General features: G+C 42.0%; 2 protein-coding genes across 9 annotated transcripts; one reads left to right on the forward strand and one right to left on the reverse strand.

The window, feature by feature from the left end:
• Positions 1–566: 566 nt before the first annotated feature.
• On the reverse strand, positions 567–7,052 carry MTRFR (mitochondrial translation release factor in rescue). Of its 2 annotated transcripts, none has more exons than XM_082204200.1 (3): positions 6,922–7,052; positions 2,055–2,360; positions 567–808 (listed from the first exon to the last, which is right to left on the reverse strand). In XM_082204200.1, exons 2-3 carry the CDS (start codon positions 2,334–2,336, stop codon positions 596–598), a joined length of 495 nt encoding a protein of 164 aa, XP_082060326.1. In that variant the 5' UTR covers positions 2,337–2,360; positions 6,922–7,052; the 3' UTR covers positions 567–595. The 2 variants fall into 2 exon arrangements, with proteins under 2 accessions (XP_082060326.1, XP_082060325.1); XM_082204199.1 differs by lacking the exon at positions 6,922–7,052 and adding an exon at positions 5,369–5,563.
• Positions 5,620–50,579, forward strand: LOC309521515 (M-phase phosphoprotein 9-like). Of its 7 annotated transcripts, none has more exons than XM_082204098.1 (25): positions 5,620–6,003; positions 9,301–9,361; positions 12,222–12,354; positions 13,820–13,967; positions 15,904–15,993; positions 18,897–19,414; positions 21,307–21,430; positions 22,339–22,432; positions 25,168–25,271; positions 28,495–28,617; positions 29,248–29,690; positions 31,886–32,041; positions 32,566–32,653; positions 33,819–34,034; positions 34,906–34,953; positions 35,741–35,805; positions 37,012–37,113; positions 38,868–39,020; positions 39,645–39,826; positions 40,706–40,870; positions 41,774–41,894; positions 42,522–42,625; positions 47,642–47,886; positions 49,267–49,335; positions 49,793–50,579. In XM_082204098.1, exons 3-25 carry the CDS (start codon positions 12,251–12,253, stop codon positions 49,892–49,894), a joined length of 3,564 nt encoding a protein of 1,187 aa, XP_082060224.1. In that variant the 5' UTR covers positions 5,620–6,003; positions 9,301–9,361; positions 12,222–12,250; the 3' UTR covers positions 49,895–50,579. The 7 variants fall into 7 exon arrangements, with proteins under 7 accessions (XP_082060224.1, XP_082060227.1, XP_082060222.1 ...); XM_082204101.1 differs by lacking the exon at positions 5,620–6,003 and adding an exon at positions 7,278–7,464 and having other exon boundaries at positions 49,267–49,320; XM_082204096.1 differs by lacking the exon at positions 5,620–6,003 and adding an exon at positions 7,279–7,464.
• Positions 50,580–51,822: the final 1,243 nt, after the last annotated feature.

Raw genomic sequence — 51,822 nt, forward strand, 5'->3', positions numbered from 1 at the left:
GGCTCTGCTTCGGCATCATGCAGTTCTCATTTTGCATGCCTTGTGCCCAATGCTGACACAATGCTGGGAACACGCCACACCCACTGCTTCATGGCTGTAGAGTGGCCAGCACACACACGGCCTATTTTGGGTAATGACCTGATGACAGAGGCTAGGGCAGGGCTTGCAGCTAAGCGTTGCTTGTCCACAACCACAAAACCACTGATGTGTTATTACCGAAAGGCAACTGGGCACCACTTCCTGAAAGCGTGGACAGGAAGTCGCCCTACTCCTGCCTTAAAACAAGGGGCATCCATCTGGTTCCATCTGGAACATGTTTGATGCAGTAACTTCTTAAGAGTGAGGCAAGGTTGGTTTGTAGGCTCAATTGCTGGTTACCGCAAAGGTAGAAAAGCTCTTTTCCATCTGAAACGATGGAATGATAAACATCTACAAATGTCACAGTGTACCATCACTTGCATTTTTGCCTCTGAATTGCAGTTTTTCTCACAATTCTAAAAAACCACAACCAGGCAAGTGCACCCATGCACACCAAATTGGATGAGTTGTTAAAAAAACCCAACCCCAACCAAAACCCACAACTGCCCAATCCTGTTTATTTATCCTCTAATGCTTGCATTTCTTTCAAATGCCTTTTCCTTTCAAGATTTTCTTTTGCTCGCTTCTTCTTCTCTTGCTTTTTCTTCTGAAATTCCCGTTTCTCCTTAACAACGTCACTGGTTTCACCTTTGTAGAAAACATCCACTTTCTCCTGGAGGATCTCTCTGGCTTTTTTACGGTTCTGCTCCACTGATCTTGTCTGATGGCACTAGAAAGAGGGCGGGGAGAAAAAATAATTTGCTTAGGGGATTGGAGCCAGCCCTATCCTGAAAGTTAGAAATGCTATTGCCGGCCTGGTGATTCAGAACTACTTTGTCTGGGAAAGAGAATTCTCAGAGAAGGAAGCAGATGAGAAGGCTGGAGAGGCCCAAAAGGACTGTAGAAGCTTGAAAGAGGATTTATGGAGCCATCCATATGTGGCTGTAGGATGCTGGAAGGTGGCAGAAGTCTTGTAGATGAGTGGAAAGAAAGGCAAGGGCTAGAGACATAAAGGCAGTACAATGGACCAAGCCTCACTGTTCTCCATGTTTATGCACTTTTGGCAGCTCTTGAGGGTGGGGGATGCAAACCATTAAAATAAGCTAGGTATTGTGATGTGGCCACTGACCCCCAAGTGCAAGCCAGAAAAGGATGGGGCTGCTTAGCTCTTTTCTCTCTGGTGCAGCAAAGCGCCTGGGTGAAATCACCTCAGTGATTTCAGCCCATCATGGAGCACTGTGGTAGGAAGCAGGGTTTTGAACATTGTGATGTACCACCAGATCGCAATGTTTGCTTGGTGATACACTGCAATGTTGAAAACCTGACATTGCCCACCCCTACTCTACTGATGAAAGGGCAGTTCAGTCTCTGCCTGTTGAAAAGGTGCCTTTGTCATCTGTTTCCTACCTCACAGAATCATGATTTCAAGAACTACCTATAGACTCTTGGTGGATGCACCACATGCTGACAATTCCTTTGGAGTAGACTACCAAAATGGATTTTCTCATGAATCTGACCGGAGATAGCCAACGTGGTGCTCACCAGATGTTTTGGATTACATTTCCCAAGATCGCTGCAACATCACTGTCAGGGAAGACTGCTTTGAGGTTATTTCTACAATCAAGTGATATACAAATTTTATGAAAATGGAATTGTTGTCCAAAATGTGTGGAGGGCACCATGTTAGTTATCCCTGCTCCACCCATTCTAGCTGATGTGATCTGGATGCTACAAATGGGGCTTCTCAGGAATGTGAAGAACACACACCTCAGCCTTATTGGCCCATATGCCTATCCAACAGTATATAGTTTTTTTTGTGGCATAAAAACTTCCTGGCTGATCACCTGAACACGACTCTTCCTCCAGTGGACAAGCTTTTTACAAACCTCTGTTGTGCTAAACACTGTATTACGTGAAGCAGAAAACTAGTGAAACTTGCCACAGAAGCAGACGTGGAGCAAAGTCAAGCAACTCACCTTGACTACAATTCCTGAAGGAAGATGTTTCAGGACCACACAGTTACTGGTTTTATTGGTTGCTTGGCCTCCAGGTCCAGAGCCACGGACAAACTGCTCTTCTAGGTCAGCCTCGTGCAGAGGAAGGAGGTCTCTGAAGCTGCTCTTTCCCACTTCAAGGAGCAACGGTCTGGGCCACCAAGGCATTAAAAAACGCGACTTCCACCAAAGCCTTGATGCCAGAGGGAAACCACTTAGTCCATTCAATGTGTTTGTCAAGAGCGGTAAACTTGAGGGAGGCATAGGAAACTCTAGAGATGAGGACTCCTAATTTAAACAATAGGAGAGAAGCCAAGAAAATACTCATAAGTAACTGTCAATATATCTGGCCCTAACATTCAGTGGAACATAGGAAGAAGCATTATACTGAGTGAGACCATTGGTCTATCTAGCTCAGTACTGTCTTCACTGACTGGCAGAGGCTCTCCATGATTTCAGGCAGGGTTCTTGCCCAGCCCTATCTGAAGCTGCCAGGGATTGACCCTGTGACCATGAGGGCACAAAGCAGTTGCTTACTATTGAGCCGCAGCCTTTTGTACACATGCACTTTATGGTGCTGTGCTTTTGGTGGTGGAGGATGGGACCCATTTTTTTAATTATTTTTCTCAGACTACACCACTGCAGTGTGGAATGCAAGCTGTCTGTTTTCATTCACTCTGCTGACTTCACATTACATTCCAGGGTAGCAGGAGAGGACTTACTGTCAAAAGAAATGATATCCTGTCTGATGATTTAATCCCACCCATGACACCACACAACACCAACATCTCATATGATGTGGGTAGGGCTGTGATATAGTTGCTATCCTCCCTTTGAGCCTTCTCCACCCCTGAACTCTCTCCCCCTCCCAGTCCCCAAACTGAAATATCATCTTGTTACTAAACAGTACAGGGTGCTTTTCCAACTTCTGGCTGAAGTTAATCTTTTCATGAAAAAAAAAGAGAGGAGTGAAAAAACTGGCCATGGTCTTTTTCTGTTACTCAGACAAGTGGCAATTAACCTTTCCAGTTTGATGTCTCTTTTTCTAAGAATAAAGCCACTCTATGATTAAGGGAGCAAGACTAACAGCCTGATTCTAACACCTGCCACAACTGAACACTCACCTGGCCACTGTGCCAGCACACAAATCGTGGAATGTGGCCTTGGAAGTATTTATCCACAGGTACCCCAATCTTCACATGATCAAATTGAAAAGGCTTCAGGGTCAAGATAATGCTGCTACACACACATTATTAGGAACCTTTTGCTTTATTTGAGCGATTTATCCGACCATCTGTTTTATGTATACTGGACCAATTGTAAATCATTTATTTGCTTAAATTAAAAACACAAACTGAAAGGACTTCCATTTCTGTAGAGGAAGACCAAACAGGTTTCTGCTCACAGTACCCCTTAGCAATTGCTGATCCAAAGGGTACAGAAATACCAAATATTTTCAATGAGCCAAAATGCTCACTTGGTGGCACCAGAAACCAAGAGATAGGGGAGGAAGTAAATGCTTCCTTGCAAAACCCGAATTGTAACTATTATAAAATTACAGGGCTATAGAAATCACCAATATCACTACTGATTTGTCTGGACAAATTCCAAGCAATAGTCAGAAGTGGAAAACACATCTTCATCCAGAAGAGCACTGATTATACAGATAAGTAGGAGGTCATGCTGCAGCTGCTGGTCACATGTTCCATGATGGCACTGCCCTGGAATGCTTAACCCTGAACTGGTCTGTGGGCAAACAGGCACTTCATTTTGCTAAAATGATTCTAAATATATGCCTTTTGGGTTTCCAGCTTAAATATGTCTGGATTTGTCAAAAGTAATAAAACAGTTTTCAAAGAAAGTGATCAAGCAACGGGAATAAAGCAGCTCTTTGCTCTTCCTTAGGACTGACAGCCTGCAACTTGGTCTACGAAGTACCTTTATGTTCCCTGACAATGCAGTGAAAACAGATTCAACCCTTTTTCTTCCACCAAATCCTTCCCCTGTCCCAACCTTTGCTAGCACAGTACCTTTCACAGGGGATGCTGGAGAATTCTGACCAAAAAGAAATGGAAACAGGAATTGCCAATTATTTGCCCCATCCAGCACACAAATCAATCCAGCGAATATTATTCACTGTTGTTGCTGCTTTTACTCCACAAACAATATGCAACTGATTACTCCCCTCCCCATTTGCATGGATATGGAACTTACATCATCAGTTACTTAAGTTATGTAATTTTGCTACAGTGGACAGCAAGATGAATAATGTGGGTTTTGGTGGAAGATAAGCTGCAGTGCAACAGAAACAGCGCTGCTTGCAATGAATAAAGGGTGAAATAGAAAACAATGCCTTACAGCTCTACTATCCAGATTTCTTGGACTACAACTCCCATTAGACTAAGCCAGGTGATGGTGATTGTAGCCTGTAACATCTGAAAAGCACTATGATGGCAAAGGCTACCTATACAAGTTGAATACTGCAGGAAGGGAGTCTTCTTGTGCCTAGGTCCTGCATGTGGGTTTGTCACTGTGAGAAGATGCTGGATTAGATGGGGCACTGGCCTGATCCAACAGGCTCCTCTTATGTTCTTATTCTGTTGTCCAGTCCCTCCCATGTTTACTGTAATAATTAATGTGACAGGCAGGTGAGGGAGTACATAACAAGAACTGAAAGGAGAGGGCAGGAGATCATATTACTTTTTCATCTCTCAGTGCATTTGGAAATTTAAATACATAGTGCAGGTTTCTTCCTCCTCTTACCATCCACAGTATTACATTAATAGGGCAACTAATCCCAGTAACTTTAAACTGAATTCCAGGATACTGCCAAGAAATAAGTAGTGGGTGGAAGAAAGGAAAGCTTAGCCAAAAATGGAATATACTTGATTCAGCTTTTTTAAAAAGAAGAAGCCAAAATAAGTTACTGAAGTCAAACAATGGAATAATGAGATTTGATAAATAATGGTGCTGAGTTTTAAAAATAAATATATACCTTCTAGTTTAAGAAGGCAATTATAAAACAAAAAACCTTAAAGTACACCTCCCTTCTAAGGTTTCACTGATGCCAGCATCTGTTAATCTGCTCTCTCCTGCCCCCAAGATACCAACAGAGCATTTCCAATTTGAAGGCTCCATTCCAGAGCGACACCATCATAGAACAGAATGTGTCCACCAGCCACAAAACTCCAGCCTCTCTGTTCAAGAAATGCGGTCTTCCAGATGATGATGCATTTCTGATGCCAATTTAAACTATTAAAAGTAAAATAAAAAATGAGGCAATGAACAAAACATACCCCCTCAAGCATTTCGTTTGAAATGAAGTACGCTGCTTTGAAGACACATTCCCCATTGCTCATCTTCCCATCCACCCACCCCATTTCACTCTGTGCTGAAGTCACAATCCACTGCTGGCCACATCAGTTGCCAGGGGAAAAGGCTGCATCAGGATTTCCTCTGTAGGACCTCCTAGGAAGACTGCAAGGCATTGCAACCAAGTGCTAGATTAAACACAGGTTGGCCACTGTTCATCATGGCAAGAGTGAGTAGATGTTGCTATACTTTTGTGTCTGGGTTTTCAAAACGAGGTAGGGCTCTGCAAGCAGCTGGGCAGCTGCCAGGGGAAAATACAAACTTGTCTGTTTACCCTTCCAGCCTAATGCTGCTCTAGTAGCCCAATTGCTCCCAGTCTCCCTTGATGGTGACATGGTTTCCATGGTGCAAATCTAAGGCAGCTGTCAATTTTAAGGGTTTGGTTTCTAAGTCAAAAGGCAACAGGCATCCTGCCTGTCATGTTCCTGCCTGATTTGTAAGTGGAAGACTCCAGGCTACATGCTGTAGGTGCAACAAGAAGACTCCCGGGCTCCATTCTCGGCTCTGGATGTACTTGGGCAGCAAGACTCTGGGTTGCAATCCCAGCTCCACATCTGAGGTGAGGATGCAGCAGAACTTATATATTCCATCCTTGACACACAAGAGAGAGGGTAGGACTCCTGTTTTTGTGGGCTGGGAGGTAGTCAGTACTCCTGCGGCTTAAAGGTGATTGCAGGGGAAGAGGATTCATTGACTTTGTAGTTTTTGTGGGGAGAATAGAAAACCTCTTCGTTTTGGAGATGAGGGTGGGAAGGGAGAGAAAGAATGCCGAGTCCTGGCTTTACAAATGATGCAGTGTGGAGGAAAGGCTCCTGGGTCTCTCCTGGCTGTGGATAGTGCTGGAAAGAAAGAAAGGGGTCTTTTTTTGGAGGGGTGAGAAGTTTGAGAGCCAGGTGGTGCAGTGGTTAGAGCAGACTTTCTCAATCTCTGGTCCCCAGATGTGGTTGGACTACAACTCCCATCATTCCAGACTGCTGGCCCTTTTCATTAGGGATGATGTGAATTGTAGCCCAACATCTGGGGACCCAAGATCGAGAAAGTCTGGGTTGGTGTGTCAGACGAGGACCTCACAGACCCAACTTCAATTCCCCCCTCAAGCATGAAGCTCCCGGAATGATCTTGGGCCGTTGCTGACTCTCAACCCAACCTGCCTCACAGGCTTGTGGTGGTGATTAAAGGAAGGCGGGAAGAATCATGTGCTCGTCACGTTGAGCTCCATGAACAAAAGGGTGGGATATAAATGCAAAAAACACACGACTCAGGTTGGGGCTCCTGGGTCCTCCTTGGGGAAGGGCTGCTGGATTCCGGTTTTGTAGGGGAGGGGAGGTTTGGGGGGGCGCAGGACTCCTGGGTTTCTTCCGCAACTGAGCGAAAGGCCTCTCAATCGAGGGCCGAGGTGGGGACCGGGAACCCCGCACGCTGCACCTCCACCTAGGCCGGAGGAAAGGCAGGAAACCGCTCTGCTGACGCCTCTTACCTACTGCGGGACGGGTCAGCTCGCCTGAGAGAAGAAGGTCCCAGCCTGTCTGCGCATGCGCCGCCGTCTATTTACTTCACTGACCCCGAGGGAGTGAAAGAGAGAGCGCCCCCACCCGCCACTCCATGAAGGTGCCACTCCAATAGGGGCAGCGGAAAGCCAATCACATAGCACGACCCGTTACGCGACGGGCCTTTCTCCTTGCCACCGCCCAATGGCCGCGAAGCTCCCATTCCACGCCCCTCCGCTCCCGCCCCCGTTGTTGGGTAGCCAATCGCATCCCGCGTCCCACCCCGGCGCGCGGCTCGGAGCAGCCAATAACCGTCCGGGTGAAGCCGCCTCGCGAGCCTCTTGCGTCTGCTTTGAAAAAGCTTCGAATCTCAACCGCCAATCCTGAGGGGAGGGGGCTCGAGGGGAAGGAGCCCGCCGCGGTCGCCGTTGTTTACAGCCCGACCTCTCTCTCTCTGAGGTGGGCGAAGGAAAAAACGCGGGAGCCGCTGTTTTTCTTCCCCCCCCCCACTAGGCCAGCGATTCGACATGCAGGTAAGCGACCGGATGTTTCTGGAATATAACGGCTGTTTGCCTTTTGACGAGGGCGGGTTTGGCCCGGGCCTTCGGACGAGCCCTCGGGCTGCAGAGCGGCGCTCCCGTTAGCCAATCAACGCCTGGCCTCGCTCGTCAACATTCCAGAGCCAGCCAATCAGGACGCAGGAAGGTTGGGCTGCAGAATTGGGAGACAAAATCTTCGCGAAGTGGGTCTCGCGGAAGCCTCGGGGCGAGGGGGGCGCGCGCGGCCCGGGTTCGAATCCTCTCTCCGCTCCGCCTCCGACTCGCGCGGGGTGAATTGGGGCCAGTTGCTGCCTCCGCACTGCCTGCCTCGCCGGGTTCTTGAGAGGACGGTTAAAGGGAAAATAAACAACTTGACGGGAAAAGGGGGCGGGATTCAACTCCTGAGCTCTTTGATGAGAGGATATGTGAGTTTAATAATAATAATATAGTGTAGATATAGAGGAAGGTTCTTTTTTAAGTGCTCCTATTGTTTTTGTTTTCATGCTTTCTAGTTCTTTATCTTATATAAGATCATCCCTATATGCTATATTGTAACTAAGCCGAAAGTATGTACTGTATACAGTAATAAGTGAAACGATCATTTATTCTTCTGATTGTTCCTGCTTCCCTTTCCCACTGCCTTCCCCTTTTTGCTTCTGATATCTATTTTTATATGATAAGCCCTTTTGGGGTAGGAAACAGTGATGATTTCTTTCTACGGTGCCCTGTATGTGGATGGCAGTATACACATATTAAATACAAGTTGCTTGAATTAGAGTCATTAGAGGGAAAAGGGCAAGGTAAGATGGAAGGGCAGTAATTATAAAATGCCTCAAACGTGATGTGCTGTGATAGTTAAAAACAATGAACTTTGTGAGTAGGGACATGCGTTCTTTTAAAAAATTGATTTAAAGACAGAAGGGGGGAAGTGGAAGCAAAAAAACAGCGTCGTCAAAAATGCATTTATTGAAGGATCAGTAGGGTCTGAAATGCACTAGATCAATAAATACGATAAGGATAAAAAATGGAAAGTACTGATACTGCAGGAATGTTAAAAGAGCATGTTTAATAATACTTAAACTGCTTTAGATTTTTCAGAGCACTTCCTGTAGACTGTATCTTACACTATGCAATAGGAGTGGGGGACTTGGGGGGCCTAAAATATTTTTATCGAACTTTAGATTTTATCAGCCCCAGCCAGCATATCCAATGGTCAGGGATGATGAGACTTGTAGTTTAACATATGGAGACCAGTCCTGTGCTTTTTTTCTGGGGGTAAATTGTACGCAGTACCAGCACCCTTTTTTTCCTAGAAGAAAAGTACTGGAAGCCGCAACTACCTTATAAGGAAGACCAATACTTTTTTCTCCATATTGTAAATAGGAATCTGTAACCTAAGGCCTTTTCTTTGTAATGACCGAGAGGAAGTTTGAACAGGGACCCTTCTTCCATTTGTGCAGTTTCAGGGTTGATTCAGAAGTTAGCTGCTCTGAATTCAATGGAATTTGCTCCCAAATCAGTATGAATTGGATTGCGGGCTCAATTTCTAACTGCTGTTACACACTCAAGCCACTTTTAGAAAATCGCCTCTGCTCATATGCCTTCAACAGCTTTCTCACTGGTAGAAATTAAGCAGGTAAAGATTTTGCTGTTGGCATGATGGAAGAAAAACAACTTTGTCTAACTTCAGTCTGTTAAGTCTTTCCGTGTATCTTTTGCAGGTAAATAAGTGAAGGCAAAGCACCACTGTCCTCCCCCTCTTATGCCAGTGCTTACCACAAATTTATTTTATTATTTATTAATTACATTTCTATTTCATTTTTCTCCAAGGAGCTCAAGCCAACATACAAGGTTCCCCCACTCCATTTTATCCTTTCAACAACCCTGTGAGGTAAGTTAGGCTAAGAGAGTGACTAGCCCAAGGTCACCCAGCAAGCTTAATCACTAACTGGATATTTCAGTGTGATTCTCATCAGTCTTAGTGATATCCTAACCGCTTCGCCAACTGGATGTGATGGTTGGTGATAGCTAGGAAATCTGGAAGACGGTGAAAGAATGACAGTTAAATCTTAGTGTAAATTAAACAGATGGAAACAACACATATGAGAGAATTACTTGTACCTGATCCTAACTATTTTGTTCAGAACTAAGGCTGCAGCCCTAAGTCCCATTGCACTCATTAGGACTTTCTTTTGAGTTTCTTCTGTTTTCTGTCCAGCTTCTCTGACTCATGCAAGACTGGCAGGCCTCTGAATTTGGTGGTTCTTTTGCTTTCTCCATCCCCCTTTTCCTCCATTTTTCTATTAAATTGACCTCACATTAGAACCATGCTGGAATAATGCATTGGCTTATTTCCAAGTAATCATGAATGGCACAGATTTGTAGGGCTGGAACCCAGTCTTTAGAGTTTTAGTTTATTGATTCATCTAATTTTAAATTTGTAGGTGTGTGAATTTATTTCTGAACTAGTAAGCATACTTGCTTTGATTTTAAATGCTGCAGGCATTATAGCAAATAGCAGCTTTGTAAAGGCATTCGTCCTGTGTGAGAGAAAAGAGAATGCCAGTTTCACCACAGTAGTTGCCATTTGCAGTTTTTATAACCACATGTATTAAGAATAAGTTTTTAAAATAAAAAATCTGCCCAATGAATTGGGGGGCACCTATTTAATCAATTAAGGTTTTTTAAAGATGAGTTAAATTAACCAATCAATTGATTAAATGTGACAGTCATAATTGTTTATTACTTTACTTGTTTTTTAAACATTTTTTCAAGTTTTTTTCCAACTGCCTTGTGTGTGTCTCTGCATCCCTTCTGGCATGACCCTTCAAGAAGCTCAAGGGGCTGCTGGTTACCAGTCCCTAATCCTGTGGACTAAGTGGCTGGGGTTTGGGGTTGATTTTTGAAGGGGAAATTTGCAGTAAAGAAAATGGATAAGTGGAGGAGCAGACAATCAGAAGGATGGAAGCTAGAGGAGAAGCCAAAGGCTGAGGTAGAGAAAATGTAGGGATGTGAGCATTTCTTTGGCTGGTAACCTGGTTCCTTTGCCATAGGTGGTTATTTCTTATACTGGAAAGGTGTTTGTACCTGAGTGATTTACCATGCTTCTCCCCTGCTTCATTGGTATAGGAAGCTTTTTATCCATTTCAATCACCCTGTTGTTTGCATTGCCTTTGATAAACAGTTGTTTTATATATTACTTTTCTAATCTTTGTTAGAACTTTTGAAACTTTTTGTGCAAGAGACTTAACTTTACCTTTATATTTATACAGGGGTTGCCAACCTTTTTGGACCAGTGCACACGCAGTGCACAACTTTTGAAAGCGTTCTTTTGGTGCCAGTCACAAAATGGCTGCTGTGTAGGGGGTATGACAAAAACATAAAATCAGAGAGCACAGTAATAGTAAAGCTTTTCCCCCACTAGAGGAAGCTTAACCTGTTGAATTTCTGCCTACCATACAGCAAGGGGTGGCTCCATGTTTCAGGAAGCCCTTGGGCTCAGGATATGAGTGGGCCTTTTTCATTTTCTCAAACCACATCCCTCCTCCAATGTTGTCTAATGTTGCAACCCCATATTGTTAAAGTCAGTTGTTTAGGGCTTTAAAAATTAATGCAAGTAACTTGAGGTGGGCCTAGGAGACATTTGGCAACCAGTTTACGATTTGCTTTTATATTTTAATTTCTTGGCTAATCTTGTGTTCAACTAACATTGCATTGGTTTAGCTAGATTTTTGAAGGGAAATGTTATGTTTGCAGTATGGTGAGAAACTGAGGATGTAGCACAAATAATTAATGCACACAGAACTGAGGAAGGGAAGAAGTAGGTCAGCCATTATGTGCTGGAAAATGGTTAATTCCTGCTTTCTCAATGTGGTCTCTTAACCTCTAAGGATTCTTCTTTGTTGGTGATGTGGCATTCATGTATTCTGCTACATTGGTAGATTGACGGAAGTGACAGGGAATTTGGTTAGCATGTTGTGGATATCCATGATGGGTAGAATTGTTTTATTGTGCTTAGAAAATGTTTGTTTAAATGAATGATTTTCCCAGAAGATGTTGACTGGTCATGAGAATAGAGCAGGTGTTGATGTGCATGTGGTGTAGTAGGAAGAGTGGATGAGGCTCAAATCAAAATAGAGCAATTAACTGTTTTAGGGGACTTTTTAGAACTGTTTCTTAGCTTCATCTATGACATGGGAATATTCAGCTGAATTGCTGAAGTCACTCTTTTTGATGAAAACAATCAACTACTCAGTTTTGACTGGCATGTATAGGACAATGTGGAACAATTGCTTGGGTTCAGCCAAGTAACAACTTGATTTCTGTAGCTTTGAAGATACTTGTTTCAAGCCTTGATTCTGAAAGCACCTTAATGAAGTTGGACTGCTAAATAGTTGCCATGATTTCGAACACTGAATGTTGATGTACCGTATTTTTTGCTCTATAAGACTCACCTTTTCCCTCCTAAAAAGCGAGGGGAAACGTGTGTGCGTCTTATGGAGCGAATGCAGGCTGCACAGCTATCCCAGAAGCCAGAACAGCAAGAGGGATTGCTGTTTCACTGCGCAGCGATCCCTCTTGCTGTTCTGGCTTCTGAGATTCAGAATTTTTTTTTTCTTGTTTTCCTCCTCCGAAAACTAGGTGCGTCTTGTGGTCTGGTGCGTCTTATAGAGTGAAAAATACGGTACCTTCTTTTCCTTCCTTCTTTTTGAAGTGGGTGTGTCACGTATTTTTCTTTTTCTTTTTGAAAGGATAACCACATGCTTTGCAAGCATGAGATATGGAAAACCTGGGCTTGGTGAAAATTGATCAAGAGGCTGCTTCTGTAGACACCAATACCAGAGATGATCAGAACTCTGTTGGCTGTGATGTCAGTAATGACAGGTAAATGTGATAGGCTGATTTTTTTCAAATTAGAAAGGCACTCTAGCATAGACAGTCATTTCAGCAAAAAGTGCAACACTCAGTGCAACTTAATATATTTTTCTATGTGTAAGATGATTTTTTGTTTAAAAAATTAGTCAAAAATTGGGGGTCATCTTATACACAGATGATGAACGCACAGGAGTTTAAAAAAGCACCACCTACCTTCCTGTGGCTGCCGTGAAGAAGCTGCTGGAACAACCAATCATTTCACTTAACCACTGCTGCCAACCAATGCATGCACCTCAACTAACCATTACTGCCGCTGCTGATGTTTAAATATACGGTAGTAAATATACCGGTCCTCAGTTGTGTAGGTAGGAGGGAGTGGGGGTGCCACTGGGCGTACCTGGGCCTCAGGGTGGAACTGTCCGTCCCGTGTGCTCGGCTTAACAACTTTGAATATTTTATTAAATATCAAAGTTTTGTTTGATGTTTAAAATATTGATTTCTTAATTTTGGGTTCAAAAAGTAGGGGTCGTCTTATGCATGGGGGCATATTTATACTCGAAAAAATACCATATGTGTCAGTCATCAAGAAAAAAGTCTTTTGGTATGGAGGCTGATCTTGGAGGCAAGTTGCATATTTTTGTTAAAAGATCAGCAGTTTTATATTTGAGTTCTTTAAGAACACTCAAGTGGATGTTATCCAGGCCTGGTAATTTGTCAATTCTTAAATTGGTCAGTAAGGCCTAGAACTCACATCTCTTGTCACCATTATTTGCCTTAGATGCCCTTTCCAAGGAGGTTAGTTTAGGTACAGGGATCTGCCCTATATTTTCTGCTGTGAAGAATTGGAGCGGTGTGTGAGGGAAAACTCAATGGGAAGAGATCTTCTTAAGTAGTTCTGTCTCATGAATTTCATTGGAATGTGTGTGTCCCTAGTTATGTCTGAACCACACCGGTCTCACTAAAGACTAGTTTGCTAATGAAGCCACACTATTGGATATTAATACAGTAGTACCTCAGGTTACATACGCTTCAGGTTACAGACTCCGCTAACCCAGAAATAGTGCTTCAGGTTAAGAACTTTGCTTCAGGATGAGAACAGAAATCGTGCTCTGGCGGCGCAACAGCAGCAGGAGGCCCCATTAGCTAAAGTGGTGCTTCAGGTTAAGAACAGTTTTAGGTTAAGTACGGACCTCTGGAACGAATGAAATACTTAACCTGAGGTACAACTGTAGTATAGTAATAATTGTACTTTTTCAGTTCTATACACTCATTCTCATTGATGAGACAGTTATTTTCACTGAGTTTAACAACTTTCTTGTCAAGGTTTGGAAATTCTTTACCTCTTTGTAGGTGTTTCCTGTGGTCTGTTCTTTTTTGTTTTCAGCACAAAGCAGTTATGCTGCTAGCATAATACTATAGAGACGGCTTTGTCTGGCATTTGGCGTAATAAATAATTCACTTATTTTTTCTTCAGCACCAGCAGTCCCTTCTCAAACCCAAATGGCATCTCCAGTTTCTCAGGGAAAACCAGCCCTCCTGTAATACATTGTGATGTTGGTCCTTCTTCCTTCATGCAAAACGCTCAACGGAATAGTGACTCGGAACTATTGAAAAACTGTGAGGTAGGTAACGTTCTTTTCTCAGTGATCAAGAACATTTAAACATTAAAAAAAATCTTACAAAAGCATCGTGTTATGAAAAATTGTAAGAGTCTATACTGTGATTGTAGGGGGAAAGTATGTAATTCTATTAATTTGCAGTGAACACAATCTCCAGGACTGGTATGAATCTCACATTGAAGCATAGGTTTTTTAAAAAAATAAGTTTTAATGTGAATGCAAAGCATGCTAGTGCACACTGCTCAAAACCCCTGCCCCTGCCATTGCACCCCAGGAAATAAGCCAGACTCTAGCTTGTTGTGATGTCTAATGCTTGAAGTTTCCCCCTCCAAATACTCTCAAGGTCTGTTCTCTTTCCCCCCCTCTTTTTTCTTTTTTAAAAAATTAGTCATTTTTCTTTTTCATTCATTACACATCTTTTATTCATAACATTTACTATGCATTCCTCCCTCCCTCCCCTCCGAGGCTTCCCCCAACTTCCGCTTCTGGTTTGTTTCTCCTTTTACCCACTTTGCTGCTTCTTAAAAGAAAAGGCTACTAATAACATATTTATACAATAACATCAAACCTAAAAACATAAAAATAATGAATACACCATATTATTTCTCTAATACTAACAATGTGAATGTTTATGCCATCAAGTCTATATACTTTCTTTGTTTCTGCAAGTACAATATAAATGGTTCCCATTCTTTTTCAAAGCCACTGTTGTCTTTTTCTCTTAATCTGTCTTCATTTTTGCCAGTTCTGCATAGTTCATCAACTTCTCTTGCCATTGTTCTTTAGTTGGTATTTCTCCAGTCTTCCAATTTTGTGCGATCAACATTCTCGCTGCTGTAGTGGCATACATAAAGTCCTCTTTTCTTTTGGTATATCTTGGCCTAAAATACCTGATAGAAAGGCATCTGGTTTTTTTACAAAAATTATTTTCAACATTTTCTCCAATTCATTACATATCATTTCCCAATAAGCTTTTACCTTTTTGCAATCCCACCACATATGATAAAACGTGCCTTCTGCTTCACACCTCCAGCACTCTTTCTTTTCATTTTTATACATTTTTGCCAATTTAACCAGTGATATATACCATCTATACATCATTTTCATATAATTCTCAATAATATGCAATCTGTAAATTTCAAATTTACTTTCCACAATTTTATCCAGTCCTATATCCTGTTATGGCCTATATTTTGTGCCCATTTGATCATTACCGATTTTACTTCTTCATCCTTAGTTTCCCATTCCAAAAGAATATTATATTCCTTTTTCAATAATTTTGTGTTTTCTTCTATCACTTCCTTTTGGAATTTGGAAACCGAATATGAGAAGCCTTTTTTATTATCCTCTTCAAAGATATCCTTTAATTGTCTATGTTGCAGCCAGCTTTGTAGATGTTCTTTTATTTCATCATAGTCTTTCAATTTTAAGTTTCCCTCTTGTTCAATCAGCAGCTCTTTCTATCTCTCAGATGATAGAGAACTCAAGGTCTGTTCTCAGCTTGTTGCTTCTACCGGTAATTTACTTAGGGAGAAACAAACTGTTAGCCAAGGTTTGAACTTCTCAACAAGCCAGACTCTAACTTGTTTCCTGGCAGTGCAGAGAGGGAGGAATAGGCTGAGAATTTTTCAGCAGCATGCAATAGCATGCTGCATATTCACCATTAAACCATGGTTTGTTTTTAATTGGGGAACCTCCAGTCCACAGGTCCAATTAGACTTGTAAGGCCATTTTGGCTTACCCAGTTAACCTACACATGATGACAGGTAAAGAAGTGGCTGGGTTGCAGACACCACTGATTGTCAGGGCTTCCATAGCTCCATACACAGTCCTAGACAGCACGAGAGATTTCATTGTCTGCCTCTACTGTGCTAGATGTAAAACAAAAATGGAAGAAAATGTGTTTTTCATCTTTTTTCTTTTAATTCATATTTAATAGATCAGGTGGCTGCGATTGTTCCAACTGGTGGAGAAGCAATGCCAAGAACAAATAGTTGCCCAGCAAAAAGTGTTCCATCATCAGATCCATGTAAGTATTTTGGTTTGCTTGACTGTTTTAAATTGAAGCAGTTTCTCATTAGTGTGAGGTTGGTGTCATTACAGAGGCAAAGACAGCTGTTAGTGATGTGAATGCTCCTTCCTGTGCTTTCCTAGTACATAAGATGCATGACATGTCCTAAGCTGGCAGAGATGTGTGTGCATAGGTACAGATAAAAATGTTTATAAATGTAACAGCTTTGCGTACAAGCACATACACTCCTGTCAGCCTGGGATACTATTTCACACACCTGTTGAAATTATCTCTTTGAAAGTTTTTATTGCAATATATTTGCTAGTATCTTGAAGTTAGTCAGTCTGATTATTGCACCGTAGAAAATATTCTTGCTTTCTGGTGCATGGGGTTAGCCGTCAATTTTTTTGCAACCATTTTTCTCTCCACTGTGGACCACAGTTCTTCACTTTTTCATTGCTTCTGATTTTTTTGCCCTTAAGCTAGGGGGAAGTGTGAGCTCCACCTGGTGCACATTTTAGGCTAATACATGAAGCATTTGATGGCTGTCTTCTGGACCATAATTGTGATCCTGTTTTAACTGCTTAACTGTACATAGTTTTAGGTGTCAGTGGCTCTATGGAGCATAAAGTAAGATAGATGTAAAAAGATTTGATATATTTGTTTGTTGGTGTTGGTGTTGGTGTATCTAAAATGAAAACTTAATAAAAAGCATATTCAAAAAACAAACAAACATAGTTTTAGGTGTCAGCAGGTTTGTATGTTTGTGTGTGCGCGCTCGTGTGTGCGCGCGGTAGAGAAGTGAATAACTCTTATTCATTTTTGGTGTACTATAAAGAGTTATTGGTAGCATAGCCTTGACTTTTTTTAAGAAGGAAAGTGATAATGTGCTTTTGAATTTGCAGTATTCTGAGAGACCAAATGCATGCTTTTGCCACCATGTGGTATATAAAAAGGAATATTTTGTCCTTTACAGTCCTGAATTAAATTTTCTCATCTTGCTATCCCATAATTGCAGGGCATCAGGAGTACAGATCTAGAATAGCTGAGTAGGATGAACTGAGTCTTTAACACCAGAATAAGAGTTCAACTAAATGCCTTTTGGAGAGGTCCTGTTCAAGAGCAGTGGTACGTCTCCAGCCTCAACTCTCTCATTAGCTATGTAGGGCCATATGGAGCTTAGCATGGTATAGCAGCCATTCTAATAATGACTACAAAAGTAGTTCAATTCCTAGGTAACAGTTATTTAGACATATGCTCTGCGCTGAACTGAAGACATGTTTCAGCAAACTGTCTTGTTATCTTGGTGACCAGATGCTTGGGATATTTCTACATTTCTTTACTATAATATGTGAAAACTGTTACTTGGCATAAATATCTTTTTCTCTTAAGTTCAAATTCTCCCTCATGCCTATTTCACAATAAAGTCAGCATATATGAGTCACTTTCCATATGTGAAAACCGATATTTGATACATTTAATAGATGTTTCAGTACATTTTTAATATTTATACCCTTTTGGTTACTGTTTTTCCCTTCCATTTCCTGATGGTCCTCTGCACTAATAGTAACCAACAGCTCCTGAAACAAATAACAAAGAGGTATTGTTCTTTTTCATTCTTTTTCCGCCCTTCCTGTTTCCTTCCTCCTTACTTTCTTTTCGTCTTGCATCTTTTTTCATCCATGTTGGTATTTCTTCTCTGTGTTAGGCGTCTACGATCATCTGTTGCTATGGAGAGGCCTGATTGCTCACTGAAGGGTGCTTGCCGGGGTTGCTGGTTTTCAAAACTAACCCGGTGGAAGCGCCGCTGATGCCAAAGTTTGCCTGATCAACACTTGGCATTTCTTATGCAGATTCATTGAAGTTGTTGTGTGTAATTCTGAAAGGCGTTGGTCACACCTGAGCACCATTTCTTAGGATGAGAGACTGGTTCTGTATTTTGAGTTTTCTGGAAGATAGAAATGTTCTCATTATTCGTGGCCTTACAGAAACATGTTGGTTACACGTGGCAATCATGCTATATATTAGGCTGAAAACTTAATGGTTGTATTTGAATTTGGCTAATTCCCATGAAGATATGTTTTGTTTTTGGCAATGAGACCACAAAACCTCATATTAAAATAGAACATTTTTTTGCTAGGTCTGGTCCAGAAATGTTTTAAAAAGACGAGCAGCTTCACTTCTTCTAAGCATTCTGTTTTGAAGAATAAATGCAACCATAACTATGCCTGGTGTGGAATATGCTTAATTAAAATTAATGGGTCTTCATTCCAAATTTAGAGACACAATACACATATACCAATCATTGGTCCTGAGCAAACCAGTGATTTCATTAAACAAGTAATTCCAATTGGAGGCTTGTAGCTGCTATTTGTCTGCTTGGGGAGGTGAAGATAGCTGGGGGAAAGTGGTAGAGATTGGGAATAAGAATTGTGGATATTTTAAGTACTATACATGGATTTTGAGGCAGGCTAGCAGGAAAAGCAAATTAGGAGTGGTTAGTGGCATTGCGTCTCTCCAGAATTGCCCATGGATGTGCTATGAGTATCACTGGAAAAGCTGGCTTCCATGGCTTTAAAACTTTACTAATTTTATTTATTAGGTCAACTTTGCAGGGTGAGTAACAATTATTTCTGGACATGAAGGTTTCCTTGTTTCATTTAAAGTTGTATGGGATGGAATCTCCCACTCTCCATTTGTTTCTTGTACTTACCTTTAACATAGTCTTAACCAAGCAACACTGAATGTGCACACGCATGTGTTTTAATGTCAATAGTGAAACAACTCAGGGTGTTCATTTGTATCCCATAACACATTTCTGCATGTTACGTCTTGTGGAAGTTAAGGTTAAAATAACCCTTGTGCGCAATTTCCACAATGATTTCCAATTTTTATTTTAAATAACATATTTTTATTTGTAGCGCATACAGAATGAAATCAAACACTTGATGAAGCTGCAAAGCCAGAATGTGTGTTCGTGCAAGAAACAAACCTCTCAGATCAAATTTGTGAACAGTTCTTCTTCATTAGAAAGTCAAATGGGGTTGCAGTCTGAAACTTTTGAAGAAAATGAGCTCTTTACCAGTCATCTCAAAACCAGTGATCATGAGAGTCATCTGGAAGCTTCGGCCATGCCTCCGGAGTGCCTCACAAATAGTGTTTCAATGAGCAGTGGCTATGGCACATGTTCTGCCGCAGAACTGAGTCCTAGCAAATATAAAGACATTCAGACGTGCATGGAAGACCCAGAGGAGATTACCAAAGGAAAGGAAGGTGCCTCACCAGTGCCGGAAGGTCTAGTTACAGCCAGTATTCAGAACACCAGAGAATATACACAAACAGGTGTAGAACATTGTCCATTGCTGAAAAAAGATGATAAAGGTTTTTCTGATGAATTTGAGCATAAGATCGGCGAAGGTCATTGTGGAAAAACAAACTGGTAAGTGGCCAATCTTGGAGTCATTAGGTTTATATTTAGAGTTGGTAAGGTTTTAGTATGTCTACTCTGCTTTTAACACAGGCAGTAGTGTTTGGAAAGGTAGTTTCACTACTTGCCTATATATGCCACTCAGCATGCAATTGAGTTTGCTTACGTTAAAATCTAAGATACATTCCTTGCATTTGTGATACCTGATATGCTATCACTGATGTAATATGAGGGTGTCTATATTTAAAAATCTTGCTTATTCCCAGGGAAATTTTCAGGCTTTTTTGTTTTGTTTTGTTTTGTTTTGTTAAATAGGCAGAAATGTTCCTGGCACTTCACATTCCTGGTAGGTGTGTGGCATGTTGCTATTCTGCATTGAAAGTCTACGAGGAGAGAGGTGTTAAAATAACAGGAAGCTTCTTTTTGTTGAGTGAGACCACTGCTCTACCTAGGTGAACAGCGTATATTCTACACTGATTGGCAGTGTGTCTCCAGGGTTTCGGACGGGTCTTTACCAGCCTTACCCAGAGGTGCCAAAGACTGAACCCAGGCCTTTCTGCATGCAAAACATGCACTCTACTACTGAGCTACAGTCTCCCCATTTATTTTATTTCATAAAATTTACACACCACTTGATTACAAAAACCTCAAAATGGTTTACAAAAAGTTAAAACAATAAGATCAAGAAAAAATAAACTACATTAAAATATTGAAACAGATTTAAATCACCTCAACTTTCTAAGCGTCTGAATGTTTTCAGCAGGAAGCGTACAGCAAAGACTGTATCCCTGCTTGATATCAATAGGCAGGGAGTTCCGAAGTGGTGTTGCTGCCACACAAAATGATTGAGTTCTTACAAATGTGAAAGAGTATAGCCTGCTTCAGTCTAGCACTTTCTTCAAACAGTTTCATCCTCTAAAGCTTTAGAAGTAGCCCAAGACTGGATTGTGGAGGTTTAAAGATGAAAGGAACTTACTTTTATGTACACCCTGAAGTCTGAGAGGACCTGGCTGAAAAGCAGCTGCTTCAGCTATAAACTATATAGCAAAGAGAGCATGTTCTGGGTGTGCTTAGCCCTCAGAATTCTTGAGATGAAATATACATTCTGTTGTGAATGAACTGAAATGTTCCCTAGGAACGCATTAATTGATTTTCAATGCATTCCTATGGGAAACCGTGCATCGCAAGACGAAAAACTCGCAAGACGAGACTTGCGGAACGAATTAATTTCGTCTTGCGAGGCACCACTGTATTTGGTTTTCTTCACACTCTGATATTTATAGCGTGGTGAAGTTTCTAAAACACATACACTTGTGTTTGTTTGTTTGTTTGTTTGTGTGCATGTCTTCACTATGATGCTTAGAGTTTGGGATGCAATTAGTGGGACTTCTGATATTTTTCTACTGATCAGCAGATCTCCCATGTGACATATTGCTTTTGCTCCCTTTAGTTGGGGTTGCTATATGGCATGGAAGACTATTTTTTATTAAAGAAACAAAAATCCAAAGCCTCCCGTGGAGCTAGTCATTTGTACTTTGGATCTGACCATTGTTTTCTTGAGTCTTTTTACTCATATTCTGCAAGTTCTGTAAGTGTTTCAGTATGGTTAGTTCTTTACAGTTGCCCAGATATTTGAGCTACTGCAGGGTTTGAGTTGCATCATCTCTTCATTTTGGCACAGATCTTATTTTAAATAAATTACAGGATGTCCTGTTGTAGACTCCAGGGAACAATTTCTTTCTTCCCAATATTATTTGTTGAAAACCATTCGGGGGGGGGGAGTTTGTCCAGTCTCCCCTGCATAAGGCCATAGTACCTTACAGGCTGTAGCATGAAATAGATCTAAAATAAATGTTGCTGGGGCAAACATGTTTCTTTCTCTTTTTCTATTTCCCTTATTGTAGTAAATCTTTAACATCATGGGCTCAAAAGTTAAAGCAAAACCAGCTGAAAAGAACAAATGTGGAGGAAGGGGATACGCATTCTGTGCAAGTAAAAGAGCACTCACAGGCTGTAACATTGGAGAATGTAAGTGGACCACCATTCCACCTAAACCCCTTCATTGGAATAGTAAATGTGTATAGGACTGAGCTACATTTTCTTTCTGGGATCCAAAGAGCTACATTTAGATGTGGCCAAGTACAGTGGTGCCCCGCAAGACAAATGCCTCGCAAGACGGAAAACTCGCTAGACGAAAGAGTTTTCCGTTTTGGAGGTGCTTCGCAAAACGAATTTCCTATGGGCTTGCTTCGCAAGACGACAATGTCTTGCGAGTTCCTGCTGGTTCCCCCCTTTTTTCTAAGCCGCTTATCAGCTGATCCGATCAGCAGATAAGCCGCTAAAAACCGCTAATAGCGCTAATCCGTCAATGGGCTTGCTTCGCAAGACGAAAAAACCGCTAGATGAAGAGAATCACAGAACGGATTCTTTTCTTCTTGCAAGGCACCACTGTATATGTGCACATGCCCAACAATAACCCGCTTTCATCAGTTTTTGAACAGCATTGAGGTTCCTCTCCTCACCTGTTCCTTATTGCAAACTGGTTTTGAAATCCCCACCACTTTCATACAGTTCCCCTGAGCTTCTCTGTAACAAATACAATAGGATTTAATATAATATATGCTCTTGGTGAACATAAGAAGAGTCTCCTGGGTCAGACCAGTGGCCCATCCAGTCTAGCATTCTATTCCCAAGCATGGATAGCCCTCTCCTCCATGAATTTGTCTGATCCTTGTTTAAAGCCATCACTGCCTCCTTGGAGTGAGGTCATAGACCTCAGTGAGAACTTTGGTTAAATGGCTATAGACAATCGCTTGTAAAATATTTTTTCAATATTTTGTAGTTGATGCTGACTTTTTCTTTTTACTTGATATAATTTATGTAACTTTTTTATTGGTCTATAAATCATTGTGTGTCCCCCTTTTGTGGAATTGTAGACTAATCCTACTGCAGCTGTTCCATCATCATCTTACACTTTTTACCTCAATGAACAAAACGGAAGCCAAATGTCTTTCAGTTCTTGTACTTCAGGTATAGTTAATTGCTTTCTATTTTGCTTTTGTTGTTACTATTTCAAAATTGCAACTAAATGTAAATTGTGTTGTGACTGATTTTGTGTCTGTTTCTCCTTACTTTTGGTGACTCTGTGTGTTGCAGTTTGGTAAGATTAAGAACACAGTCCCAAAAATAAACCCTATACCAGGAGTTGTCAACCTGCTAGGGGGGCAGTAGGGGGTTCTACAGCACAAGCTGAATCCTCCTTCCATCGAGCACGGGTGGGCGGTAAGGAAATTTTACCATAAAGAAAGATGCTGTTAGTGGGTATGAGTTACTCGTGCGTAAACTGGTGCCTTTCTCGGTTAATTTGCCTTGTTAAACCTTTCTGACTGCACAGCCCCTTCTCATCGCGGCTGCCTCAGTCACTGGCAGAATCTGTCAGTGGGCGTTTCTTGAACCTCTTCCAACATAAAAGTTGTTTGACACCCAGTCTCCTCCTCCTCTCACTGCGCGGGAGTCTTCTGCGCAGGGAAGGCGTGGGTAGCGGAGGACCTGGGCTCTCCTCACTGATGTCCAGTGAAGAGTCCTGGAACCCTCTCTCCACTTCCCCCGTCTGCCTCCCTTTATTCCTGGTGTTGCGCTGATTGGCTTCCCCCTCTACTGAGCTGTCTCTCCCCCTGCTGCTGGGTCCTTCGCCAGTATCATCTGGGAGCCTCCCCTTCGCCTCTCGCTTCGATGTCAGTTCCCTAACAGATGCATTAGTGGACAGTAGGTATAAAAGGGTTGACTACCCCTGCCCTATACAGTCAGCTTGTAACTTGTGCATGTATAATTTAATAATTTCAACTTTATGCGGTTGATGGCTGGCTGGTTGAAATTGCACAAATTAAAGCACAGATAACAGAGAACGTTTTGCTCAGGGTTTTCCTGGGAACTTCCCAGAGCCCTGTAAGCAAGGTGGAGAGAGTGAACGCGCTCTGCCTTACTTAGGAGTGGGAAGAAGGACCTGTTTGGTGTGCCTGCTCTGGAGATAAGGTTGCTTGCATGGGGGCAGTTCCAAGGAGATGGTTTGACTAGACGTGCTTTTGCATATATGTGCCATCTCTGGAACGTAAGCCCCACGCAAGGTGCAAGTTGAGTGTACCCATTTACCCAGCAGCAAGCCCCCTTGAACTAAGTGGGGTGTACTTCTGAACAGATATGTATAGGATTGTACTGTAAGGCACTATGCTGCTGTTTTTCTGCTTTTTATAAATATCAATATGATAAACAATGTTGTTCTCTTGAAAGTCCCCTTGTAAGAGCTTGGCCCTGATTTTGGTTTTAATAATAAAAACTTTGCCCCATAAACATTGGGAAAGAAACATATCTCCTACTATATCTGCAGGGACTGAGATAATTTGGTCCATAGTAACTGTGATTAAGCTAAAATATGACAAATGTATACATATAAATCAGCATAACAGGTTTATGGGGAAATGGGTATTTTTTTGTAATGTTCTTGAATTTGATAATGTTCAATCTTATGCTTCTTTCAACTTGCTGTTATAGTTTTTCTTTATGCTATTTGTTTTTGGTTTATTTTGTTTATAAATAAAATATACACTGGGTTGTAAAACACCTGAATCCATTGGTTCAAGTCCTATCTTCCAGAGCCGAAGAATACAAGCTTGCTCCATGTGACAGCCTCTTTACCAGGCTCAACATACACAGCTCCCTCAGCCAATCCTCATCAGGCTTGGTTTCCTGACCCTTCACCATCTTGGTGGCCCTCCTCTGCACACCTTCCAACTAGTAAAACTGGCAAACGACTTTATTTTGCCCCAAGCACAATAAGCTTGGGAGAGTAGGATAAGAGAAAAAACATGAAGAATGCCAATTGTTTTTTAAAATGTAATCCTTTTATTATAGAATTTATGCCCCATTTTCATAGCAAACAGCTATGATGTTGCTTCTCATGTTGCAAATGTGAGTGAAAAGTGCAAGGAGGCCTATGAAAATTGGGAAATTCGTGGAAGGGAATTTGGATCGACTTTAGAAAAAATGTTTTAAGAATGAGTATTGATGTATAAGTATTGATGTTTAAGTTTGGATAAGGTAAAATTGGTTTTTTTTTAAAATGAACTAAATTAAATGAAAATAAGGTTAGCAAAAATAAATTGAGGAAATGGATGAAAGAGAAAAAGTAAAATAATAATATGTTAAATTATTAAGTTAAAGCTGAAAAATAAGTAATAAGGATTTGCTGAGTTAATAATCTGAATTGGAATACAAGAAGGGAAGGTGTGAGGAGGTAGAAGTAAGTTAAAAGAAAATAAGTGAATGGAATTATATGTGTTTTTATTTTTGTATTTTTGTTTTTTGTACAACCTTTGAAAAGTTAATAAATATATTATAAAAAAAGAAAAGTGCAAGGAGGCCAACTGTTCTTTATTCAGATTCAATGAACTAGTGTTGCTGTTTAAATCAGGATAAGGAAGGACTGATTTAGATGGAGATAATGTTGAAATATGATTAAGGACAAATATTCTCATTACATTCTCAGCACTAGTTTCCCCAGAGTTCTCTGCAATATTAATACATTATCTTTAGCATTATTTCATGTCAAACCCTATTACTGCTAAAGCTCTGAAGCATAACATTTCAGACATGAGTTTTTCATAATGTTGCGAATTTGCACCCGTAATGTGAAAATAAAAAAAAGTAATGTCAGGCTTCACAGCTCTTTTCTATATAGAAGTAAACTTTGATATATTTCTCCATTTCAGGATTGACATACTGGAAACTAGATGAGAAGGAAACGTACCATACTTTGCCTGAGAACTTCAGAAATGAATTTAGTGCATTTGCAACAAAGATGTCCTCGGACCAGGTATCTTTTGTGTAGTGTTCGCTTTGGTAGTTTAATGGATGTTAGAATGTTTCCCCCCTGTTCAGCCAATGTTGCAGTTTGGATTGGTTGGCAGGCATTTGCTGCACAGCCAGTTTATTTAGGGGACCTGAGAAACAGGCCCCTTTTCTCTCTCCTATTGCTTCAAGGATCCTAGGGCATTTGAGAAAGTGGACCGTTGTTCAAGTTGTTGTGGATGGGTCGGTTTGAATTACCTGCTGGCAGGGTTAAGGATTGTTTTCAGTAAGAGACATTTGACTCAGGCCCAAAGGCAGGATAAATACGAAAGACTAGGGCCCTACGGGACTTGACATCTTTCCGCAGGGCCTGCAAGACAGAGCTGTTCCACCAGACCTTTGGCCAGGGCACAATCTGACCCCCTCCTTTGGTAATCCTCACAGAACGTCTAGCCCAATGGTTGCAATTAATTTGATTTTGAATTGATTTTAAAATGAATTGATTTTAGAATGCTGTGTTACTTTTATTGTTGTTAGCTGCTCTGAGCCTGACTTCGGCTGGGGAGGGCGGGATATAAATAAAATATTATTATTAAAAAGCAAATGGCTATGGTTCATAATTGGGTTCATTAGCTGTTGATATTTTCTTGGACAGCCTTAATGATCTGTCTGTTTCTAGCAGTTAACACAGGAATAGTTTTTTGTGCTTTCTTATCCACCTCCTGAAACTTTTATTTAGTGTTTATAACTGATAGGTTCTGATAAATGTGACTAATCATTTTATTATTTTTTACTCAGAACTGCCATAGGAGTTGGAAAATAAAAATGGATATACTTATGTAGAGTGACTAGGGAGGTGAGTGAAGGGGAATGAGATAGGACAACTATCCATGTAGCAACTCGGGAGTGTTGAAAAAGGTGGCAGGGAGCCAATACAGGACAGGAGAAGGCGAGACATGGCCTTAGCAAAAGGGTTTCAAGACCTTCAGGGCTCACTTGAAATGAATATATTGTCTCCAGTAGCTCTTGTGCTAAGCTTCTAATTGTAATTCTTTGCTATAAGTTGGCTGTTGACTGGAATGGATGGTTTCTGAAGTTCTGTTTCATGAGACTTTGATGCACCTTTCTTAAAAACTAAGCAAATCTATAATAAAAAGAGGCAGGAAACATGAAAGAAAATGCTTTCAATTAATTGAATACAGCAGATAATAATAGCTGACCTTTAAAAAATTCTGAAGGCCTTGTCATTTCTGTGATTTACAGTATTATTGTTTACCTAGATGGATAAATTTCAGTGCTAAGAAAAGAGTCATAATTTCCCTTTTTCCCTTTTCAGCCAATCATGCCTTGGAACAGTGGTTTTCACTTAGCAGTTTGCTTCTGTCATTCTAACCCTGCATATATGGAAAAGGAATAAATAAAATAAATAGCAGGTGTAGGGTGGCTGGTCCATATCGGGACTGAGGTGGGGGTGGGGGTAGAGAGTATTACATCCTTTCTATACCCCCGAGGTCTTATTCCAGATCAGCCTCCCCTTTGCCTCCCATTTACGTCAAGAATTGTATGAATGGCTTTTTAAATTCCATGATCAGTGCCTCCTCTGGTTTGGCCCTGTTTAAAGTTATGCTTGCCTCTTCTTGATTTATTATCACTCCTTGTTTTTAAAAAGAAACTATACAAGTTGTTGAGTTGCTGAGCTCTGCTTTCCTTTTGAGCAGAATTTGCTGCAATATCAACCAAATGCATTATGTACCCTTCTTTTTTAAAAAACTATCCAGATAAAAGAGGAGAAAACTGCTTTTGCTAAAACCGAATGAAATTGGCCTGATCCAGGGATCCTTGACATTTACATATGCTCTGGTTGCCCTACATTGCTCCATGCCTGTAGCTAGAATTTTTGTAGGGGATTGGGCTGGAGGAATATGAAAGTACCCAGGAGTGGGGCATCGTAGGGAGCCCTTATGTTGTTCTATTGATTGATTGATGGATGGATTGATTGATTACGGCAATCCAAGCCAATCAAAGTATCCTTGCACTTACTGTCCAGAACACTAGGAGGCAGAAGCAGCTTTGTGTCTTACTAAGAATCGAGGTAGACTTCTGCTTTTTTGTACATCTCCATAAATGAAAGGGCTACAGCAGAAGTAGCCAACGTTGTGCCCTTCAGTTGTTGTTGGGATTCCTAGCTCCAGCCCCAGGCAACATGGCCTAATTGTCAGGGATGATGGGAGCTTGTAGTCTAGCAATATCCAGAAGGTGTTATGTGAGCTACTCTTAGCATATAGGTTTATTCCCTTTATTTATTTATTAAAGTTGACAGTTCCAGGAAAGGTCTTAGAAAATTTCCAAGATTTATTCAGCTTTTAGAGTATTTTTAAAAATTGCTCACTGATGTGCTTGCTACCCTGGGCACCTTCAGTGGGAAAGACAGAATATAAACTGAATTAATAATAATAATATTTTTATCATTAATTTACAACAGCCCACCCCTTTTTTGGCTATGTTCTCATAGAATTACTGTGGGCACATACTTTCCCATTTCCCTAAAGTAGGAGGAGCCTACTCATGGCCCTAAAGGTAAGTCATAATCAGAAATAAATAATGGTTTACCTTGAACAAGCAGCATGCTAGGGCCAACACCTCAATTGTGCCTACTTTGTGTCTCCTTTTATTGCATGAGAAAACAAACTATGAAGTGACTAGCTTAGCATTGTATACGATCCCTTATTCTTGGTTTGTTAGGAAACTATCTCAAGTGAGTGTTCACACATAACATTAAGCCAGGCCCTCTGCGGCTTGTTTCCACTCTTTGAAAGGGGAGGAGTAAAGCAGGCATGATTGAGCAGCATGCACTAGTATGCTGCTTGTTCATGGTAAACCAAGATTTATTTCAGACTTGGATTTAGCATCATATGTATCTAGAGCTGTTGGTATGAATGGGCAGGCACATAAAATAGCTGTGTGTATGTTTAGGTTTGTAACTGATTGTTCTTAAGTCTTTTTAATGTAAGTTGCTTTGAGTCACTTTGTGAGAAAAGCACATGACAAATATAACAACAATAAATTATTAATAATTATTATATTAATAATATAACAATAATACTTTAGACCACACATTGGAACTTGAATTGGCACTACTGTATTCACTTCCCCTTCCCCAAATGTTTAAGTTCACTTTGGCATCTTTGCATTAAATATGATGGGTGTTTGGTATTATTTTAAACAAATCTTAATTCCTTTTTTTTTAGTTGTCTTCTGGTGATGAGATGAAGCCATCATCCTTAAAGGAAATTTATCATAAGAAACAAAGGGAATGTAAACAGTTTGTAGACTGGAACCTTTCCCCCTCACAATCAACTCACCCTCCTGAGGTAATTGTTTGTATTTCAGCGCCATATGTTGGATTAGAAGCCTTCCATGCTTCCTCACACTTAAGATTCAAAGATTCATTCTCTCTCTCTCTCTCTCTCTCTGTGTGTGTGTGTATAGGTATATAAAAATATCACCCTTTTCCCTGACAAAACTCATCTGTTCTAGACTCCAAAATATACTGAAGTACTCCCTTGACATAAGCCCAATAATTAGATCTTTGCAAAGTGTATACATACCTACACACACACACACACACACACACACACACACACCCCTGTGCTATTGATCACAAAATCAGATGGTTCTTTGTTCCTTATTAAATCAGGAACACACAACAAGGGGGGGGGTGTTGTCAATAATTTCACCTTCCACACTTAACAAAACATGGCAAAAAATGAACAGCTTAACTTTCAAGCAGAAGCTGCAAGCTTAAATGCAGCTCACAGATTTAAGTAACTAACATTGTTCTCTCCCCAGCTATGCACATACTATTATGAAATTACAGCTGTAACTTATCTCTTAAAAATTTCAAAAGCTTCCTGTTTTTTATATCAAAATGAAAGCTGCTTCACCAGATAGTTGACCACAGATATTTTTCAATTCTAATCACTGTGATCTTTGTTTCCCAGATCCTGACCCTCGACCCAACACTGCACATGAAACCTGGCCATCAGAATCCAGGACCGCCTCCGTCCTCCTTCTATGGGACACCTGACAGGGTTATGTTTTCTCCAGACTCTATGGCAGATCCTCCTTTTTTCATGCATTCAGACTCCGATTCATTGTCTCACATAAGCACAGTAACATCACCTCTGTCTCCTGGGTCTCCAAAATACACTTTGAGTGCAACAGCTTTGCACAGTGACCCCTGGAATACTTGCATGTTCCAGAATGAAACTAACGCCAGCAGTTCTTGTCGTCCAAGCAGTGAGTTCTTAAACACTGAAGAGGATGACAACTTGACACTCACGCCATCTTCAGCTGCCCACTCCCAGCCTCCATCTGCCAATAATAGTTTGCCGGAATACAATATTTCAGTGACATGCATGGAAGATCCTGTGGTATTCTCCAAGTAAGGCTGATGTCAGTAAGAATCTTGACCTTTAAATAAGCATCGCAATATTCGGTGGTACCTTGGGTTACATACGCTTCAGGTTACAGACTCTGCTAACCCAGGAATAGTACCTTGGGTTAAGAACTTTGCTTCGGGATGAGAACAGAAATCGTGCTCCGGCGGCGTGGCAGCAGCAGGAGGACCCATTAGCTAAAGTGGTGCTTCAGGTTAAGAACAGTTTCAGGTTATGAACAGACCTCCGGAACAAATTAAGTACTTAACCTGAGGTACCACTGTAATTTGAAACTTCTGCTTACTTTCCTTTCCTGAAGCCTTCCGCTGAGTTAAATGAAAATACTAAGCATTATTACAGGCCTGAAAGCAGTCACTTCTGGCTGCCTGTGATGAGTTTGAATTGTAGTCAGGTGACCAGGCCACAAAACCTGGTGAAACTTTCTTTAGAGACCAAATATTATAGTAAACATTTGGGGGGGGGGCTAGAAAGCATGTAGCTTATCTATTTTTCTTCATTTATATTCAACTGTTCTTCCATCATGGAACCCCAAGTGGCATACTTGTGGTTCACAGGAGGCCTCATGAAGTCTTTCTGCAAAGTGCTAAAGTCATACGCCTTCAGACCGCACCCAGTAGCTTATTCTAAAATTATTTGCAAGGCTTGTGTTTCAGTTTTGTGGAAAGTGGCTAACTTGGATTCAGGCTGGATTATGTCATTTGAGGAGAGCTCAGACTAAGGACCAGACTAGACATGATGCCAACAGACCTGCCTGTTTAGAGCACAGGGAAACGTGGACAAAGGGAGCTGAGCTCTGTCCCTTCTGGATACTTGGAACTTAGCTGGGGAGTTAAACTGGGAGGAGATGGGTTAGCACTCTCCCTCTGTGCCCTTTTTGCTCTAAACACCACTCCCCTATCTACTTTAAACATGATTGGGCAGACCTGGATTTAAATGAACAAGTCTTCTGCTATCATGTCTGTTTTAACCAATTAAAAAAGCACACCTGCCACCTTGCAGGCAAGCTACACCTTAAAAATATATGTAAGAATGGCTCAGAATGTTCATAATCAAAAGCAGCCTAGGGAACTGCAATTTTGAGTGGAAATTGGAGGTGCACTGCCCTTTCCTCACTGGCTGTCATTCCTCAGAACCCTCACAAGGTATTTTTCCCAATAGTGATTTTCAGATTCCAGTTTTTTTCTTAAGTAGCAACCTCCCCGGGCTGTCTCTCAGATTTATTTTTTTATTAGACTATATTTTGCCCCGATTCGCCAAACGTTTGCAGCAAGGGAAGCCCAGTTGAAATGTCTTTTGCTTACAGACTACAAGAAAACTTCAAAATACTTTGTATTGTACTTCAAAGAAGGAAATGCATTTGCTTAAATTGAAAGCTTTGCTACTTAGCAGAAAAAGCAGTATCTGTGCAATTGGAAATACAGACTGTTCTTTTTACTGAGACTTCCAGTCTCAATTTGTTCAGTGTGTGGAAGGTCCCAGGTTCAGTCTCCAGCATTTCTAGATAGAGCTGGACGAAAGCCCTGTCTAAAATCCTGGAGAGCTGCTTGCAGACAGTGTAGATAATACTGAACTAGATGCACCAGTTGGTCTGACATCTTCCTATGACATGGCAGATTTGCTTTTTATCTAGCAGGACTCTTTATGTGGTTCTTATGCATAGGAAAAGGAAAGAAATGAACTCTTGATTTGCGACTACCATTCTTACATGAAAAATCTGAGAACCAGAGACTAGAAATTGAAGCACTTGGTTTCGCTTCATATTGTCATTGGATTGCCCAGATATTCCAGCCGTGGTACTTAATTTGGAGAGTTAATTCAGAATGTCTGAGCTTGAACGAGACTCTGGCTTGTTTGCCTTGAACAGTAGAGCTTCCCACATGTTCTGCTATATCAAGATGCTTTTTAACTTCTCTCTTTCAAAAAAGACTTGCTATGTACCATGGGGACACTACTGTTCACGAAACACCCATCAGAGCTTCTGTATTCAGAACTAGTTGTACACATGCCCTGTTATACAAGTGCTTTGGTGGGGAAGATCACTTGGCATCTGTTTGTGGAGGCAAATTTCAGTAGCCGTAGTTCACCATCTGTGGAAAACACGTGCCAGGATGGTCATTTTCTGTCTCTAAAAAACAGTGTTGCAAATGCATTATGACATATTTTTAATCTTAAAAAACAGGATTAGGCAGAATTTGAGAGAAAAACATGCCCGGCATATTGCTGATCTACGAGCTTATTATGATTCAGAAATTCAAAGCTTAAAACAGCAGCTGGAGGCAAGCCATAAACCTCATTCAGAAGACTTTGAGAAGATCAATCAAAATCTTACTGACAGGTAATAGAGCTGCTTGGAACAATGTGCATATTTCTTACCCCCCACCCCTGTGTGTCTGTCTCTCTGTCTCTGTCTCCTTTCAAAATTGTTGTTTCCTGGAGCAACTCTTTCTGTTTATTGCTTCCTTCACTTTTAAGATCTAGGGCACAGATATTGATGGCTACATGAAAATACATAATGTGGAATCTTTGAGATGCCCGTTAATTAGGGATGAGTTTTAGACAGAGAAAAGAGATAAATGCTGTTATTCACATACAGAATTCCTCTAGCACAAATCTTCAAGGTAACTTGTTTATGCTGCTTAGCTGGAAGTGGAACTATTTCTTCAATGTTTGTTGTACATGCCACTTTTGGAAAGAAGACTATTGTAGCTTTAGAAACTAGATATACAGTGCCTGGGTTCAAATCATTTTCAAATGCAGTTTTGGTCACACTCTCATAGCCTAGTTAGACAACTCAGCTAAAAATACTGAAAAATCTTGTTTTCATTTCTATCATTTTCATGGCTTTATTTTCATTTTTAGATGTGACCACTTACAGGCAGCATTGGATAAAGCTAATAATCGCATGAGAGCACTTGAAGATAAAAATAGCACTCTGGAAACAGAAGTGGTAAGTGCATGCCGTGAGTCAAATTGAGCTCAGTTATATAGAAAGATTACCAAGCGAGACGATACAAGTCTGATCTGTCAGCCCTTTGAGCTGTATGTTTTTCTGCTGGAACTTGGGAGTCCTTATCTGGCACAAGTCAGCAGTTCTTGTAGCGATGCCTCCTTTCCCTGGGGTCTCCTTTATTCCCTACTAGAATCCTAGTCATTAGGTTTGGCTTTAAATAAACAAATAATCAGTCAATCTTGCCATTCACCAGAAAGCTTCTTATTTGCAATATAAGCACTAAAATATAATTGATAATAAACCTTAATACAACCCATTATGACTTAAAGTGTGGATAATTTTATAATTTCTAAAGCACCTAATGTTTTTCTAGGTGCTGTATAAAGACTAAAAATGGCCCAGGCCCCAGAGTTTCATTCTAAAAGGTTTGATAGAAAAGGAAAGCAATATAGTGGTACCTCGGGTTACAGACACTTCAGGTTACAGACTCTGCTAACCCAGAAATAGTACCTCAGGTTAAGAACTTTGCTTCAGGATGAGAACAGAAATAGTGCAGTGGTGGCATAGCAGCAGCGGGGAGGCCCCATTAGCTAAAGTGGTGATTCAGGTTAAGAACAGTTTCAGGTTAAGAATGGACCTCCAGAATTAATTAAGTTCTCAACCTGAGGTACCACTGTATGGGGAGGGAAGAGAAGAAACAAGTAGAATGAAAATGCAACGATTTCTTAATGCCCATGTGGAATAGCAACTCAGGAGATTTTCCTGGGAGTGGAACCTAATGGTTGTTGGTCCCAGCTGACCCACCATGGCACATAGAGGGAGGACTGCAGTGTCCCCTTGTGGTGCCTGTGAGCTTACATGTGGGAGAAAACAGGGAAACAGCTCTATTGGGCCATGTGCAAGCTCTCTGCAGACGATGTATCTACCCTCTACTGGATCAGGTCTGTTAGTATGTTGTGTTTATATCCACTGCATGTTACTGATCTCTCTCCTAAAGCTTGCAAGCAATAATAAAAATGAGAACATGTTTTGTCTGAATCTTATATCTTGTGTCTCAAAACATTATATTCCTTAGCTTTGGTTCTGGTTCTGTTTTCAAAGTAGGCTTCTGTTTTCTGTTTATGTGTGTACCTGTCTGATACTTGGCCTTCTTTTGTTTCAGACAGACTGGAAAGAGCGCTTCTGTGCTGTCAGCAATACCACCAAGGCTTTGCAGGAACGTATTGAAGAAATGCGCACCAGTGGTAAAGAGAAAGATAACACCATCAGCCGCCTGAAGAGGAGGCTTAAAGATCTAGAAGAAGCATTTGAAAAAGCCTACAAGCTCTCAGATAATAAAGATGCCAAGTTAAAGGAAGAAAATAAAATGTTCCAAAATGTAGGTTGGAAAAAACAGGGTAACTTGGATATTTGAGTAAATTCAGCTGAACAATCCATTTGTGAGGTCAAATGAGAGCCCCACTATAATCAAGCAGCTGCTTGAATGAACCTCTAATTGAGATGATATTCCTGGAACTTTGTAATAGGAACCACTTTTTGGACACTTCAGATTTGGCTAGCCCTTAATGGAAATGTCTCCGTACTTGTATTACAATTGTCTCTACTAAAATAATAGTACCTTTGTGGTATGCAGCTTTTAACAAAGAAATTGTGACTTCTAAAGGCATTGGGGGAAGCATTTTTCTATTCTGTTTAATTCCAGATGGCTAAGTGTTGATATTCAGCAGCTGGGGAGGCAGATCTTTTGGTGTCTCTGCCTACTCAGTTTCTTTTCTGTCTCTAGCAGCTAAATAGATGTGCTGTCTTAGTTCACACTTTGTATTTCTGGTATTTCTAAACTAATTCTAGGTTCCTCCTTGGGGAATTTTATTTTTTTTTAGAAGAACTAGGGGTAGGCTGAAATTCATCAAAAAGTTGAGGGAATTTGTTTCAATTCTGTTTTGTTGGACATGCCTGATAATGGAACTGAGTAAAGCTTAGTAGGTTATCTGTATAGCTCTGCAGTTGTTGAAATCTGTAGTCTTGAGGAATTTTCTCTAATGCTAGAGGGGAGCAGATCATTAGTATTCATATTCACCACAGAGGTAACATCCTTGCCTATTTGAACATTTGCTGTTATTTTTAGGGCAGGGTTCTTGTCCAGGCATCTTGATCCTATCCACCCAAAACATTTTCTTTCTGTGATGTCTGTTTCAAAGTATAATCACTAACTGAGGGAGGAAAATATAATTACTTTTATTTCTTTGTAGCTTTTAGGAGAATATGAATCCCTTGGGAAGGAGCATGAAAGAGTAAAGGTGAGAAGCAAATTCACTTTGTACCAAATTTTTATTCTATGGAATTTTCTGTGTATTTAAATAAAGAGGACCAAAAGCTGGAGGGGTTTTGGAGGGCTGAAGTCTTATGCAGGGAAGTCTGTTTGGAAGAAAGCCTTACTGAGTTCAGTGGGATGTACACTCTCTATATTATTGCCTTAAATTCATAAGGGACATCTTCCAGGTGTGCATTGTACTGTCAACAGAAACTGATACATTAAGGAGGGAGGGTGAATTATTATTTTTTACTCCTCATAATTCAGCCTTTCTGCAAGACATTTTAACTATATCAGAAATGATAACTACCCAGTGGTCACTAATTCAGCCATAACTAGAATTTGTTGTGCACGAAGCTTCTTATTCATTTACCCATATTGTGCAGATTATAGTGTCTCTCAGCTGAGAGAGCAGCAGGGAGCTAGATAGGCCTGCCCTGAAGGTGCTTAGCACCAGAGAATCATTTAGGAAGACAGATTGCTTCAGCAAGTGAACATGGCTGCATGTAGGAAGCCAGAAAGAAAGGAAGGCCCAAGATGATCTGCTGGTCTGCAGCAATCCTGACAGAGTACAAGTATGAAGATTAATTATTGGTAATGAAGCAAAACATGCGTTGAACTTACTCCAGAGGAAGCTCAAGCCAAATTGGATTGATGCCCCTATAAATAGTAGTTACATGTTGTAATCTTTCAAGATTAGTAGAGAGACCAGTTCTGTATTTGCTTTACACTTTATGCAAGCTTAGCATGTGACCTTTTCTGCCTCCCTACAGGATACCTTAAACATCACTGAGAACAAATTTTTGGATGCACAAACTCAGATTTCTGATTTGAAAAGGTAAATGTGCCATTTAATCCTGTGTTACTTCTTCAAATAATGTTGTAAAAATTTCAAAATCACCTTAACAGATCGGAGAACTGGGCCCAAGCTAACAATGAATTTCAGCAAGGACAAATGTAAGGCAGGAAGAACCAGATGCACAAATATAAGATGGCGAACACTTGGCTTGCCTGTAATACACGTGAAAAGCATCTAGGGGTTTGGGTGGACCACAAGCTTAACATGAGTCAACAGTGTGATGCAGGAGCAAAAAAGAGCTAATGCTGTTCTAGGCTGCATCAACAGAAGTCTAGTGTCCAGATTAAGGGAAGTAATAGTACCACTCTGTTCTGCCTTAGTCAGACCACACCCGGATAACTTTGCATTTCTGCTTGCCACAATTTAAGAAGGCTATTGAAAAGGTGGAACGTTTACAGAAGAGGGCAACCAAGATCATGAGGGATCTGGAAACCAAACCTTATGAGGAATTGTTGAGGGAGTTGGATATGTTGAGCCTGGTAAACGGGAAACTGAGGAGTATGATAGCCATCTTCAAATACCTGGAGGGCTGTCAGGTGGCAGATGGCTCAAGCTTGTTTTCTCATGCTCTGGAGGGTAGAACTTGATCCAACGGCTTCAAGTTACTAGAAAGGAGATTCTGACTAAACATCAGGAAGAACTTTCTGGTGGTAAGAGCTGTTTGGCAGTGGAACAGACTGTCTCAGAAGATGGTGGACTCTCCTTCCTTGGAGGTTTTTAAGCAGAGGTTGGAAGGCCATGTGTCATGGATGCTTTAGCTGAGATTTTTTACACTGCAGGGGGTTAGACTAAGTAACCCTTGGGGTCCCTTACAATTCTATGATTTATTTATTCATTTGCAGCATTCATACCATGCAACATATTTAAACTACTATGTAGTTCTTCTCAGAAGTAAACCCCACAGTTTTGTGGTACTTGCACCTAGAATTGCAGCTCAAATTGTGTACAACACTTCTTTTTCAAGTGTTTAAAAAAGTGTATGGAAGTCCAGTGACACTTTGGTGGTGATTTCAAAACTTTGAGTTTCCTGGTCCAGGCACAACAAATGTGTGAGAACATCAGCAGCTGCCTTGCACTGAGTCAGACCAGCTTATAAAATATCTGCATTGACAGTGATTGGCAGAGTTGTTGGATCAAACGTATTTTATGCCATTGTTTCTGAATATATTTTTGCTTCCATTATAGAACTGTCTCGAAACTTGAAGCTCAGATCAAGCAGTTAGAACATGAAAACTTGCTCAAATTTCGTCATTTTGCAGACAGTCACTTCAGAACATCCTATGCCAAGTAAGCAAATAATAAATATGACCTTGTGAGAAAGTAAAGGATACGTGTCTTACAAAACTGTGATTTTTGAGAAGGATAAACGTAGCTATTAGTCAGTTTTCCTTGATACAGGATAATCACAGCAAAACAGATGCATAATAAAGCATTAATAAGAGGCTTTCTGGATATAGCAAGATCCCCACTGACTTACTGCAATTATCAATTTTTAGTAATGTAGCAATGATACTATGTGTTCTTGCTGTATGTACAGTGGTCTGAGTGTCTGTTGTATGAACCATGCAAGATCATCTTGAGCAGGCGTTGTTTCAGCCAGGGAAGACTCTCGGACAGGGTTAAGCGATATTTTTCAGCCCAATGGTCACATTTATTATTAGTATTATTAATATTACTTATTGAATTTATATACCCCCCTATACTCCAGAGGTCTCAGGGTGGTTCACAGAATAAAATCAAGATATAAAACCACAAAATACATAATAAAAATAAAAACAACTCAATAGCCCCCCTCCCAAAAAACCCCACATTATTATTATTGTTTATTCCACTCTTGGAGAAACCACTTGGGGGGTACCAAAGGCAAAAGCAGATGGATCAATGGATGTTGCGCCTACATTTTAGAATAGTGGCCTACATTCTAGCCATGTAAACACCAGAGGCTTCAGCATACTCCCACCCCATCTCTTTCCAGGCCAGCAAGAGGCATGGAGAGGTGCCCTTAATGAGGTGTCCTTAGCAGGTACTGCTGATAGCTTCACAACAGGCAGGAGCTCAAAGAGGGCACAGACTACAGCCTGTGAGGAGTGTGGCCTGGTGAAGGCTAGAGGCTGGGAAGCTGCGTTTGATCCCTGGGCTTGAAGTTCCCACCCTGCCACAGCTCTAGGGGTAACAAGTACTTCTCTAAAAATGTTTTCTCTCCTACCCCACACAGCCCCCCAAACAATAATTTTAATGAATTACAGCAAATCAGTTCTCAAACTATCTCTGAAAGTTCTTTACTTCAACTTCTGGATGTTGAATATTCTTCAGATAGTCTCAGACTTGGTTGCTATGCTTGACACCCAGCAATATTTCATTTCAGTCTTAATACACTGCCTACGAACCTCTGGTGTATAAATTGTTATGTACAGTACAAATAAAACACTTGCTCCTTACATCAACTCTTTAGTCCCCCAAATGAATTATTCTAGCATTCTGGCTTAAGTTTAATAATACTTGGCTAAAATGATAGAGCATTTACTAAAGTTGGTGCCTTCAGAATGTCTATTAGTAAATAAATTCTGCATTTCCCTATAAAGAAATTCTGCTGATTTTTGCATCTTAATACTTCTTTATATGGACCTTTCATATTGTGCTTAACAGTGACTGTCATGAAGGGTGGTATGTAGAGGGCTAGTTTAAAAAAGAAAATGAGATTGTCCCAAACCTCTAGGAAAGCGAAAGGACTGAAATATCTCACAAAGTGGTGCAGGAATGGCTCAGAGGGGGAAGCAGGAGTAGTGTGTGCCCTCAGAAAAATGTGCCTGGGACAGTCTCCCCAGCAGCCCCCACCATGCTCCACCCCATGACTGTTTGACCTTCCTGTAGGTTTCTCCCACTTGAATTTAGTTACTGTGTACTTTCCAAAGTGGCTTCCTAAAGCTGTTTTCCTCAGCTAGCTCTGTGAGGGTGTGGGAATGATTGTTTATATTAATTTTGGCTAGTAAAATGCTGTACTGTACGAGAAATGAAACATGAGCTTTCCATTAATTCTCAAGTTTTCTGCCTAGAAGCAAGCTAGCAAGCTCTGATGTGAGCAGAAGGAAATGGTTGATACCAGGATCAGAGTATTCAATCTTCACAGGCCAGCCGTTAGAAGCCCAAGAGAGCTCCAAAGACAATCGTTTGGAAGAAACATACACTTCTTGCAGGTAGGGTGGCTTTGAATGCTAAATTGGCAAATAATCTCTTCCCCAAGGAGAGGACTGTTAGCATAAGGAGAGCTCTTCCACTGGTGGCTCATCCTAATCCACCACTCATGGGCTTTGTATCAGGGAGGAGATATAAAATGAGCCTGCTGTGATTTCTTTGCAGTTAGGTGGGAATTCATTTTCTGTGCCCTTTTGTCCCTTTGTCTCCCATGTATGCCGTGGGTTGGATCCAGACTGAGTTTATTTTATTTATTTAAAATACTTATAATCCACCCTTTACCTGACGTGGAAATACATTTACAACAGCAGTGACAGAAATTCAAATAATCCAGTACATCTCCCTTCACTCCAAAATCCTAAGTGGATAGAATTGAATTAGCTGAAAAAGTTCAGTGCCTCTGATTTCAATGGAACGCAGCAGAAAAACCATAACCATGTTGATTTCAATAGGTCTTACTGCTAGGTAAATTGAACTAGAATTGCAGCCTTAGTGTGGCTCCAACCCCAAGTATTTAAATTGGTGCTTATGAAATTTCTTCATCCTTTGAGTGTAACACTTTTGACATGTCATCAACATGATTACAGCCCATGCTGAATGTGTGTCAACCCATTGTATGCTTCTAGATACCATACACCTCCAGAAAAGGATTCTTCCCCAGATCCGTCGCTGACAAGTGAAATTTCAAAAAAAGAAACGCAAGTCACAGAAACGCCCATCATAAAAGCCTTTAAAGAACTTGAAGGAAGGAAGACGTTGAAAAACTGGGCCACTCAGACAGAGAAAGAGGAAGCAGCTGCTCCTACAAGTAAGTCACCTTGATTTCTCCTTGGTTTCCTCAGTCCCAGGGTTTTGCTGCTACTTCTTTCTTCCCAGGGATTAGAATAAGCCTGGCTCAGTCTTTAAAGGACAGAGAGCCGCTATGTAATAGGCAAGAACAGCAGAGCATCTATCTGGAAAAATGGCATCTATCTGTATGCAGAAGGGCCCAGGCTCAGTCCTCTGCCTCTCCAGATAGGGCTGGGAATGTCTGTCTGAAACTATGGCGAGCCACTGCCAGTTGGTGTCGACAATACTAAGCTAGATGGACCCAGTCATTCAACTGTATTAAGGAAGCTAGCCTTATAAAATTAGCTGGTCTTGTTAATAAGAGGAGAAGGCAGGAAAGTGGTCAAAAAGTGAGTTGTATGAGATTGCTAGCCAAGCCAGCTAAAAGCCAGCTTTTTAACTCATAAATGAGATGCAAGCTTTTGTGTGCTTAAAAGATAGGAAGTGAAGTGGTGGGTGTTCAGTTTTCCTGAGTCTTCTCCCCCTAGCAAGACTCCTCAGACCTTTTCTAAGAAACCCCTGGTGCCATTCCTTCAGCTTACTCTGGATCACTCATTCTTTGGCACGTTCTCCAGAAGTAGGGGGGTCTTGAGAACCCATAGCACAGGACTCATACATGTTTTTTCAGTGAGCTTTTGATCTTTTTCTTGCTTTCAATAATGTGTTATGATTTCCCCTCCAATTTGAAAGCATCTTCCAAGTTTGTTTAATTTTTGAAATTGGTCTGATTATCTTTGTCTTGTTCGTTTTAATTTTCTTAAGCTGATTTGGGAACACTCCATTTTTTTCTAGGGGGAAAGCAGGATGGGAAATCCTAAGAAAAATAAAGCCACTTTTTTGCATTGCTTGTATATTTCAGAAGCAACCACTCGACGTCCCACTGTTGGATTTGATGAAACAGCTCTCAGTGCCAGCCGGTCCCCAGAGAAAGGCAAAGACCAACTCAGACACAAAAGATACAGCTCACCTAATGGTCAGAGGTCCTCATCTCTTCCACCTTCAAACAGGAAGTCAAACACTCCAAGTAGGAATTGCAGCTGCAGGCTGCCCACCTTATAATTAGGGTGTACAGAGCCATCTTACTTAAAGTGATGTTAAGAGTGTTTCATAGCTCCATGGCTTCTGTTTTTACTGTGCCCATGCTATTGTAGAACATGTCTTATTCTGCTGCTCTTGTTCTTGTTAGAGAGCCAGTGTGGTGTAGTGGTTAAGAGCGGTAGACTCGTAATCTGGGGAACCGGGTTCGCGTCTCCGCTCCTCCACATGCAGCTGCTGGGTGACCTTGGGCCAGTCACACTTCTCTGAAGTCTCTCAGCCTCACTCACCTCACAGAGTGTTTGTTGTGGGGGAGGAAGGGAAAGGAGAATGTTAGCCGCTTTGAGACTCCTTAAAGGGAGTGAAAGGCGGGATATCAAATCCAAACTCTTCTTCTTCTTCTTCTTCTTCTTCTTCTTCTTCTTCTTCTTCTTCTTCTTCTTTTAAAATTTGAACTTTCAAGGAGTGGCAAAGGTTTTGTTTTCAAATCCTGTAAAGAAACAGGGCAGGAAGGTGCTATGATATTTAATGACTGCTCCCACACGACCTTGATCAATCCAGCTAACCTTAAGATGAACTACATTGAGGGTGGGGGGAGCAGCAAGGTTGCCCCACAGTAGATTACCAGGAAGTCCATTTCCACAGCAACCCCTTCCTCCATGTACCTTTTTTAGCAGGTGGAGGGGGCTGCTAATACACCTCTTGGGAGATGGATTTGGACCATAGGCTTCCAGCTCCCTACCATAGCATACTATTTAAGCAGAAGGTATTGTGGGAAAATGCTTGAATAACACTTTTTTTTGGGCAAAGGCAACAGGAGCATAATGTTACAAAGCATCAGATGCTTGTTCTAAGACATAACTAAATTCTAATAAGCTATTTCTCTTGGCAGCAAGGAGAGAGATAATGTTGACTCCAGTTGCTGTGACCTACAGCCCAAAGCGGTCTCCAAAAGAGAACCTGTCTCCAGGATTTAGCCACTTGCTCAGCAAAACTGAGAACATGGTGACAAGGTAACTGTCTGTCAATACTCATTTAAGGGCTGTAGGGGAGAGAATTGGGTTTGTGTGGTGTTAAAAATATTTTCACAATCTGCACAAATAGTTGTATAAAACAAACCACAGGAGCAGCAAAAAAACCACAGGAGCTTCTGCATCCCTGAATACACAATGGACAGGCTGCTTTCTTGAACCTGTGTGTCAGTAATGATGATGGAGGATGGAATGACCCTTTGTTTTGGAGATAGGAGCAGGAGTAACCCTTTGGGGGGACAGCCACCTCCATTGTAGGAAAATGCACGAAACAATTGCTCTTACATTACTTTGTTGTTGTCCCTTACTCAGCAAGCTTTGGATATAGCTTATACTGCCAGTCCACCTGTGGCTTGCATTTACTGGATTGGAGCAATTGCCATTCAAGTAAGAATTTTGCACAAACAGACCTTAGTCTTATTTCTCAAGCTCACATTTAGTTGTTGTTTTTCTTCCTTCCTTTTTTAACTGACCAGAAATGGCCTTTGGAATCCTTCCATTTAGCCATTTCCTGTGACCACAAGGGGTAAATCTCACCAGGACTCAGTGATGTGGAAACTGAGAAATATTTTACAAGTGCTTTTGTGTCTTTTCTCCCTAAAATACTAGATTTGATATTCTGCTTGATGAGTTGGAAACTGCTCCCACACCTACATCGCAATACAGCAATCCAAGGAAAAGGCTCCAGTTTCGCTCAGTAGGTGATACTGAAGGTAACACTTCACAGTAGCTAGGATTCTGTTCCTTGGAATAAATATTCTTTTGCATTTCCAACCCCTGCCTCTTTGCAGCTGTACCCAGCAGATGCTGTCTAGAAGTATAAAAATTGATAGTCGCTTTTGCTGTTAACATCAGACATGATCAAGAGAACTATAAATATAAGAATGGTCTATTAACCTCTGGATGTAACAGGTCTCCAAGTGGGTTGTGTTGCCTGCCCTGCAGCTCAGAGGCAGGAAATGCCCCAAACTTCCACAAAATACTTTTCTGCTCTTGAGGTTCAGTTCATTTGCTGTCTCAGCTTGGAGCAACATCCTGTTTGGAGTCTCGCTCCTTCAGTCTGTTTCTGTGGATTTTGGCACTTTTCTCTGTCTGTTTATATGGTTACATGAGACAGATCATGGCAATTGGTTTTAAAATTTCACTGAATTGTAAGTTTAAACATGCACACATGTAATGTCTGTTTTTAACAACTCTTGAACCATAACAATAGAGATTTAACATTTTTAAATGCTGTAAGATCAAACCCAGAAGTAACTCTTCGCTTACTATATTTAGAATAGTAATAGTTCTTCTTTATAAAATTCTACTGTTTAAATTTTTCAGAGATTAAATTAAATTGACAAAACCTGTGGCACAATTTTGTATAATGACAAAATTGTTTTGTATAATGACAGGTGTACTTCTAGAGTAATAAAGGCTTTTGAATTTACATCAGTCATGTTTTATGTTTTTCAGGATTAAATATATAGGGTTGGATTAATAATAATAATAATAATAATAATAATAATAATAATAATTTATTATTTGTACCCCGCCCATCTGGCTGGGTTTCCCCAGCCACTCTGGGCGGCTTCCATAGAAACCAAAAAACACTAAAATATCATACATTAAAAACTTCCCTGAACAGGGCTGCCTTAAGATGTCTTCTGAATGTTGTTTATCATTTTGACATCTGATGGGAGGGGGTTCCACAGGGCGGGCGCCACTACTGAAAAGGCCCTCTGCCTGGTTCCCTGTAGCTTTGCTTCTCGCAATGAGGGAACCGCCAGAAGGCCCTGGACCTCAGCGTCCGGGCAGAACAATGGGGGTGGAGACGCTCCTTCAGGTATACTGGGCCGAAGCCGTTTAGGGCTTTAAAGGTCAACACCAGCACTTTGAATTGTGCTCGGAAACATACTGGGAGCCAATGTAGGTCTTTCAAGACTGGTGTTATGTGGTCTCGGCGGCCGCTCCCAGTCACCAGTCTAGCTGCCGCATTCTGGATTAGCTGTAGTTTCCGAGTCACCTTCAAAGGTAGCCCCACGTAGAGCGCATTGCAGTAGTCCAAGCGGGAGATAACTAGAGCATGCACCACTCTGGCGAGACAGTCCGCGGGCAGGTAGGGTCTCAGCCTGCGTACCAGGTGGAGTTGGTAGACAGCTGCCCTGGATACAGAATTGACCTGCGCCTCCATGGACAGCTGTGAGTCCAAAATGACTCCCAGGGTACGCACCTGGTCCTTCAGGGGCAGAGTTACCCTATTCAGGACCAGGGAGTCCTCCACACCAGCCCGCCCCTTGTCCCCCAAAAACAGTACTTCTGTCTTGTCAGGATTCAACTTCAATCCATTAGCCGCCATCCATCCTCCAACCGCCTCCAGGCACTCACACAGGACCTTTACCGCCTTCACTGGTTCTGATTTGAAAGAGAGGTAGAGCTGGGTATCATCTGCATATTGATGGACACCCAGTCCAAACTCCATGATGATCTCTCCCAGTGGCTTCATATAGATGTTAAAAAGCATGGGGGAGAGGACGGAACCCTGAGGCACCCCACAAGTGAGGGCCCAGGGGTCTGAACACTCACCCCCCACCACCACTTTCTGAACACAGCCCAGGAGGAAGGAGCAAAACCACTGTATAACAGTGCCCCCAGCTCCCAACCCCCCAGATGGTCCAGAAGGATGTTATGGTCGATTGTATCAAAGGCCGCTGAGAGATCTAGCAGAACTAGGAAACAACTCTCACCTTTGTCCCTAGCTCGCCGGAGATCATCAACCAGTGCGACCAAGGCAGTTTCAGTCCCATGATGAGGCCTGAACCCTGATTGGAAGGGATCCAAATGGTCCGCATCCTCCAGGCGTGCCTGGAGTTGTTCAGCAACCACACGCTCAATCACCTTGCCCAAGAATGGAAGATTTGAGACTGGGCGATAGTTGGCCATACTGGCCGGGTCTAAAGATGGTTTTTTAAGAAGCGGTTTAATGACCGCCTCTTTCAGCGGATCTGGGAATGTTCCCTCACAGAGGGAAGCATTCACCACCCCGCAGAGCCCATTGCCCAGCCCTTCCCGGCTTGCTTTTATTAGCCAGGATGGGCAAAGATCAAGGAGACAGGTGGTTGGTTTCACGCGTCCAAGCAGCCTGTCCACATCCTCGGGGGTAACGGGTTGAAATTGATTCCATGCAACTTGACCAGACAGGGCTCTAGCACTCTCCCGCCCCAGCCCTGCTCCCATGGTGGTGTCTAGCTCCTTCCGAATATGAGTGATTTTATCTGCAAAAAACTTTGCAAAATCGTTGCAGGAGATCTTGGGGTCTTTACAAGGCCCCGGTGGTAAAGGTGGTTCCGTTAAATTGCGGACCACCTGAAAGAGTCTTCTGCTACTATTTTCTGCAGATGCAATAGAGGCGGTGAAGAAAGTCTTCTTCGCCATCGCTATCGCCACTTGGTAGGCTCGACGTTGAGCTCTAACCTGTGTCCGGTCAAATTCGGAGTGAGTTTTCTGCCACCGACGCTCTAGCCGTCTCAGCAATTGTTTCATCGCCCTCAGCTCCGAAGAAAACCACGGGGCTGTCCGGGCTCCATGCAATCGGAGAGGGCGCTTCGGAGCCAGACAGTCGATAGCCCTGGTTAACTCCGCATTCCAGCGGGCCACCAGGGAATCAACTGAAAGGCCATCAACATGGGATAAAGCATCCCCTACCACTCTCTGGAAACCATTTGGATCCATTAAGTGGCGGGGGCGGACCATCCGAATTGGTCCCACCTCCCTGCAGAGGGGAAGGGTCGTGGAGAAGTCCAGTTGCACCAGGAAGTGATCTGACCATGGCACTTCTTTGGTTTCACTTTTACTTAGTGTCAGATCACCCACATCACTAGAGGTGAATACCAGGTCTAAGGCATGTCCATGACTATGAGTTGGGCCCAACTTATTCAGGGACAGCCCCATGGAGGCCATGCTTTCCACGAAGTCCTGAGCGGCCCCTTGTAAGGTCATGTTGGCGTGGATGTTAAAATCCCATAGGACAACCAAACTAGGTGTCTCCAGGAGAAAATCCGCCACGACCTGAAGCAGCTCGGACAGGGAATCCTTGGTGCAGCGGGGAGGTCGGTACACCAAAAGGAATCCTGTACTGCCCCTATTGCCCAACTTCCAGAACATGCACTCAGAGAACTGGGTCTTCCCAGTAGGACGCCTGGTGCAAACTAATGACTTCCTAAAAATCACTGCAACCCCCCCTCCCCGCCCGCATGACCTGGGTTGCTGTGCGTAAGAGAAACCTGGTGGGCAAGCGGCAGCAAGGACAGGCCCATCTGCTTCCTCCAACCAGGTCTCTGTCACACATGCCAGGTCAAATCCTCCATCCACAATCAGGTCGTGGATGGCAGTGGTTTTATTCATCATTGACCTGGCATTACACAGCAACACCTTCAGGTCATGTGGGTTTCCCCTATTGATTCCAGTATCCATCCGGTCAAGGCCAGACCCGGAGGCAGGGATAGTCTTCAAACGACGACTAAACCTGCCTCCTCGGTAATGACATGGTCTGGTCTTAGCGTAACTCCTCCTCCTGCCCATGATCACCGAGATCGGATGTCCCAGTGCTTCCCCCCCTGTGGAACTTGTCCCAGCCATCGTGTTGGCTGGGGCCCCACTCCCAGGCAGCCCTGATCCCGCCCCTTAAAAACAAAACACAAACTACACAGAACCAATAAAACAGCAGAAAACAAAAACAGAACAATTATACTAAAATTAATCCCCAACCAAATATCCATCCCACCCACCCACCCACCCCCAACAAAGAAAAAAAAAAAAAAGAAATACAAATTTAAATTGCCACCGACTGCTTGAGGACATTTTAAAACACATTAACCACTTGGAACAGGGAAGCAATTGCAGAACACTTCCCAGCTTCCCCAAAAGTTTGTTCCAAATAAGGGCCTGGGCCAGTTGGAGAAGGCCCTGGAAGGGAGCAGGCCCTGCAGTCCTCACCCAGCCGACGGTCCGAGGCTTCCCCGCAGCAGGAGTCCCTTTGTAGCTGGGAGAGAGGGCCTGGGCCAATTGGAAAAGGCCCTGGAAGGGAGCAGGCCCTGCAGTCCTCACCCAGCCGATGGCTAAATATATAGGGTTGGATATATAGGTAAATTAATTGCACAGTTCTAGGCCTGGGCGATGTATCAATACATTGCCCAGGACTGATATGAGGGCCAGACCCTGATGACTGCTTCACCTGGAAGTATATTGTGGGTGAAACTGCATCTGCTGAGTGCCACCAGCACCTGAGGGAGAAACAAGCTACAGCCAAGCGCTGGTGGCAGAGCAGCTCAGGAGCAGTGGCAGTTTCACCCGCAATATACTGCCAGGTGAAGCAGCCATCACCTCTGGCCCTCGTACTGCTGAGGGAGGAACAAGCTACATCATCTGGGGCTGATATAGCTTGTTCCTGCCTCAGCTGCTTGTTTGGGCAGGCGGCTGCTTTAAATTTGGAAACATGCATCCAAAATCATTTATTGGGTTGTTTCTTTTTTGCTGGTGATTTGACTACATGCTCCAAAAGACTTTGTCACATGCCATGGAGCTGACTAAATTCAAAGTGTCCGAGACCTTCTTGAGGGCTTTGCTGAAGTTAGAAGATGTTCATGTTCAATTTTTTCTTGCTTGTCCAATATATTCTATGTACTAATAATTTTTCATGAAGAGCTTAAAATCTGATTTCTGCTCTTTTCTTTTTGGTGGTGGATCAGAACTGGAGCATGTTGGCCCTGGCAAAGGCAGCCGTGCCAAGCCTTCCTCTTCCACAGATTCTTTGCCTGCAGGAGCAAAGATAGGCATGGCAGGGCGAACGTGGGAAGACGAGAGCTCTGTGCATACAAGCCTGTCTTCAGCAGCACCAGCACCTTATGAGATGGAGTTCAAATACATGTCAAGGATTAAGACATTGACCGAAACAGAGAGACTCTTTGATGAGCTCACACAGGAAAAGCAGCAGGTAGAAACCAAGTGCTTTGACTTCCTACATTTCTTGTTAAAGTTCTGTGTTTTGGAAAAAGGTCTACCACTGCAGTACCTGTGTTTAAGGTACTGTATATTAATATTCAGTATCAGAAACTTCATCCAAGGCAGTATGTCTCTGAATTCCAGTACAGTGGTGCCTCTTCGTCTAGCGGTTTTTTCGTCTTGCGAAGCAACCCTATTAGCGGATTAGCGCTATTAGCGGTTTAGCGGCTATTAAAGGCTATTAGCGGCTTAGAAAAAGGGGGAAAAGCGGAAAAAAATCGGAACACTCGCAAGCCCATAGGGAAATTCGTCTTGCGAAGCAGCTCAAAAACGGAAAACCCTTTTGTCTAGCGGGTTTTCCGTCTTGCGAGGCATTCGTCTTGCGGGGCACCACTGTAGTTGGGAATTGCAAGTGAGGAGAGCACTGCTGCACTCAGGTCCTGTTTGCGGGCTTCCCAGAGGCATCTGGCTGGCTGCTGTGATTACAGTGTCTTATGTTAGGTGGGCCTTTGGCCTCATCCATGACTTCTGTTCTGATATTCTTATCTCACAGTATGGCCTTAAATGCCTACTAAGCAAAATACATGGTCTCAGCAGAATTCATTCTTGCTCAAGGAAAAGGAGGCAAGTATGTTAAACTTGGTTGTCTGTTTTTAAGTCGGGTTACAGTTGCACCCATGCCAAGTAAACTTGGCTTGCCTCAACCAAGAATGAAGTGTGGCAATGCCCTCTTCTAATTTGAATAGTGTCCATGTGGGCAAGCCTATGTTTGCTGTGATGTCACTTTGATTTGCTCTGTGCCCTCTCCACCCCTCTCTACCCCAGTATATCTTCTGTTATGTATGAATGACAGCAGGATTGTAACCAAAACATGGCCACTGAGAAACAAGAGGAAAGTTTTATGTACGCTTGGGGGAAACCCCAAGGCTTGCAGATAAGGGGCAACCCTCCGCAAAATAATTGCCCAGTAAGGTCTGAGCTACAAACTGTAGAGTGGCTTTTGGGAAAAGGAAAGCAGAACTGAGGGGCAGGAAGAGGAATGGGAAGCCTTTACCCTGCTTGGCTGGATTAACTGGCTATGACCCTGAACAGGACCTGGGCTGATGCAAAGCAGCACTTCTTGTTTCAAGCCACCCAGTGGTTGTATCTATTTCAAAACTGCCTTTTGGGGTAATAAAACTTCAAATGGGAAGTGAAATGGGATATCCGGATGTGGGCATATCTGTTAACACAACCCAGGATGGTACTATCCTAAGATCTGTTGAGCTGGAGAAGTAGTTTGTGGCTTCCTTGCAGATGAAATTCCAAGGTAGTTTTATTCTGACTCTTGTAGCTTTCATAATTTTCACTGGCATTTATTTTGTTTTCCCAGATTGAGTCCCAGCTGAGTCGAATACCTTGTGCTGGAGGGAGAATGACTCTGCAGGCAAGACTAAATCAGGTTTAAATTCTCATGTTGGAATCCTGATGGGGAGGGGGAAAGTTGAATCTTGCGCGGAACTGAAAACTATAGTAAAAGTATATTTCCCTTCTCTCTTCTAAGCATGTGCCTCATTTGGGAGTTCTAATGTTTGACTTCCATGTGGGAATGAACCACTGCAGATTTATTTTTATAGTTGTCTCAAGCACAGTTTTTTTTATTCATACTTTGTTCACAGTGGAGTTAAAGGATGTCCCTTTAGCCTTTATGAGGGATATTTGCCACTGCAGAATCTTACAAACTAAATGAAGAAAAATTTGGAGGTGGTTGGGATTCTCACATTTCCCCCAATGGGCAGCAAAATTTCTAAATGGGTTGTTCTTGTGGGGTAAAGAGTACATACAGAGTTTCCATTTTGGAAGAGCTGGGTTTTGCCTTTTCCTGGTCTTTAATGTGTGTGTTTGAATATTTTGTTTAGGAAGCCTTGGAAGATCGCTTGGAAAGGGTCAATAGAGAATTGGGCTCAATCCGCATGATCCTGAAGAGATTTCATGTTTTACGTACCTCTGCAAATATTTGAGATGTCTCTGTTTAATTTAGATATCCTTTTGTTTGCACTAAAAGTATAATAATTATGCACTCTGAAAATGCAAATCGTTTTGTATCTTTTGTAAGCCCTGTGCAGCAGTTTTGCAATCATGTTACCCTTTACACACTATTTTGTATTGAGCCACATATATTTTAAAACCTATTTTTGTTACACCTGAAGGGATCAATCTGTCAATTCTGTATTTTGCTACTTTTGAAGAAGTGTTAATAGTTTTTTTGAAACCTTGAACATGAATTCTTTATAAGAACAGGAGCAACTTATTTTCAAAATGTGATCATGCTAAAATCGATTTTGTGATGCAGCAGGCTCACTGTTTTCATAGAACTTGTCTTGCAAAGGAGGTTACAATGAAGTATTGAATTTTTATTTATGCTAAACATGACGCACACATAGCTTCTTGTTGTGAAGTGAATGCTATACCAATGCTACACACCTTGTAGTTCAGAAATTGCATATCCTTTCTTCAACTTCTTGCTCAATTGCAGCACAGTATTTTCCACAGCTGCACAAGTCCAGTTTGCAAATGTCAGTTTAAATAACAGTATGCACAGCAAGGGGTTTCAGAAAGGCAAAAATAATGTTTCTCTTTTTTAAAAGAGTTTTTATTTTGCATGTTTTGTCACTGAAATATTAATTAAAACTGAATTGCCTAAAATGAAGTTGTCTGTCATTTGTGGACCTCAGTGGAAACATTACTGGGGGTGGGGGTAACTTTTATTTTTGGCTACTTGGGGTGGCTCCACAAAGCATGAAGACCTTTGCATGATCAAGTTTTTCATCATTACCCACCAAAAGAGAAAGTAGGCAGCTCCTTGCTCATCAGCAACTCTGGGCAAAAGCGCCTAAGCAGCGCCATTAAGAGGCTTCTCTGGCCCTGATAGCAACCATATGGTTGCTGTCTTCCTAGCAGTTTGTGTCCCTTGGCACTTTTGCTTTCCTTCTCTCTCCCTCCAATAGTCAAGGCACCTGCATCTGTAATTAAGCGATTGTTATTTATAGAACTTAGCAAATTAGCCTTCTCCACCCCACAGATCTGTCGTAGTCTAAAATGCTGTTTCCCTTGAATCTTTCTTTTATTGATTCTTCTTTAAGTCAGTTGGAAAAGTAAGTCATTGGCACACACACCCCCACCTTCCATATTTTCCAATTAAAGACTCCACCTGGAATCATTTAGAAATAACTATTGCTATAATCATTTAAATCAGGACGCGGGTGGCGCTGTGGGCTAAAGCCTCAACGCCTAGGGCTTGCCGATCGAAAGGTCGGCGGTTCGAATCCCCGCGGCGGGGTGCGCTCCCGCTGCTCGGTCCCAGCGCCTGCCCACCTAGCAGTTCGAAAGCACCCCCGGGGGCAAGTAGATAAATAGGTACCGCTTACCAGCGGGAAGGTAAACGGCGTTCCGTGTGCGGCTCTGGCTCGCCAGAGCAGCGTTGTCACGCTGGCCACGTGACCCGGAAGTGTCCCCGGACAGCGCTGGCCCCCGGCCAATAGATGTGAGATGGGCGCACAAACCCCAGAGTCTGTCAAGACTGGCCCGTTCAGGCAGGGGTACCTTTACCTTTACCTTTAATCATTTAAATAGAAGATCCCACAAAGGCCTCTCTTCCTTGATAAAATGTTCTACGGTAGCAGGTGCTGCTAACAGCATTTCTGAATTGGTCGTCATAAAATTTAACAAAGTGTGTCCCCAAGTACATTTGATATGTTTCTTCCCCTCCCTGCTGCCATCGTCATCTCAGCAGCACCATTTGGAGACACTGAAATACACGCTACATCCCCTTAGGCTGTAATCCTGAGCATACTGAACTCTCTGGAGTGAACATGTCCAAGTGGGTGCTTGAACTCTTCTAAATGTTATTGTTTGACTCGTGTGATATTTGGAGGTATAAGGTTTAAAC

This window comes from Podarcis vaucheri (assembly GCF_965113315.1).
Source record: "Podarcis vaucheri genome assembly, chromosome: 16".
Lineage (NCBI taxonomy): Eukaryota > Metazoa > Chordata > Lepidosauria > Squamata > Lacertidae > Podarcis > Podarcis vaucheri.

Bases quoted from the DNA above. Each gene is read 5' to 3' on its own strand.
- MTRFR (XM_082204199.1), bottom strand. From the start codon at position 5,452: ATGGGGTGGGTGGATGGGAAGATGAGCAATGGGGAATGTGTCTTCAAA. The intron at 2,361-5,368 runs GTATGTTTTGTT...TGTTTAAATTAG, and splicing joins CAAACGAAATGCTTGAGGGG to GAGTCCTCATCTCTAGAGTT. The intron at 809-2,054 runs GTGAGTTGCTTG...CCCTCTTTCTAG, and splicing joins CTTCAGGAATTGTAGTCAAG to TGCCATCAGACAAGATCAGT.
- LOC309521515 (XM_082204098.1), top strand. From the start codon at position 12,251: ATGGAAAACCTGGGCTTGGTGAAAATTGATCAAGAGGCTGCTTCTGTA. The intron at 15,994-18,896 runs GTAAGTATTTTG...TTTTATTTGTAG, and splicing joins TGTTCCATCATCAGATCCAT to CGCATACAGAATGAAATCAA. The intron at 34,954-35,740 runs GTGAGAAGCAAA...GCCTCCCTACAG, and splicing joins AGGAGCATGAAAGAGTAAAG to GATACCTTAAACATCACTGA.